General features: G+C 42.0%; 4 protein-coding genes across 6 annotated transcripts; 1 reads left to right on the top strand and 3 right to left on the bottom strand.

Annotated features, from left to right (window-relative positions):
- Positions 1–9,563: 9,563 nt before the first annotated feature.
- actc1c (actin alpha cardiac muscle 1c) lies at positions 9,564–14,403 on the bottom strand. The gene is made up of 8 exons (XM_010883570.2): positions 14,304–14,403; positions 13,487–13,630; positions 12,768–13,007; positions 12,271–12,355; positions 11,942–12,103; positions 10,878–11,069; positions 10,227–10,408; positions 9,564–9,881 (listed from the first exon to the last, which is right to left on the bottom strand). Exons 2-8 carry the CDS (start codon positions 13,613–13,615, stop codon positions 9,738–9,740), a joined length of 1,134 nt encoding a protein of 377 aa, XP_010881872.1. The 5' UTR covers positions 13,616–13,630; positions 14,304–14,403; the 3' UTR covers positions 9,564–9,737.
- Positions 14,404–18,890: 4,487 nt separating this feature from the next.
- Positions 18,891–21,713, bottom strand: guca1g (guanylate cyclase activator 1g). 2 transcript variants are annotated; one of them, XM_034288421.1, is made up of 4 exons: positions 21,239–21,713; positions 20,874–21,023; positions 20,582–20,672; positions 18,891–20,010 (listed from the first exon to the last, which is right to left on the bottom strand). In XM_034288421.1, the coding sequence occupies exons 1-4, from the start codon at positions 21,467–21,469 to the stop codon at positions 19,883–19,885; spliced, it is 600 nt and encodes a 199-aa protein (XP_034144312.1). In that variant the 5' UTR covers positions 21,470–21,713; the 3' UTR covers positions 18,891–19,882. The 2 variants fall into 2 exon arrangements, with proteins under 2 accessions (XP_034144312.1, XP_010881896.1); XM_010883594.3 differs by having other exon boundaries at positions 21,269–21,713.
- A 4,730-nt stretch (positions 21,714–26,443) lies between these two features.
- On the top strand, positions 26,444–53,153 carry zgc:101566 (transmembrane protein 263). 2 transcript variants are annotated; one of them, XM_010883569.3, is made up of 3 exons: positions 26,444–26,623; positions 27,292–27,403; positions 50,782–53,153. In XM_010883569.3, exons 1-3 carry the CDS (start codon positions 26,618–26,620, stop codon positions 51,060–51,062), a joined length of 399 nt encoding a protein of 132 aa, XP_010881871.1. In that variant the 5' UTR covers positions 26,444–26,617; the 3' UTR covers positions 51,063–53,153. The 2 variants fall into 2 exon arrangements, with proteins under 2 accessions (XP_010881871.1, XP_019912078.1); XM_020056519.2 differs by lacking the exon at positions 50,782–53,153 and adding an exon at positions 30,891–31,169.
- A 2,757-nt stretch (positions 53,154–55,910) lies between these two features.
- LOC105018272 (carbohydrate sulfotransferase 1) lies at positions 55,911–60,629 on the bottom strand. The gene is made up of 2 exons (XM_010883568.3): positions 60,087–60,629; positions 55,911–58,801 (listed from the first exon to the last, which is right to left on the bottom strand). The coding sequence occupies exon 2, from the start codon at positions 58,754–58,756 to the stop codon at positions 57,476–57,478; it is 1,281 nt and encodes a 426-aa protein (XP_010881870.1). The 5' UTR covers positions 58,757–58,801; positions 60,087–60,629; the 3' UTR covers positions 55,911–57,475.
- Between the last annotated feature and the right edge of the window lie 8,104 nt (positions 60,630–68,733).

Here is a 68,733-nt window from a genome sequence, read left to right as displayed (position 1 = left end):
TATTGATTATTCGTCATCTGGAATGAGTAACATCTCTATGCTTCTCACCTTTGGCATATTTATTGACCTACAAGAGTAACTCAGAAACCCTTTCAATATGGCAATGACTGACAGTATTAAACACAAAAAGGGAAGAAGATATGGACAGCTGTTTTTGCCAGCTGACATACAGGATACTCAGTCAATAATAATGTTTCTAGCCTCAGAGAATACAATCTATTTAAGATTACACAAAAACCCAGGTTCTGAAGTTCTCTTTGGTCTCAGTTGCAATTATTCAGGTTGTGCACATTTCTGTTGGAAAATTTGGCCTTCACGATCTCACATAAGAGCCATCTCTCTCAAGAACCCAGACAGTCATGGCCTCAACAACAATGGCAGAGCAGACTGAAAAAATATTTCACCAAGAACTAGCTATGCTGTCAGGACCTGGTTAACATTCCTCACTAGATAGACAGCAAAAATCAGTTGAAAAATAAGGTTTACCATCTAAAAGGGTGTTTGAGGAAAGCCCACAGTGATCGGAAGAAGGTATGGCGACAAAATCTGATAAGCTAACTCAAAAATAATGGCATGTCAAAAATGTGTATCTATAAAAGACCACGTATATATCTAGCTAGTCACTTCAAGTTAACTGTACAATATTACAGTGAAGCCCTAGACTGTACATTTTTGACTGATACTGTTGGAATCACGTTGTGGTAAGCTACCTAACCTTTCTAGCCAGACTTCAAGCTAGATAGTGTACTTGGCTAAGCACCACATGATTGTGGAATTTTGAAGAGCTATGCATTATCGGAGCCATTCGTTGAAAATAGGTCAGTTAAGGCCCATAAAAAGTATTTAGTGAGGCAGCTAGCTTCATCATTTATAATTAGCCTTAGAAATTAAATAATGCTGGTGAAAAGTCTAATCAAAGGCTAATCAAATTTCAATCAATCAAATGTATTTATAAAGCCCTTTTTACAACAGCAGTTGTCACAAAGTGCTTTAACAGAAAAACCCGGCCTTAAACCCTAAGGAGCAAACAACAGTAGTGTTGAATTTCAGTGGCTAGGAAATACTCCCTAAGAAGGACGAAATTTAGGAAGAAACCTAGAGAGGACCCAGGCTCAGAGGGGTGACCAGTCCTCTTCTGGCTGTGCTGGGTGAGATATTAAGAGTCCAATTGGAATAATTTATAAATGCATGTGGGCTAAATCCAGAGTCTATTTAAATTTAGACTAGGTCATAAGTATGACCAGATGGACAAGGAAAGGGACAGCAACAGGCCCCCCAAACCAGGTACTCTGCAGGTTTGGACCAGGACCTCATGTCCTCCTAAAGTTTAAAACGGGAGGAGACTGGGAAAATTCAGAAAATACATTCCTCATATCAACAACGATTTATAGTGGAGAAGGAGAACTTAGTGGGGAAGGAGAACTGACCCAATCCCCCAGCACAATAGTATAGCAGCGTAAGACCTTGGGAATGAGACAGTGGGGGTCCGGCGACACTGTGGCCCTACCCGGGGGAGGCCCCAGACAGGGCCCAACAGGCAGGAAATTAATCCACCCACATTGCCAGGCATCAACCAAAGGGACACCCACCAACCGCAACCCCCCTGAAAGAGGGCCGAGTTTTGCCAGCAGAGTACAGCCCAATTGTGCGCAACAGAGAGACAACAACAAGCCAGTGACTCTTCCCCCGAAAGGCTTTGGATGGAGGGCATCCCAGTGGCGACGAGAGCCCACCTGGCAAGAAAGCAAGGGTGGACAGTATCAAGCCTTCTGGTCACCTTCACGCCCCTGGGCCAGGCTACACCTAATTATAAACCGTGCTGTAGAGATGAGGTTTTAGTAGATACTTGAAAGTTTGCACTGAGTTTGCATTTCTAACCTTAATTGGCAGATCATTCCACAGTAGTGGAGCTCTATGAGAAAAGGCCCTGCCGCCAACTGTTTAGAAATTCTAGATACAATTAAAAGGCCTGCATCTTGCGATCATAGGTTACGTGTAGGTATGTATGGCTGGATCATTTCAGCAAGGTAAGTAGGAGCAAGTCCATTAATTGATTTATAGGTTAACAGTAAAACCTTAAAGTAATGTGTTCAAATTTTTTTGTTCTAGTTAGGATTCTAGCAGCCGTGTGCAGCACTAATTGAAGTTTATTTATTGATTTGTCAGAGTAACTGGAAAGAAGACCATTGCTGTAATCTAGTCTAGAAGTAACAAAAGCATGACTGATTAATCAAAATTACTGTAACTCGATTAGCTTGGAAAAACAATGACATTGCTAAAGTAAGAAAATACTTACTAAGAAACAACTCAGCCATTATTTAAAATTTGTCAAATGTTTGTCAGGAATTTGATGCTAACTTCAACTAGATAAAATCCCAAATCCTTGTTAGCTACAAAAAGTTATGATCTAGAGTCCATCTGGCTATGAACATTACAACAATGTCAAACGTATTTTTTACTAATTATTTGCTAAATATAGACATTTCCACTGAATATTGTTGGGAATCAGTCTTCCAAAGAACATTTAAAACAATATTATGGTGCAACACACAAGAGTCCATGTGTGATGAAAAGGTGCACTCTTAAGTAGAAATGATTCTATTTTGAATTCTGTTTTTTGTGTATTCTAGAATCATATTCCCATGTTGGCTATGCAAGTAGTTAAAAGGGTTTGTGTTTGCCTTCAGTCCTCAGATGCAGCAGGCTGGGGCCCTCATAGTTGCTGGCAGTGTTGAATTATAACCACCAGAGATCAGCTATGCAGAATTAAAAATTATGTAAGACAACGTCCCAAATAGTACATTACGGTAATACAGTAATTGGAGTAATATCATGGAACAAAACTCCTTAGCAGCATATAAAATACTTTTTTGTTATGCTTTTTCAACACACAAATGAAGTAAATCCAGAAGGCAATTTTTTGTGCAAATCAAGGTCTTTGAGTAATATTTGCTAAGCCTGTGAATAATCTGTTACAGTGCAGGAGATCCACTGCCGCCATATAAATGCCACCTAGAAGTTATGGTGGGATGACTGTGAGGCAACCATATAATGTTTTTCTCCTTTCCCAATGTCATGGTGCCCAACTACCAGGAGTTCCTAGAACACAATGAGACAAGGCAGCCATGCCCAGTGTCCACCCCAGACCCCACGGTGCCAGTCTGCACCACCACCCCAGGCCCCACGGTGCCAGTCTGCACCACCACCCCAGGCCCCACGGTGCCAGTCTGCACCACCACCCCAGGCCCCACGGTGCCAGTCTGCACCACCACCCCAGACCCCACGGTGCCAGTCTGCACCACCACCCCAGACCCCACGGTGCCAGTCTAGACCACCACCCCAGACCCCACGGTGCCAGTCTAGACCACCACCCCAGGCCCCACGGTGCCAGTCTGCACCACCACCCCAGGCCCCACGGTGCCAGTCTGCACCACCACCCCAGGCCCCACGGTGCCAGTCTGCACCACCACCCCAGACCCCACGGTGCCAGTCTGCACCACCACCCCAGGCCCCACGGTGCCAGTCTGCACCACCACCCCAGGCCCCACGGTGCCAGTCTGCACCACCACCCCAGGCCCCACGGTGCCAGTCTGCACCACCACCCCAGACCCCACGGTGCCAGTCTGCACCACCACCCCAGACCCACTCACATTGTTGTTTTACCGCAACAAGGATTCAACAAGGGGTTTTTGTGTTCCCCATTTAGAAATGAAAACACTTTTCATTACATATTCTCAAGATTTCAGAGCCGGAAGGGTAATGCATCAGATAAACATAACTATATTAATAGTTAATTAGATTAACTGAATTATTCAACCAATATGTACACTAATACCCTAAGAATCTAAACATTAACGTCATAGTAATGGTTCGATTTGACGTTCAAACATGTTGACAAAAGATAACTATAAGAAACACTTCTTCACTGTCCCAGTACTTATGGAGGACACTAACTTCATGGCAGAAATTATGACAATTTCAGGTTTTAGCTTGGATTCAAATTAACATAATAAATGAAAATACATATACAGAACCAGGTACTGTACATGCATACATACATACATGGAGCTGTGATGAACCTGCCTGATGCAGTACTCTGGTGTATTTGGCCAGTTAATGTAGTAAAACTTTCTCCAAGGATTACGGTTGTAAAACTGCAGAAGTTGATTGAGTCTTGATGTCACAGAATCTCCAAAAGGACAATTTGCCCCCAAAAAGTTTGCTAAACAGTGTGGGTATTTTGATGTGAACAGGCTTGTACAGTCAGATAAGACACACGTTTAGCTATTTGGCCACAAACACCAGAGGTGGGTTTGGGAAATAAAGAAAATGGTCACAGAGAAAAAGAATACTCCCACTTTAAAGTATGGTGGAGGATATGTTGGGCATCATGGACTCTGTCAAGTACCAAGAGATTGTAGAATGAAACCTGTCTGCCAGGAGGGTGGTACTGGGTCATTGTTGGATCTTTCAGCAGGACAATGATCCAACGCATTTCTCAAGATCATCGCAAAAATGTCTCACTGACTAAAGAATAAAGCTTTGTCAATGGCCATAATCTAATACAATAAACCAGAATAAAGCTTTGTCAAAGTCCCCTCATCTAAAACCCATCATTGAATACCTGTGGACTGAGCTGAAAAGCAGAGTCCACAAGCAAGGACCATGGGCTCTGAAGGACCTGGAGAGATTCTGAATGGGGGAATTGTCTCAAACTCCTTGTTATGTGTTCTCTTCCCCCATCAAACCTAATAGAAGACAGTGTTGTTATCTTGGCAAAAAGAGGGTGCAAGTTCTAAATACAGGGTTGCCAAATTTGGTGACACGTTTTCCCCCAAAAACATTTTTCTTTATTAAGAATATTGGTTTTCTTTGAAATATTTTACCTTAAAAGTTAGAGTTAAAAGTTTTTCTCAGTAAGATCAAGCTGATAAATAATAATAAAAAAAATCACAGTCTTTTGTTCTCTTTACCAAGGGTGCCAGAAATCATGGAGGTACCTATAAATCATCATTATATGTTATGTATGAATCCAACCAAATACCAGACATTATTATACCGTATTTTTTTTTACAGAATAACCTTATAGTAATGGGTGGCGTAATAGCTATAAACCAATGAAAGGCAATAAGCCACACTTGTCAATCTGATAAGCTGCCACCTCTACAGAAAATATGTAAAATTGAACCCCTTCCATCCCGAAAAGATTATGTTTTTTAACTGTTACGCAGGGTTTGTTCCAGAAACCTTAAGGAACCCCTTTGACCTAGATAGGTTCCATTGGTGTGGCAATTTGCAGAACTCTAAAAGGTTTTTCCATGCACCTATTCTTTTGTGTGTAGCCAACATACAGCACAGTGTCTCCATCCCACATTGTACACTATGTTTGACCAGGGCAGGTTCCAAGTAGGACACTATACAGGTGATAGGGTGCCATTTTAGACTACAAAAGGAATAGGGTGCCATTTGAGATTGTACAGGGAATAGGGTGCCATTTGGGATTGTACAGGGAATAGGGTGCCATTTGGAACAGCGTGAGACTGTTTTTCGTCAAAACACCTTATGTACAGTACAACATTAATCCATTATTGGTAAAACGGTAGATTGAATTTTTCTGCAATCTTTATTTTAAAGGAAGTTAAAATTGTAATTGTATCTTGAGTCAAAATTATTGCACAAAATTATTGCACAGAATTATTGCACAAAATTATTGCACAAATTGCAGAATTTCAGTATTGTCTTTATGTTGAAGTACTATTGTGATGAATGTAGAACACAGTAACAGAAAATGGGTCATAAGTAAGCTCAAACGTGTAATAGGGAAATAGTAACTACAGTTGAAGATTCAGTAATTGACCAATTAAGTTCACCGTAGCCACACCCACGTTGTCAACGCAAATCGAGATAATGTCTTAATTCAGAACAATTTACTCAACAAGAAAATCGAAAACCGATAAATTACACTGGTTAAATTGATAAATGTTTATTAATTTAACTGCTTTTATTTTAATAAGAAAAACTATTATTAGGCAACGTTTAGTACACAAAGTTGAGCATGTCATTATATCGACCCGGATAACACCAATCAACTGTAGTTTTTAAGTGTTTTTTGAGATTTCTGCGAAACTGTAGATTATTCCAAACAGAATGTGGCTACATCAAAGTTAATTCATTTCTTTCGGCGTATTTAGGCGTACTTGGATGCCCTAATGCTATAACATACCTTGAGCTTTTAGATTTATACATCTTGATCTGAGAAAAATAAGCGCGCTGAAAACAACAATAGCGTACCTCCTACCTTAGGATATTGGTGCCGGAGGTACTCGCAAGAACTGTCAGAGGTGGTTCTCCTCGACCTGGAAGACTGCGTAGAGCGCGTATCTAAACTGGCCAAAACCCAGGGGGTAAATTTGTCTTTTGGAGGATTTCAGTATCCTTTCAGAATGTTAAAATAGTACGAACCCTTCATCTGCTGAACTCGCACGCACGGGGTATCTGAGGGGAATGGTGTAAGGGTTTGGAAACAGGCGGCTGATAAACATTACTGAGCAGAAGCGAAGGGGGAGCAGAGAGAAGGAGACAGGAGTTCACAGTGGAGGAGGGGTCATTATTGCACCTGCCTCACCACCGTAGAGCTCAGTCACAATGTGAGGTGTTGCATCCCAATAATGCTGTTTTGTAATGGTCATTCCTTCATATTCTGTTGTACACGTAAAGACCACTAAATATAGGAGTATTGCTAATATATTACAGACTTCTAAATCTAAAATCCATAATGAATCGTTGAAGAAATTTCCCAGCATTCTTATATTTTCAAATTAAAAAAAGGTCAGTAGGGTGCTTCCCAGAACCAACCTGGTGAAACTAATTCCCTGCGACTTTTATTTTTTCCTGTGTAGAAGAAAGTTGTAAACAGTGATCAACATTCAAAGTGATGTTTAAATCATACACAGCGTTGAACTTCATAGAGTATCAGTCTATTTCATCGTCAGTCCGCCATAAATATGTGTTTATCTGCTTGACACACATCCTGAATGAGAAGGTGTCATCCTCTCAAATTCTGTAACCTGTCTCTCTTCCTGTGTGAGTCCTTCCTTCCTGTAAGCGAGATGTTGCTACTGGACAAGCATAAATCACCCCTCCGAACATCATACCCCCACTTACACCTTCATATGTCTTTGACTTTTCCTCACAGTCAGGAGGGAGGAAGAAAGGAAAGGCAAGCCAGAAGTGGGTCAGTGGTTGGCTGGCTGGCTGGCTGGCTGCGGAACAAAGTCTGGGATCATATCTTTACAGTAGCATATTCCATTAAATATTACAACCACTCAAAGAGCAGGAAACGGAGAACTGTAAGAGTAGGTTATAGTATAACAAAGTGTAATGGGGAAGTAAGTGAACTCCTTCCTGCCTGCTCAAAGAAATATCTTTGATGACCAACAGCAATATGTGAGTCTTTGCCATCCTGCTAATGAGTCTAACTTTTTAGTCAGCTATACCTTTTTGATGTACAACATTATCCTTACATTTAAGTAGTTTAGCAAGGGTTTTTGTCCTGACTGACAGTAGTGAGATTATACATCTGTAATGAATATGACCATTAGTGGGAATGGTCATGTTGTTTGTTGCAGAAATGTTTGAAAGGGTAAATAATATAATATATATAACAATCTGTCACATCTCTCTCTGGTCTGCCTATGTGTGCATCTGTCACATCTCTCTGGTCTGCCTATGTGTGCATCTGTCACATCTCTCTCTGGTCTGCCTATGTGTGCATCTGTCACATCTCTCTGGTCTGCCTATGTGTGCATCTGTCACATCTCTCTGGTCTGCCTATGTGTGCATCTGTCACATCTCTCTCTGGTCTACACTGGTGTGGCTATTGGCTAGCAAGGACAGGACTTTGGAGGGATCTTTGGGGAGAGTCCACCATTACTTTTGCACCTAGGAAACACATACTGTAAAAGCACCACTGGCCATTGATAGCATCCAATCAAGGACAAAAAAAAAAGAATTAGAAAAACTACATTGGAATATGGCAAAAAGGAACTAAGTTTTAAAGACCAAAATATATCACTTTCAGTTATAACTGTCGAATTGAAGACCAGAAATGGATGTGTTTCTTTATACCTATGCCTAAGTCATCTAGTTTTTCCTTTTCTCTACTAAAAGGTACATGATACTTCCACAGTAACAGTTATTATGGAGTATTGTGTGTAAAAGAATGGCCAAAAATAAATAAATCATAAATTAAATAAAAATGTGGATAAAGGAAATGTGTCTAAATACTTTCCTAAGGCACAGCATATAGAAACTGAATATCCATTTATGGGCATCATAAAACGAACTTTCGCTGGATTGGGTTGGTTTGAATGTGAACTATATGTTGCTGCAATTCACCTAGCTTCCACATGGCGAATAGGTCCTAGGTAGTGATCCTTTAATTCGTTTTCCATTATTTTATGTTTCAGAGAGCTGGCGAGATAAATTTAAGGCAACAGTGTGGAGAAGTTTCTGTACATAAAACTTAATTGCAAATGCATTCATGCTTCTACAGTACATTGGAAAAATCTCTGTGGACTCAACACCTCCTGTAAGGGTTGCCTCGAGGGAGTTATTTTTTCCATGTGAAGTAACTGGACAGTCCAAAGAGCATACATAGTTAGTTCCAAATGTCCCCTTGTTGTTATTTGGTGCACTACATTTTAACCAGAGCTATGGGACATTTGTCAAAAGTTGTGCACTATGTAGGGAGTAGGGCAGCGCACCATTTGAAATACCCCCAAACTCAGATTATCAAGATGCTCTTGAGATCCCTGGAAAAAAGAACTGCCATCTGCCTCTGATTGGCATCACTTGAAGAAGCTGACGAAAGACACTCCCCTTCCCTTCAGCAGTAAATAACATCTAGCTCCAGGGTGTCATTAGAGAGAAACGTCTTTCGTACATACTGCCTCTGTCCTAGATTGGGATGCTGGCCTGTTTTCTTCACATTTTATGGATAGACTGTCCACATATCTACATGGTCTTAAATCCATGGTACATAATGTATTAGAGATGATTCTCTCTGTCTCTTTCTTTCTGGTGATATATCTTCTGAGATCAACCTACATTACTTTGTTAGTAATATACTATGCAAACAATCAAACCAGAGAACATCCCATCTGTAAAAGGGAATTTCTGCCACCCAGTGGTTGTCTTCTCACATTACACAATATTTTAGCAAGGACCTAATCAACATCAAACTAAACATCAAACCAAAATCCTCCTTGTAATGTAAATGTAGGGAGTCCACTCAGAAATGAATCTGATACATTACCATAAAAAGGTTTTTGACAGCGCTTTCAACAGGAAATGTCAAAGGGCACACTGAAATATACATATCAGCATATTTCAGAACATCTAATTAGTGGAATGTAAATTCAGTTTGACTGATGATGTTTTGTGATATGTTTCATGTATATTCACAATTTGTCAACAAAGATGTACATTTTGGAACATGTAAACAATGTTTTTCATGTAAAACTATCCTGTAAAAAGTTGTTTTTTTCACACTACTTGTGGACATTTATTACATATTTTTTGCAAGGTCACATATGTTACAGCGCAGGTAATGATAGTCTAGCTAGGAACATTGCTGAAATAGTAAACAAACAGCAAGGGTCATCCGTGGGTATTACAGGCCCATGAGAAAAGACAACGAGCAAAGGCTTGGGAGTTGTAGGCTGAAGGGAAAGAATTTAGAAGCACTTCCTGTGGACGATTGAAGGTCCGGCCTCTTCATATTCGTCTTTACTGATCCACATGGCCTGGAAGGTGGAGAGGGAGGCCAGGATGGAGCCGCCAATCCAAACAGAGTACTTGCGCTCAGGGGGGGCAATCATCTACAGGGAGCAATGATCAGCCATTAGGGCAGTCGAGTGTTTTGGATACAAAGATGTTTTTCCTTACTAGGGCTGTGGCAAAAACCCAATCAGGACTGGATGTGTGGAACTTCTTCCAGGATCAGACGGACCAACCTCTTTATCTACCGACATTTGTGCAAAACCCAGTCCAAATGTGTTTTCAACTCCAACATGGCCAGAGCTATGTTGAGACCACAATGTACTTGGTCCTCTAAGTTCTTTGCGCCACTTAACTTTTACATAATTCATTGCAGGTTAATGGATGGTGCTGTGTTCGGGTCTAAGTAATTATAATAGAGAATGAGACGTATGTATTATCCAGACCTTGATCTTCATGGTGCTGGGAGCCAGGGCGGTGATCTCCTTCTGCATTCGGTCCCCGATACCCGGATACATGGTGGTGCCACCGGACAAGACGTTGTTGGCATACAGGTCCTTACGGATGTCAATGTCACACTTCATAATACCATTATATGTGGTCTCATGGATACCGGCAGACTCCATGCCTGGGGGTAAACCAACCAGGAGCTATTATAAGATATTGTATGGGTATTTGTCCAGCCAAGGGAAGAAATTAAACAACATTAACAAAGACAAGAGAGTAGAGACACATCGGCTACTGAGCTTTTCTTGGGTAATGAGGACCAATATATAAAGAGAATCCTAGCCTTATAATATGTTCATAAGCACAACATCAAGTAAACATAGGGAAAATTATACACTATAAAATATATCAATATATCCTTGATGAATAATCCATATGGTTTCATAATATACTATGATTAATACTTTCAGTTCCTTGCATCATATTTTATGCATGACCTATGGGAAGACATGTGTAAAAGCACTGAAAATCTAGCCTGTTCCCAGGCTTGTATGTGCGGTCTTGAAAATCAAAAGTATTGAATTTGGCTAGGCAGTACAAACAGATCTTGGACCAGGCTATAGAGAATCTGCTCAGAGTATTATAGGTACCAATGAAGGAGGGCTGGAAGAGGGTCTCTGGGCAACGGAACCTCTCGTTACCGATGGTGATCACCTGACCGTCGGGCAACTCATAAGACTTCTCCAGAGAGGAGGAAGAGGCAGCTGTAGCCATCTCATTTTCAAAGTCCAGAGCCACGTAGCACAGCTTCTCCTTGATGTCGCGTACAATCTCTCTCTCAGCTGGATGGTTGACAGAGTAGAGTCAGAGACTGTTTCAGTGCGTCATCCACCTCTGTAGACATTGTAAGAACTCTTACGTTTAGGGGAATCAAACCCATAAGATTTTTCAAAACTGTCAACAGTGAATGGGCTATTCAGGAGGTACCAGGATGCAATTCCTCTATTTTGCCAGTAGGTGCCTCTGTAATATTATGACTGCTTAAAGGGATAATTTAACCTGAAATTATGTTCGGGTGAAATTCCTATTAGCAGGGGTAGTGTGTACTGTATGCCAAAATGTTGTGAATTGAAACAGTGCAACCCGATCTATCAAAAGTGAATCTTTGTAAAACAATGCTGCAATTCTAATATTTTATGCACATCTCTGGATTGCTAAATGGAAAACAAACGGTTAAACTTAGTCTACACACAGAAATCTCCAAAATGGAAGGTGGTAAATATGCAGAGGAATGTTGAAGGACAGTGTCAATGGCAGAGTCAAAACTGGTCTAACAAAGTGATTTATCACCATGATTTATTATAATGTAACAGGTTCACAGTTTAATCACTGATGTCCAATGATTGATATATTTGCTACATGACATTAGAAATGGTTCTTTACAGGTATAGAAAAAAGTAAATGCTATTGGCTAATCCATTCCTTTTAGCTTGTTGCATTACTAAAAAACTGAAATCAATGGTTGTCGTAAAAAAGGTTTCCAGCTGTTAAGCAGTGCTTTGGTTAGTTGTGATTTCTGTTATTTCTATTTTTCTCTTTATTTCCAGGACTGTGTACATGTCTTTGTACCAGATGTAGCCACATCTGTAGTCAGCAAATCACCACAAGTCAAAAACATGTAAAACAATAAAAAAATATAATGGTCCATCATTACCAGTGGTAACAAAGGAGTAGCCCCTCTCAGTGAGGATCTTCATCAGGTAGTCGGTCAGGTCCCTCCCGGCCAGGTCCAGTCTCATGATGGCGTGGGGCAGGGCGTAGCCCTCATATACGGGCACGTCATGGGTCACACCATCCCCAGCATCCAGAACAATACCTGCACAGATTCCAAAACAGACACATCAGACGTAACCGCCCCAGCGGTCAACGGAGGGGGGTTGTGGATTTGCTTTCCCACTCGTGCCAAATGTGCTAAAATGTATGCCCTGGCTGTAATGAACCACCACTTTGACTGAAATACAGTCTTCAGGGGGACATGCTCACCTGTGGTGCGACCAGAGGCGTACAGAGACAGAACAGCCTGGATGGCCACATACATGGCTGGGACATTGAAGGTCTCAAACATGATCTGTTCAGAGGAAACACCACAGCAAGAGACAGTTCATGCACTTATTAAGCTGTCGTTTTTAAACCCAATGAAGAAAAGGACTATAATCAATTTAGTTTTGTTAAGTGTGTTACAAATTGCTCGACGTACATATGGACAAGGAGCCTGCTCACAGGCCTTCATTAGTGCCACAGATTTTTAACAGGAGGTGGCTAAGGTTAACTGTGGTTTGTAATGTTTAAATAAAAAAGCATAGATTAGTTTCTCCTGGCCCAAAGACTGCAGAATATAGCTTGTCATGTATTCATACTGTACTTGTATATTCATGTTTTATATGAGGTAATGTTTTGTGCAAACCTAACAACAACAGCTGCGGCTTTTGACAGACTCCTGATGAGATGAGGTTCTCCTTCAGGACAGGTATCCCACCCACCTGGGTCATCTTCTCCCTGTTGGCCTTAGGGTTCAGGGGGGCCTCGGTGAGCAGGACGGGGTGCTCCTCGGGGGCCACGCGAAGCTCGTTGTAGAAGGTGTGGTGCCAGATCTTCTCCATGTCGTCCCAGTTGGTGATGATGCCGTGCTCGATGGGGTACTTCAGGGTCAGTATACCCCTCTTGCTCTGGGCCTCGTCTCCTACGTAAGAGTCTTTCTGACCCATGCCCACCATCACACCCTGGAGAAGGGACGAACAGGCACGTGTCATCTACAGACATTCCACAGGCGTCATATGAACAGGAAAAGCCAAATGTTGGTTCCTAAAACAGAGCTGCAAATGGCACGCATATGGTCTTCTTTCAACAAAAAAGAAAAAAAAGCTTGCTTCAATGGATAATTCTCCACTGAATTAGGTTTCTAGTCAGCCACCAGGCTGTTGATGGAAATGGCCTGACATACTCTGGAGGGTGGGTTTGTGCCATCATGCCAACCTCTGGTCACTCAGCGTTGTGCCATGTTTAGCCTAGCAATGATCGCAATGCAGCTGGCAAGAGAACAACCAGACCTGGGTCGCCGTGGTTACACACACTGAAAAACTAACAGTGGTGGAACGGCTCTATTTCAGGAATGACCCTTTGATTGACACAAGGCGTGTTAGAGGTGAAGAGGGAATATAGGAACAAGTATGGGGCGGGGGGGGGTAAGATGGGGTCTCACCTGATGACGCGGACGCCCTACTATGGAAGGGAACACAGCCCGTGGGGCATCGTCGCCGGCAAATCCGGCCTTCACCAGTCCTGACCCGTTGTCGCACACCAAAGCAGTTGGCTCTTCCTCATCACACATTGTTAGGTCTGGTTACTGTGGGCATATAAACACACACGTAAACACACTAAACAATACAGTAGTTGTCACCATTGAGTCAGGTGTGTCAGAGATCTATTTGTTTTCACGCATGACATGTGGTAGCAGCAAAATCAACTGTCATCACGTTAACCTAAGTTGCCTTTCACTTCGTTGTCATATTCTGTTGCAATGTCAGTCTGTCTGTGTGGCTATGTCATGTATGTCCTGATATCTACCCAATGTCACCAAAACCACTCGCTTTCAAACCTGGAATTTCATGGCTGACCAAGGAATGATAAGGATTCCAGTTATATACTATCAGATGCATATAAAAAAATATTACAGTCAGTCCAAAATGGAATGTTTGTTATTTCAAAAAAGTTCGGACTGCATCTTTTAAAGCATTATTAAAGAGCAGTATTGCATGTCTTACCCACAATAGCGGGTTGTTTGTTCTTCTGTTTGTTTTTCTCAGGCCTGTTATATACTTCATGCTTTAATTTAACATAGACATTTAAACGTGTAAATTACACAGTTAGGTTCCGTAATCATGACAAGCACAACATTGATTGTAAATCACTCTTAGTAAGACAGGAGTGTCTGCTAAACAACTAAAATGTAAATGAGATACTGTAAAAGAAAACACAATAACTCCATGACCCCATTGAAACATGTGAACTGGACTTACCCAGGACTGCTGGTCAGGATGTAGTTGTGTTTTCCAGTCCCTTGAGAGAGTGGCGAGCGTTTGGGCTCACCTGCTCTCGGTATTTAAACAAGAGTACTGAGGGGCGATGCCAACACATACCTTCAAGACCTTATGCCTTTTTAGGAGACATTGTCACCCTTACAAACCAATGCGGAACTGAAAGGTAGTGTCTCTGGCCTCCATGAAAAGGAAAAAGGAACGCTGGAATCCCGCCCAAACCAGCACACATTTGTGCACACATGGACGCATACACACTCATACGTGTGCCCAAAACACGCGCACGCCAAACACACACACCCGGGAGTCTCATTTGGCCTCTGATAATTTATAGCTGGTTGGCAGTAGTGTAGTCTATTGTTGGAATACTGGAGAACAGGTTAGTGGCGTTTGTGAAGAAGGAATGTTAGAGCCCACTATAAATAAGCTCTGGTGCATCAGTCTTGATGGTGAATTGGTTGGTTGTCTGTCTGTCATAGACTAATTGTCATCTAATTGTCCTCCAGGCATACTGTGTTTTTCCTCACATTAAACAGGAACAGACTCTATTATGTACTGACATCATTGACCACAATAAGGGAAATCTCGCATCCCACTAATAACTACAGACCGGAGGAGGCAGTTCATAAGGGAACGATCATAGGAAGTGATGATTTGAATGGTGTTGTTCGGTGGGCAGTCCAAAGCTCTGATTTGTGGAAACATCCCCCAGGTGCCATTTCATGAGAAATAGGTTTCAACCTTTATTGCCAGACTAATGGTACCCTTTTACCCACAATGACACTTCTACTCCACAGTGATTGAAAAAAAAAAAAATCTAATCCAAAATGTTGGAATACAGAGCCCAAAACAATAGTTTTTGGAAGTTCACTGTAAATCAATGATCAAGGTCCACACAATCGTGGATCTTGATGTCTAATTAATCACAATTGTACAAACACTGGAGTTTACAGTAGAATATCCTATTATTAGCTCCAAAATGCGTTGGCAGTTGATCAGAGGGCTTTATCCACCACTCCAACAATACTACATTCTTCCATCAAGGTATCTCTTCCCTCCAGGGAGGTGGGCTACTGGGGCATGGGGTCTAAACTTCTCAAAATGTCCAGAGAGGTTCGCTACAGGGGCATGGGATTTGAACTTCTCAAAATGTACAGGGAGGTTCGATACAGGGGCATGGGATTTGAACTTCTCAAAATGTACAGGGAGGTGAGCTACAGGGGCATGGGATTTGAACTTCTCAAAATGTACAGGGAGGTGAGCTACAGGGGCATGGTATCTGAACTTCTCAAAATGTACATGAGCTATAAGACTTGCTTGGTTACAATTTTGTGTCTGACCTTTTCAGGCAATTTTATTTTCTGTTCTCCATATTTTCTTTCTTTTCTCTACAGGTGAGTTCAATGTAAAAGTAAAGTAGAATCAGCTGCTTGAAATTGAATTATTTCGAACTTCTAGGTGCCAGTAATATTGTCAGGGCAATTTTAGGAGAACTTTGTGGAATGAAATAAGATTCAGTAATTTATTCAGATTTTTCTAGTTTTTGTCCATCTGCAAACAAAAGAAATACATATGGACACCAAAATATTGTAGCAAGACCACACCTTGCCCTTCCAACTGGGATATCCCTATATGGAGTAGTGGGTAGTGTATTCAGCTAGGGTGCTGAAGATCATGGGTTTGGGACTCAGCCAGCCAAACCCTATGATAATTTTTAAGTTCAACAGTTTGGTGGAAGAAATTATTTTAAAAGAATACATTGTTGCCAATACTTCTGGCCACAACTGTTTATATATTTTCGAACAAAATATGTCCCCTTTTTTCTCTCTTTCCAAATGTTGACATTCATATTTGAAGATTGCTGCAAGCCTTCCTCCAAGGCATCCATGCCAGACCTTAACTTTGTTTATTGTGTGTCACGACAAATTGTGTCTGTGCAGACCACCAAATCCCGCACTTCACTTATTCGATTGAAAAGAAAGTTATTTTTACACCTGTCATTTTGTCACTTTCATGTGGTTATAGCAATGACAGTTTCAGCCACCTAAGTCATTGGCCCTGATTTAAATAATGATCAGCCATGGCAGGTGCAGTAATCCAATAGGTTGATTAACCTAAGAGCAGTTAACTTGCTCTAACTCATTGCATGCGCTTTACACTTATTTTGAACTAAATGACTGGACTACTCACTCACAACAAGATAATACATAGTATCTTGTAAGAAACAGAAAATTATTATGACTACAAGGGGTATGACGTTTATTTTAAATAAATGCCTAAACATTTCAATTAAAGAGCAATCAGAGCGTACATATTGTGGGGGGTTGACCTCTCAGTCATAAGGGTTAAGAACAGGCCTTGAGAGATTAGGTTGTTAGGTCTTTCTGGGAGAATAGGTCAACCCTGAAGAACCATGGGGAACATCCCATTGCCACTTTGCTGATAGCAGTATTCACCACATAAACGTACATGAAAACAGCACGCCTACTTTTTTAGTTTGAAAAATATTAATACTAATTTATTGAATGTACAGCACCTTCCGTGCTTCATAAAATGACTATGAAGTGGGCTTATTCACCATCCCAATACTTACAGAGGGCAGTGTAAACCAATATGCACGGCTAATAATATACATAAATGATAAACATTTGTCGTAGGATTCATTGAACATTTTTCAATTTACTTTTTAGTGATTAAGTGCAATCATACACACATTTACATGGCAAGAAAAAGATCCTACAGTGCCAATATGGTCCAATAGGATCCTCTAAAGGAACTAGCATACTATGGAAAAGACAAGTGTCTAGAAAATTACTTCAGAATAGCACCTACTGAATTTGCGCACAAGTCTTCATATTCACAGATCAGCCATAACATTATGACCCCCTGCTTAATATTGTGTAGGTCCCCCTTTTGCCGCCAAAACAGCCCTAACCCATTGGGGCATGGACTCCACTAGACCTCTGAAGGTGTGCTGGGGTATTTGGCACCAAGACGTTAGCAGCAGATCCTTTACCTGCAAGTTGTGAGGTGGGGCCTCCATGGATCGGACCTGTTTGTCCAGCACATCCCACAGATGCTCGATTGGATTGAGATGTGGGAAATTTGGCCAAGTCAACACCTTGAACTCATTGTTGTGTTCCTCAAACCATTCCTGAACCATTTTTGCTTTGTGGCATGGCGCATTATCCTGCTGAAAGAGGCCAATGCCATCAGGGAATACCATTGCCATGAAAGGGTGCACATGGTCTGCAACAATGCTTAGGTAGGAGGTACCTAAGCATGTCAAAGTAACATCCACATGAATGGCAGGACCCAAGGTTTCCCAGCAGAACATTGTCCAAAGCATCACACTATCTCCGCCGGCTTGCCTCCTTCCCATAGTGAATCTTGGTGCCATGTGTTCTCCAGGTAAGCAATGCACATGGACCCGGCCATCCACGTGATGTAAAAGAAAGCGTGATTCATCAGACCAGGCCACCTTTGTCAATTGCTCCGTGATCCAGTTCTGATGCTCACGTCCCCATTGCAGGCACTTTTGGCAATGGACAGGGGTCAGCATGGGCACCCTGATTGGTCTGCGGCAACGCAGTTCCATACCCAACAAACTGTGATGCACTGTGTGTTCTGACACTTTCTGATCAGTATCAGCATTAACCTTTTCAGCAATTTGAGCTGCAGTAGCTCGTCTGTTGGATTGGACCACACATCAGTGTGCCTTGGTCGCCCATGACTCTGTCACCGGTTCACCACTTTTCCTTCCTTGGACCACTTTTGATAGGTACTGACCACTGCAGCCCGGGAACACCCCACAAGGGCTGTAGTTTTGGAGATGTTCTGACCCAGTCGTCTAGCCATCACAATTTGGCCCTTGTCAAAGTCGCTCAGATCCTTACGCTTGACCATTTTACCTGCTTGTAACACATCAACTTTGAGGACAGAATGTTCACTTGCTGCCTATTATATCCCACCCACTGACAGGTGCCATGATAATGAGATTGTCAGTGTTATTCACTTCACCTGTCAATGGTCATAACGTTATGGCAGATCCGTGTATAGTAGCAACAACAAAAGACAAACTATAAGATTTCACCTTTCTTAAAATCTATTTTGTTATAATATGATCAGACAGTAATTGTAAAAAAAGAACTGACGTGGACTAATCTGCTTTTAATTCCCCTCAACGATGCTCAGACACCACTTGGAAACTTTCCCTTAGACAGAGATGACTGCATAGTTGTGTGCCTGTTACCAAGAAAATATGTTCTTGGTTCAATTCCTCTCAATACATCTGTGAAAATATGCTAATGATGTTACAGTACTTTTTACCTGCTTCATCCTACATCACAGACAGCATGAGGTGAATGGGGAGGCAGGGCTGCCCCAGAACATGAGGAATCGAACGAATTTAGAACTGCTACAAGGTCCCCTAACTCGGTGACGTTCCAGTAGAATAGATGTGATGCGCACACAGAATTGGCAGGAAACGTATGAAAAAAATGTCAAGCTAAATAAAATGTGAACATTTAATTTTAATGATGTAAAACTTTGAATCACAATGAACCCGCATACAAATACATTTTTATAAAAGGCATGTCGAATCTACCCAAATCCTTGCAAAGGCAAGCCACGAGGAAATGTTTCATGGATTTCTAAATAGTAGGATTGATAACTACAGACTTGACACAATCACAACAGGATTATTCAGTGTGTTCTATCCATTCACAAAGTTTACTAGCCATGAGGTTCAATTGTTAGGATATTACAGTAGAAAGGCCAGGCGTGGTCAACCAATAAAGTGACCTATTCAATTTCGTACAAGAGAATATTTAGATTTTATTAAAATTGGATCTGGACACAAACTACCACATGAATGAGAGTCAGGCTTCAAGGAGATCACAATTCTCCACCCTATACTGTGAAGGCCTATGACAACAATCACATACTGTACAGTACAACGACGCTTTGCATTTAACACAACATCATTGTTGGCAAAGTGTCTATCATTTAGATTTGAGGCGCTGCCTCAAACAGATTACTGGTCAAGGCAGGTAACTCTCGTATCACCCTCGCAAGGACCTAATTCAAACCTTCAGCCTTGGCAACAAGCAGTATATTTCCTCTGAGGATGTGCCGGATGGCTAAAGCATTAGCATGCTGTCCCTGAGGGTTTAGGTGTCACGTAAAGACTATGCATGAACAGGGTACAAAATGTGCTCATCTGGATGCTGCGCCTCCTCGCTGTATCCTTTCCCTCTTTCTCACTTTTGAACAAAAAATGTGTACAGCATCTGGTTATTTGGGTATAGTGGCAGTATTCGGTTGTATTTGCGGTTTCCTTTTCTTTCCTTTTTTTTTTTTATCTTAAGAGTCAACTGTAGTGTTAGTTCTTATCAGTTGAAGGCCTTTTTGTCTGTTGCCAGAACAACTGTGGTAGCTATGTGTGTCCACAGACAGAAGAAGGCAAGGTAGCTTATTAGAACTCGATATAGTCCAGAAAAGCAGATATGATCCAATCAGATCCTCACAGAGTGCATTATATCAATATTCCACATACTCCATCATTCCATCAGGGTCCTCTTCCTGCTTTCTTTGAACCATCCACTGGCATTTACATCTAGCTTTAGCAGGTCCATGATCCATGCATCTTTCTGAGCCCCTTCCAAGAACTCAGCCAGGGAAATCTGATCTTAAGACACAAGATAAGACACAATATGAACATTATCAACTACTAAACATACATTCAGTAGTCTTAAGTCTACACAATTCTTGCAAAGGCTTAAACATTTTGCTCTAAAATGGGATGCAAATGAAGGCAGGGAGCAATCCAACCAGTATAAAAAACCTGCAAAGAGTAACCCAAGTTAATATATAATGAATATGTAGGCTAACCATGTATTGCCCCCAAGGTGTCCTTGATTGTACCGATACTGACTATGTCCATTTGTAGACATTTGTTTACAGTAGCTAGTGAAAGACTATCAGACTTGAAAAGACTCTCAAGCTAATGCCCTAATCTTAATCCTAAGCAGAGGAACTGTGGAGAACATTTTATGTTCTACCGTGAGTGAACTGGTTGCAGCTTTTCAACACAAACAATGGATAAAAAAATGACTCAGAGGAGCAATAGCTAACTGTACACTGTTCGTACCACCTCAAATTCATTCATAATGCATTTTACAACATAATCATCACTAACCCTAAAAGTCCAATTGGTGCAGTACAAGTACTGATGATCTGTCAAACAGCTAGATACTTACCATCTCCATTTTGGTCAACAAGTTCAAATATTTTGTTGCAAATTTCATCTGGTGTCATGTCTGAGTTGTTTTTCTTTATTTTGTAAATTATCTGCAAACAATAACCAAAATTAAAAAGAATAACCGAATGTACAGTATCACAAGTTAAACATCTAATTAATTATGTGTCTAATAAATGCATATCTCGTATCTAAATAAAGGAAAATGTTAATAACACAGGGAAAGTTAAATTACTGATTGGGTATATTGTCTGCTACACACAGGCATGTCACTCCACAATATGATTTCTTACCCTTATGATGTGCCGGGCCTCATGCCGGTCAATTTTTCCATTCCCATCTCTATCATAGACCTTGAAGGACCACTTCAATCTGTCCTCCAGTTTTCCTCGAAATACCAGGTGCACTGCAGCCACAAATTCCATGAAATCCATCACGTTGTCCTGGAAACAGAAGGCAGAATTGAATGAAAATGCATGCCTAAGCATACGTGAGAAAATTCATATTTTTTTGTAATATATTTTGTGTTATCATGATATGATTACTCAAATATTTCCGGATCAACCAAACCAAAATATTATTCATTTCAGCAACAGATTTTGTCAACATTATACAAAAAAAAATAAACATTATTCACACATAATATATTTTCTCATACCAACATGAGCATATGGATTCCATAACAAACCCTATTTGAGTCAAATGAGCTGAATATTGTCTCCATGTAAAGACTCTCCTCTTCTGACAAACTTTGCACTCCAAAGAGGCTCTTGAACTCATGAAGATGTAAAGCTCCACTTGGACATTTTTTCATAAAAGCTGTGTAGAGTGGCTGAATATCTGACAACTCCAGCTCCTCGTTCTCCTCCCCATTGAGACTCTGGCCCATGGTAAAACAAATGTAAAAAAATGAAACTACAAGCCAATCTCAGTTATTTGCCATCAATTATTCACACACTGTTCTTTTGTAGAGGAAATTAGCAGAGACCTTGTTTGGCTGCACCTTTTTGCCATTAACCAACTAATCACAAATTGGTGTATCCTTAATCATTAATCGCAGTCCAAAGCTCTTGTTATGTACCACAAAAAAGTCAACATTTGTAATGAAAATGTACAGAGATTATTTGGCAGCTTTGTCCCTCCATCCTGCCACTATGCCTACTACTGACCTAATCCTGTATGATGTACAACTAGGGGTGAATTACCACGAGGAGGGACAGACTGACTGTTATTTTTAGAAGTAATCAAGCTCATTTCAAGCCTCACCCTGTGCAAGTGTTAATACCTGACACTAAGATCACTGGCCCAGACAGCCCGGGATGTGCTTGTCTAGAAAGGTCTTCCACGACCCAAACCTTTTCCACTGAATAAATAAAGCCTTTATATTTGGGTGTTTCTTCATTTAGATGAGCTCTAGTGACTGACTCGCTGTGTGCTTTATCTCTATGGGAGCTCTCTGGATTTAAAGGTGTATAGTCTTGGTGGTTGGGTGTGTCTTCATTTATATGAGCTCGTGTGACTGACTCACTGTGTGCTTTATCTCTAGGGGAGCTCTCTGGATTTAAAGGTGTATAGTCTTGGTGGTTGGGTGTGTCTTCATTTAGATGAGCTCGAGTGACTGACTCACTGTGTGCTTTATCTCTATGGGAGCTCTCTGGATTTAAAGGTGTATAGTCGGGGTGGTTGGGTGGTTTGTGCCCCTATTGTGGCTCCAACAGTGTGTATTTGGAGTCGTTGGTGTTTTAATGATAATTTAATGACCAAGTCTCTTCATTTAGTGACAGCTGACATTGTGTTTTTTAAAAGGCTAAAATATGATACCTAAATAAATTAGGTGTCCTGGGCATGTTCTTTGTCTGGAGTGAAAGAGTGGCCCCTTTTCAAGGACCTATGAGCAGAGAAGCTGATCTGCAGTCTAGTGACCCACTTGCAGAGTAAGGGAATGGGTCAGATCTGCAGTGTAGTGACCCTCTTGAAGAGTAAGGGAATGGGTCAGATCTGCAGTGTAGTGACCCTCTTGAAGAGTAAGGGAATGGGTCAGATCTGCAGTCTAGTGACCCTCTTGAAGAGTAAGGGAATGGGTCAGATCTGCAGTCTAGGGACCCTCTTGAAGAGTAAGGGAATGGGTCAGATCTGCAGTGTAGTGACCCTCTTGAAGAGTAAGGGAATGGGTCAGATCTGCAGTGTAGTGACCCTCTTGAAGAGTAAGGGAATGGGTCAGATCTGCAGTGTAGTGACCCTCTTGCAGAGTAAGGGAATGGGTCAGATCTGCAGTGTAGTGACCCTCTTGAAGAGTAATGGAATGGGTCAGATCTGCAGTGTAGTGACCCTCTTGCAGAGTAATGGAATGGGTCAGATCTGCAGCGAAGACAATCAGTTCATTAGTAGTAGAACAATTTAAGATTAAAAAAAAGGAAACCCTAAAACTGTTACTTGAAGTTGGTTAATGTTGGCCTATAGCTTAGAGTTGTCTTCAAAAAAAGGGGAGCATATTTCAAATTTTCGTTTTACATCCTCTTCCTTATTGTAGGCCCACAACAAATTAACCTTCCGGGTATGCTGTATATTATGTCATTTGATGACTATGTTTATTTCCCTTGTAGGCTATATATAGTGTTTATTTTTAATATTCTATATTCTACCTTGTGATTGCATAACTTTAGCCAGGTCATAATCGAAAATTTCAAAATGTGTTCCTAATCAACTTGGTTAAATGAAGGTGAAATAAAAATAAACACATTAGTCATCAATTGCAGCCATTTGGTCTAATGTTATTCTATAGGCTAGCTTAGCTTTCCTTATGTGGAACGCAGTATGTGCATGTCAATGAAAATATGAACTGAACCAAAAGAATAATGTTTTTGTAAACTGGTTAAAATATGTCCTAATCACTTTGCATGGTCACTGGAAAATAAATTGGTAAAAATGCGTATTTATAACTGCATGCTCTCTGGGGATCAAACTGGTTATAAAACATCTTAATCACTCTCTATGCTCACTGGGAAGTAATAGCAGAGTTTGTAATCTCCCATGTGAGATTAAGTAGTCTCTTTAAAACAGTATAATAAGATTACCCTGATCCATTAACAAACACAATCATTGGCACATTGCTACTTACCTCAGTGCCAAAAATGTCTGTTCATTTAGTAGGTTTGTTTGGGTGTTTGCTGATATAAATGACCAGAAACCTGTGCTTTTTTCCCCACCAATTTCCATCCCAGAACATGACCATGTAGCCCACACAAGCCAAAAAAAGTTTTCTTAATGTGATTTACTTTGAAAAAATTTGTTGAAATTTAGTACATTAAATAATTAAAAAAATATGAAGTTACTACTATGTAGTCATATGTGTACTTCAGTGTATAAAAATGATCCATTGTTTCACACTTTAGCACACATGGAATACATGATTGATAGCATTTTAGTACACTTGAATTTATGAAATATATGTAATATATCTGAATATTCCATATTTATATTTACACATTAGGCATATAATTTATGTATAATATAATGCTATTTCCAATCATTTGTTATAAGTATACTAACATATTAAACAAGTGGGTCCATCTTAACATACTGAAATATACTAATTAGATTACTATTCAAGTAGTACATACTATTATAATATTATATACACTCACCTAAAGGATTATTAGGAAGACCATACTAATACTGTGTTTGACCCCCTTTCGCCTTCAGAACTGCCTTAATTCTACGTGGCATTGATTCAACAAGGTGCTGAAAACATTCTTTAGAAATGTTGGCCCATATTGATAGGATAGCATCTTGCAGTTGATGGAGATTTGTGGGATGCACATCCAGGGCACGAAGCTCCCGTTCCACCACATCCCAAAGATGCTCTATTGGGTTGAGATCTGGTGACTGTGGGGGCCATTTCAGTACAGTGAACTAATTGTCATGTTCAAGAAACCAATTTAAAATGATTTGAGCTTTGTGACATGGTGCATTATCCTGCTGGATGTAGCCATCAGAGGATGGGTACATGGTGGTAATAAAGGGATGGACATGGTCAGAAACAATGATCAGGCAGGCCGTGGCATTTAAACGATGCCCAATTGGCACTAAGGGGCCTAAAGTGTGCCAAGAAAACATCCCCCACACCATTACACCACCACCATCACCAGCCTGCACAGTGGTAACAAGGCATGATGGACCCATGTTCTCATTCTGTTTACGCCAAATTCTGACTCTACCATCTGAATGTCTCAACAGAAATCGAGACTCATCAGACCAGGCAACATTCTTCCAGTCTTCAACTGTCCAATTTTGGTGAGCTTGTGCAAATTGTAGCCTCTTTTTCCTATTTGTATTGGAGATGAGTGGTAACCGGTGGGGTCTTCTGCTGTTGTAGCCCATCCGCCTCAAGGTTGTGCGTGTTGTGGCTTCACAAATGCTTTGCTGCATACCTCGGTTTTAACGAGTGGTTATTTCAGTCAAAGTTGCTCTTCCATCAGCTTGAATCAGTCGGCCCATTCTCCTCTGACCTCTAGCATCAACAAGGTATTTTCGCCCACAGGACTGCCGCATACTGGATGTTTTTCCCTTTTCACAAAATTCTTTGTAAACCCTAGAAATGGTTGTGCGTGAAAATCCCAGTAACTGAGCAGATTGTGAAGTACTCAGACCGGCCCGTCTGGCACCAACAACCATGCCACGCTCAAAATTGCTTAAATCACCTTTCTTTCCCATTCTGACATTCAGTTTGGAGTTCAGGAGATTGTCTTGACCAGGACCACACCCCTAAATGCATTGAAGCAACTGCCATGTGATTGGTTGATTAGATAATTGCATTAATGAGAAATTGAACAGATGTTCCTAATAATCCTTTAGGTGAGTGTATATTATATATTTTAAAATAACATAAATGCTTCCAAAATAATACACTTGAAGTATGCTGCTGCCACAAATTCCTTGAAATCCATCACATTGTCCTGGAAACAGAAGGCAGAACTGAATTAAAATGCAAGCCTTAGCATATGTGAGAAAACTCATATTTTTTGTAATATATTTTGTGTTATCAAGATATGATTACTCAAATGTTTCCGGATCAACCAAAACATTGTTCATTTCAGTTTTAGATTGTGTCAACATTAAAACCACATTATTTGCACATGATATTTTTTCTCATACCAAACGCTGGTGTTTTTCATGAGCATATGGATTCCATAACAAACCTTATTTGAGTCAAATGAGCTGAATATTGTCTCTATGTAGAGACTAATCTTCTGACAATCTTTGCCGTCCAAAGAGGCTCTTGAACTCATGAAGATGTAAAGCTCCACATAAAGAGGCTCTTGAACTCATGAAGATGTAAAGCTCCACTTGGAAAAAAAATTCATAAACGCTATAGAGTGGTTGAATATCCGACAACTCCATCTCCTCATTCTCCTCGCTCCCATTGACACTCTGTGTTGTCTTGAACTTAACATAAAAAAGAGACGTGTTTATGCTGTAAATGTGCATTGCATTGTGATTGAACTGACAAATGATATTCCCAGTTGGAATATGTGTAGAACAGCAGACATTTTGCCCTGCATGTCCTATATCTTTCTGTCCAATGGCGTTATGAGTCAAACAGAAGGAAATTACATTAGTTACATTTTCTCTACGATGCCAATAGGAGGGGGTTGATATGTCTTGCTACGCAGCACTCATTGCAACTCGTTGGGCAATGGACTAATTACGGAACGTACATTATTAACCTTTTCGAGTCAGCTAAAAAGTGTCCAAAATTGCTCCAGCTCAAATGAATTACTTGACTCGATGCTACCCCCTTCCGACTGATTATCAACCTTACATATTGAAGAATAATTCCGTAAACATCTCATACGTCACTTCCGGTTATATTTTGACAGCAAAACACTGACATTTTTGTGTTACGAAACTAATCTCTGGTATATAGTTATTTTAACAACGTTTTGCGTTTAAGTGTTCGCATTTATTTTGTAATCCTACTTGTGAGAATTAATTGACAGTGTTTGGAAAGAGGTCAGTCTTCTGCTTCTATCAAAAGATGAAGGTGAGTATGAGAGATGGTTTTGTTTTGTTGAAATCCTACTGTGCGCTAATTTGCATCTAAAAATGCTAAGTACTGAACAGCGTTCGCAATCTCTAAAGTTTGCTTCAGGAAAGTGGTCTTTATTGCAACTGTATGGCAGACGTTTCGGAAATTATACAAATGCTGGTTTCATACACAGAAGAAAATGCACATCGTGTACGACATCACTCGAGTCCCTCCCCCCTGCATAGACGAATGATGCACTCCCAGAAGAAAAAAGAAACTATTTCTTTGCTACTTATGTAGCAACGTTACTGCAGCAGAACATGATGCTGGTTGCTTTATGTATATGTTGGTTGTAACGATATTACAGTAGCCGTGCAATATAGACATGCAGTATTCCTGCTCATTCTATTGTCTGACCAATGTGATCTGTGTAATAGGATTATTTTGGTCAACGCTACTTCATCGTTCACCCTATTCTGTTATAGACTATACAACATATTTCAAGCTTCCATCAAACTTTATTCTAGATTAATTTTTTTATTATTTATGTTCCTGGTTCTTGATGTTTCCATGCCCAATGTATGATGTTCATAATACATGGACAATTTTGTTGTAATAATTATTGGATGGCTACTACAATCCTGAACTGGGAAATGTATTTCTCACCTGTTGTTTTTTTTTAGGTTCCTAGTGATGAAACTGAGGTGGTAGAGGAGGGCAGCAGTTCGTCAACACCAGTGGGCAACTCCAACAGCGAGGAAATACCCCCTTATCTGCGTGAAGAACCTCCTGAAGGTAGGATCCCGATCTTGTTCAAAGTGAAGTTTCACTTCAGGGGTAGTATTGGAACGGGCATGGCCTTGGTTCCAGATGACTGCTGGAAAGGACAACATTGCAATGAGCATTGAACACTTAAGGAACATGTCATTGCCATTCAAATGTTGAATTATTCATGTGGATCCCCATTAGCTGATGCCAATGTGACATCGTCCTAGGCCATACGCACTGGGCCATACGCTCTGGGCCATATACGCCCTGGCCCTAGCAAACAAACAAAAATGGAATCCTGTTTAGTCATTCAGCCGGTGAACACTGTCACTAGCGTTGTCGTGCCGCGGTGTGGAACTGAATATGCAGTATGCCCTAGTGGCCTGCAGAGGGCTGTGTTGGCCTTACCAACAGTTAAGACTATCATCCAATGTAAGGCGCCATGAAAACAGCGGGCGGCACCGGAACCGTATCCCAAGAACTGAGCTCTGTCGGCGACGTGCTGCACTCGCGCACACCTAGTACAGTTAGTCAGTCGTTACCTCACCTTTCACCTTCGCCACCGAGCCTCTGAGTGAAGGCTACGTTTGATTCAGCCAATCTCCCTGCCACCCGTCCACCGATGCACGCAGCATGGGGCTGAGCTGGAACATAATGGACGTTCTGGTGATTTCTGCCTGTGTGATGAGGCCCTTTCTTGCCGACCCTGACTGTACTTTCGTGTAAATGAGGCAAATGGGGATCAACGGCCTCTCCGTCATTCCAGGTCTTGCTTCTGAAACAGCGTAGTGTTTTAAGCCGACCTGGTCTGTTTAATTCAAGTTTAAGTTATGGTTTTCAGGCTCCCTGGTATGGCAGGTGGTTTTTGACCCTCTTCTCTGGGGGGTTTTGGGACATTTTACAATTTAGTTTTAGCCCTGAACTTGCAAACCCGATTCACAAATCAGAGGGCTTAATGATTGGTTTCTCATATGTGCTCGCTCAAATACATGGAATGGCTGGGGGTCCCTGAGGAGATGGTTGAAGACCCCTCAGTTAGTCTGTGCCATGCAGGCTAGCTCAGTCACAGCAACTTGTCTCTCAAAATGGTACAAACTGCAGAATTGACTAGGACGTTTGAAAGGCTTTTGCCCTTTAACCTGGCACGAAACTATACTTGATTTATAGTTATTTAGAGCTGGGCTTTAACCAATATTTCTATGTGTTTGAATAAGGTGGTACTTACCAAACATTTTCCCACCAGGTCCACCTTTTTTCATGTTAGAGCAGTCTGACTAAGGTAGACAAGCAGCTTCCCCTTTGACTGTGGTCGTAGCCTAAAATAAGCATTAGCGCTCTATTTGAGGAAACAGCGAAAATATCAATGCTTATACAATTGTACATATACATGTTTAATATGACTGCACTATTACATTTGTTAGAAGTTAGTGGAGATTTTTGGATTTGTTGAGAGGGGTGGGTCATAGCCTTCATATTAGGCATTTCTGGAACATTCTTTCACATCGCAGCTTTTCTCTGACGTGTCCGAAGGGGACATGGACTAAATCGCTATTGATCCGATTGGTTGAGGATTCATAGGACTAAGAAGAGGGGTACATGTTGGTTAAATACCGCGTGCAGATGTGGAACGTGATCCGGTTCCGCTGCGTTAGGCAGAGAGTTTTGGGAGGCGGGCGGGCGGTCTCTGACCCTACAGCTGTTTTATGTGACTGCAAGTATTTCACGTCCCATCAAATTAATTCCTTCAAAATCTCCCAACAGGGAGTCTGCCATCTCATGTGTCATTCATCGTTATTGGTCTACAAGAGTTTCAATCACATTTTATTTTCCAGCTCGTTGTGTCTGAGGAGCCTGTGTGGTACTGTATTGCACGTGTTTCCTTGGGAGGACTTACTGTGATTTTCCTACTTCTCAACAAGTTTTCCATTCTAATGCAGCAGCAGTTTAGAGCCAGTCTAAGACCCAGTACTAATCTGTGTTCTCTGGACCCAAATAAACAGGATTTAAAAAAAGAAAATGCCCAGCAGGATGTGGTGTTCCATGTCAAACAGAATCAACAGCCAGTGGAGACGGAGAACCCATCTGTAGCACTGACTCTTGCTTTCTGTGCAGCCTTATTACTAATTGAAATGCCTAGCCTAGGCCAAGCAGTGGGCTTCAATACATGCTGCGGGTGGCCATTATATTGCATACAAGAATGAAGAAGCCCAGTTGTAGATTTCTTTTTATATTGCTTTTTTAAATCATTGGATGCAATTTTGAGCGATAACCATATCAGGCATGAAATCCATCTAATAGGCCAATTTTCCGGTTGACCGCAGCTCATGACTCCATCCCAGAGGTAGGTTAATGTGGGCTGGGATGGGAAGTTCTACTTGACATTCGGTGTTCACCTACAGTATAAGCACCCATCGGAAATCAATCATCAGTTAATTACATGGCAACTCGAATCCGTCGTTCCCACGATTGTCGGTGACATCCACCGTTGGAACCAGCGCTGCCGGGGACCCCACTTCAACACCTCATTCGACACCAGAACAAAAAAACACCACAGGACTCGTTGGTTTCCTATCATATCTCCTTACTGAGGTTGCTCACGAAGGGTACCGGCTTGAATTCAATCTCTTACGAGTTATTAATAGGACCAAATGAAGTTTAATCGACTTTTCCCCCTTTTCCCCCATCCTGTTTGTCGGTACAGTGTAGCCCGCTCCATCATGCTGACAGAACCAGTGCACATCAGGCGAGGATGGTGATGTGCTGTGTTACTCTGATGGATGGCCTGTCACACACAGCTGAGCTCTCAGTCTGTGCGCGTGCGTGCGTGCGTGCGCGCGCCACTCCCCGAAGTTCCCGAGCCAACAGCCCGTCCACCTGTGTCCCTGCTTCACTTTTGATTATTAGGACAACGCCTCCAGCTCCGGTCCGCTGTACCCTGAGGCGTCGGAGCTTTGGTCTAATCTCGGTGATTGTACGGCGCTGGAATGTGCTGTGTTCAGGTTCTGACGCGGTAGTCCGTGCAGCTGGCCACTTGAAATGAGGGGTTGACGCCTGCAATAATTATCATCAGTAGTTCTTTATTATAGAGCCGTTGCAGTTAACTGAATACTGTAGGGGAGGAGAAGCCTCTCACTGTGGCCTGTAATGGAGGGCTTTTTATTGTTCACTCCGTCCTCAGGCTGGCTGGTCCACATCTCCAACACAGACAGCGTTTGCTTTGACACGCTCTGTCAAAGCAAACAGAGAGCTCAGAGAGCATATCTCAGTTCCCGAGGCTGCCGAATGGATGGGCAGTTGTCTGTGTGTTCTTGTCAAATCCTGTGTTTGTGTGAAAACTCCACTTGGACGCCATCTGCAACTGTCCCTGTCCGCTCCGCTGCTGTGCCCAAAATGGCCGCTGACTCCCTAAGGCGCTTCTTATTGCCCACAATCCAGTGGGCCCAGGTCAGATGTCTGCGCTACGTAGGGAATACGGAGACTGTTTCAAACTAAGCCCGTGTCTGTCTGCTTCCAGTTTGTGTCACATCGATGCATCGTCCGCTCTGGGGGAGTGGTTATCAGGCCAGAAAATGTTCCGTCATGCCGTCGGTGGGGGGAAGCTGCTCGCTCACATCCAGTGTCGCTGGTCAGACTGGGGCTTGGGTTTCAATGGCTACTCTTGGATCTGCCAGGAAGACCCCGGACTACTTCATACCTTCTGATCTCCATAACCAGGGAGGAAGCAACACGCGCAACTAAACAAACTCTCACAAAAGCATGTACGCACACACACACACACACACATCTCTGCATGTATTGATGTCAGGAAGTGAGAGGAGGAAGACGGTTTGAAATCCTGGAAGTAAGAGGAAGACGAGCTTCTGACCACTGTATTCACTGGGTTTATATCCCTCATTCTATTTCCTCATTAGAAGACAGTCCCTGTATTGTTTTTCACATCTCTGTGTTACTGTTAACTAAATCCTCCTCTGGGGAGTCTTGTCAAATGCTACATGCAGAGAGGCGCAAGCCAGGCGTCTTAACGAAATAATGACGACAAGATTTGCAGTCTCTATTAGAGAAGGGGAGAGAGAGTCTGAGTGAATGGAAATGTCTACTTGTCAAATATGAGCAATTTTAGATGAGGAAAAGCAAGTTGTTTGTGTTGAAATTTATGTTGTGGTTGTTCACATCCAATTATTTTCTTCATGGCGTTCTACTCTCTTATCGGTTCTTTCCTGTCAGAAGGCATGCATTGATAATGTGGTGGGGCTGACAGGTTAAGAGAACAACTATTTTTTCCTCACTGCTGCTGTTTTCAAAGCACTGACAGTCTCTCTTTAGCCGACCGTCTGCAGCAGCACTAAAAATCAGCAAGGCACCAAAACTGGCATCCCGTACAAGCAAATGATGCTACTTCACTACTTTATTAGCTCGTATCTCTCTCTCATTCCCATCCTTTTTTTCTCCACTCTACCCTGTTTTCACTTATCTATCACTTTCTTTCTCTCCCTGAACGATTCAGTCGTTAGTCTATTTAAACTTTTGTGGCGTCAGGGTGGTCTTAATCGAAAGGGGTGTGTTGTGTGTGTGTGTGTGTGTGTCGTGTCTGCAGAGGGAGGGACATGATAGTGTTATGAGTAGCTCTGAATGTGTTGACTGGAGAAAAAGTACAACATGTCTACAATGATTAACCAAAAATCTGCAACACTGACCGTACCGATCACATTGTATGCATTTTGATGGCATCATTTATTGCTATCAGTCGCTTGTTCGAGAGAAATTTGAAGGCCAAAATAAGTTTGCTAAACAACAAATGTATCATTATTATTAGTAGTAATAATTCAAAGAAGAATTCAATAGATACAGTATTGTGCATTCATGTAATATGCATATTGTTTTTGAATCTGTTCAGCCATTTGACATGATGTGGTTTTGTAGCCATCTGCACCAGCTGCACTGACAAGTACCCACAGGTGGGAAATCAGGACGATATAGTCTGGTTAGGGATGAGGCATTAGTGGGACACCAGGGAGAAATGGTTAGGGTGGACCGTATTTTGTCCATTTCCTCTGTCTGGTCCTAAACTGGCTCAGCTGCTATTAAGATCCCGTAGGCTGTCTGCAGAGAAAAACTGAATCACAATCTATGTCCCTGTTTGGTTTACGGGACACCGTGGGATGCTAAACGTCAGAGATGCTGCCAACGTTACCAATAACAGGCCTGGTCAAAGTTGCAGCTGTCCAGTCCACAATGGGGGTGCCCTTCCAGGGGAGAAAATGTGATAGTGTCCTCATGGGTGCCCCTATGTGTAAGGAAATGTGGAAACCCCTTCTCTTTTACTGCCCAAGGAGTTTTTATTTAGCCTGTATTACCCCAAAAAGCATGCACAGATGCGTACTTAATAGCCCCACCAGAAATATTAGCAATTTAACCGTTAGCAGTTTTAGTTTATGCTTACTATAACGTAGCTACTGAAGGTTGTAGTCAGTGACGTTTTTGTCTATCCTGACCCAAAAAGCATGCACGGATGCGTACTTTGGAAATCCACCAGAAATGGTCGCTATATAACCGTAAACAGTTTTATTTTAGACTTACTATAACGTAGCTACTGGAGGTTGTATCCAGCAATCATTTTAGTGTAACGAACACTGGCCCTATTGTTTTCAGGTCCACATCTCTAACCACTACGCTGTTTGACAAGGGGTAGTCAGACAGTCAGTCAGTCATTTTGTGAAGTACACCAGTCCCCCCTGCAGCAAAGCACCCCCACAACATGATGCTGCCACCCCCGTGTTTCACAGTTGGGATGTTTTTCTTTGGCTTGTAAACCTTATGCTTGCAATCTTCCCCTTTTTCCTCCAAACATAACGATGGTCATTATGGCCAAACAGTTACATTTTTATTACATCAGACCAGAGGACATTTCTCCAGAAAGTACAATCTTTGTCCCCATGTGCAGTTGCAACGCCATCTTTTTTATGGCAGTTTTGGAGCAGTGGCTTCTTCCTGTTTATCTCTGTTTCTGACTGTTTATGTCTGTCTCCATCTCTGTGTTTCTGACTCTATGTCTGTCTCCATCTCTGTGTTTCTGACTCTATGTCTGTCTCCATATCAATAAACATATTTAAAAACCTTTATTGGCATGGCTAAACACGGGTTTACATTGCCAAAGCAATTGGAACATTTTATAAACATAAGTTCTCTCATCTCTCTCATCTTCATCCGCTTATCCGGTATGGGTTGCGGGGGCAGCAGCTCCAGCAGGGGACCCCAAAGTTTCCTTTCCCGAGCCACATTTGACAGCTCTGACTAGGGGATCCCGAGGCGTTCCCAGGCCAGTGTCGAAATATAATCTCTCCACCTAGTCCTGGGCCTACCCCGAGGTCTCCTCCCAGCTGGACGTGCCTGGAACACCTCCCTAGGGAGACATCCTGGAGGCATCCTTACCAGATGCCCGAACCACCTTTGCCTTCCGGCTCAGCTCTCTTTTCGTCACAACGGTGCAGTAAAACTAATGCAATACCGCCCCCGCTGCTCCGATTCTCCGGCCAATCTCCCGCTCCATTGTCCCCTCACACGCGAACAAGACCCCGAGATACTTGAACTCCTTTACTTGGGGTAACGCCTCATTCCCTACCCGGAGGAGGCACCCCATCAGTTTCCTGCTGAAAAAAAACAAAAACATTATAAGTTACATAATTTAAAATAAAAACATCTGAAATTCAAAAGCACTACAAACAAGTTTCAAAAGGACTAAGGGATTTCAAATGTTTATTATAAGCTGTGTTGTAAAAAATGCATATAATGTAACTCTCGGTCTCTATTTCCCTGTCGCTGACTCTCTCTCTTTCACCCACTCTGTCTCCGTTTCTCTGTGACTCCCTCTATCTCTCTCGATTCAATTCAAATCTATCTATTGGCATGATGTAAAAATGTGCATGTTGCCAAAGTGAACTGCCAAGCAAATAGATGTTTATTTCTCTCTCTCTATCGCTCTGTCTCTCTTTTTCACTGCCTGTGTCTCTAACTCTATCCATATCTCTCTTGCTTACTCTCATTTGAATTCAATTTGGTTTTTTGGCATGACATAACAATGTAAATATTGCCAAAGTGTACTGCCAAGCAAATTTAGAAGTTTATTTTTCTCCCAATTATCTATTCTTGCTATTTTTCTTAATCCTTCTCTTTTCCTCTCTTCTTGTTTCTCTTTTCTTTCACAGTTTTTCTCTCTCTCTCTCTCGTGTGTCTCTGTTCTCTCTCTTCTCTATCTTTCACACCCACCCTGCTACCCAACCAAATCTGTCCATAAGTCCTATCTCAGAGATATGGAGTTAGACTATGGTGCAAACCGCTTAGAAGAACAAATACTGACACAAGGTGTTTGTCTGTGGACCTTTATTTTTGTGTGCTGCGTATGTGTGTGTGCGCGTGTGTGCGACACAAGATGCAGGCTGGCGGTAGGAGCAGAATAACTTAGATTTCTTCTGTGAATCCCAGCAGATAAAGATGAGCGATTGGGTCCTGTCAGGGCTAGCAGAAACGCAGCCTTATTTCTCATCCCACCTGCCAGTCTGTGTCAGAGGGGCTGAGGGGAAAGGCTCAGCGAGGGGAGAACTGGACTTAAAGCAGGCAGTTGGGGATAATAAAACCTGTGCATTATTCATCTTAATTAATGATGTACAGTTTACCCATTGACTTATCAGGTATATCCCCTTTTACCTCATGACTCTGTCCTTCTAGTTGGTAGAAGTGCCTTTGGCAGCTATCACCGCTTGGGTATGACTCCACCAGTCATTTACTCTGTTCAGACACTCCACTTCATGATACCAGTGTTCTCCACAGGTAATGAGTACCCTTTGGATCTGCTGCCAGGGTTGTAGCTTCACTGTTCAAAGCAGGACTGAGAGACAATAGACAAAAAATGCACCAGTGTGGAGAGGGAGGTTAACCAAATTATTGGGAATGTTTGTTTTACTAAAGCATACTGAGTGAAGGACGGATGTCCAGAGGGAAATCTATTACACATATAATCATGACACAACTGGCTGCCCAGCGATGTTCTGTTTTCAGTGAAACGGCTAGCCTACATGTAGCGAGAAAGCCGACATTCCAACGCTCCCGGAAGTTCAGAGAGTCTCACGTATTTTAATAGCGGCTACCTGACGCCCGCGAATTATATACGATATTCCGGAAATCAAGGGCTGGATCTCTAACCACATACTGCATACTATGGGTGATGGTGAGGTACATACTGTTTAGTATATAGGTGACTATTATGCCAGTGTTTGGGGACATAGGCCTACTACATACTACCTTCCCGGGGGGAGGTGGGGAGGGGGATTTGCAGGAGGCCTATGTCCCCAAACACTGGCATAATAGCCTACCATATACTAAACAGTATGTACTTCACCATCACCAATAGTGTGCAGAATGTGATTAGAGTTACAGCCCTTAATTTGAAAATACTTTTTTATACCGTTGTCACACAACTGTTTACTGTTTCATGACCAATGCAATGTAGGCTGGTTCTTGGTTGTGCTCCAGCGATGTGAGCATTCCAATTCAGCAGTTCTGAATACGAGGCACAGACCGGCCTACATAATCACATCAATCAAATTGTTTGAGGGTTCAGAATAACAGGCTTATATAAAGAAAGGACATTGATCGTGTAAAAAGTGGAGAAAAGAACGCCGATGAACTTCCTGTCAGAGACTGAGAGCTGGTAATAACTTTGTGATGGACCCCAACCTTCCCTACGCGTCTTCAGGGGATATTCTCTAGAAAGAGCAAAATCTTTTAGAATAACTTAACCTTTTCGTTAGACCCTTGAAATGTCATAGTTCTGTGGCATGTATCAAAGACAAAGTGACATTTTAGTCATAACTGTGGAATTGGCTTGATCTTTAACACTCTTGTTGTTTTCCCCCAAATGGAGTGGGGAGGGAGAGGAGAATGGGGAGGAAGTGCTGTGCTTCCTCAGCTAAATACACAAGATGACAAACAGCAGGATTCTTTGAGGTTTGGCCTGAAGAGGAGAGATTATTCAGGAGTGTTATGTGACGGAGCGTCTTCTGAAAATAGATAGAGATTCTATGGTGGATGTTGTTTTGTGTGCAGTGGCTGATGTTTTGTTGCCTGGTAACAGGGCGATGGAGTGTCAGTGAGTTTCTGATATTTGAAGAAATAAGGTGCTGCATGAAAGCAAGACCAATACTGATATATACTTCTGTTGACTGACACACACACACATACACTCAGACCCCCGCAAAGTCTCGCTCAGATACATGAGCTAATTTACCATTGAGCACAGGCTTTTCATTTGGTGACAGACTGATCCATTTGACTGCATGCTTGGTTTCCCTAGTGCTGTAGGCTGCTAATTGTTCAACAGAGATCTGTCTGAGACACTTATCTACTTCTACGCAGCAACAGTAATTAACAGTGTAATGGCTGATTACGGAGAGGAACATTTGACAGCAGAAAGTCTGACAGATTGGACAAGTTGGGAGGAGGAAGGATGGGCAGTGGGTTGGGAGGGGGTAGGATGGGCACTGGGTTGGGAGGAGGTAGGATGGGCACTGGGTTGGGAGGAGGTAGGATGGGCACTGGGTTGGGAGGAGGTAGGATGGGCACTGGGTTGGGAGGAGGAAGAATGGACACTGGGTTGGGAGGAGGTAGGATGGGCACTGGGTTGGGAGGAGGTAGGATGGACACTGGGTTGGGAGGAGGTAGGATGGACACTGGGTTGGGAGCGGGTAGGATGGACACTGGGTTGGGAGCGGGTAGGATGGACTCTGGGTTGGGAGGAGGTAGGATGGACACTGGTTTGGAAGGAGGTAGGATGGACACTGGGTTGGGAGGGGGTAGAATTGACACTGGGTTGGGAGGAGGTAGGATGGACACTGGGTTGGGTCAGTGAGGTGGGAGGGACATTGAGGTGGGCGGGATGGGTGGGTGGGACAGAACATCAGCACCAGTTGCTGGCCCAGGACAGTGGGCAATTCATGGGGTTAGAGCGAGTGACAGTTTCAAACTTTAATTACATTTCCAATGTTTTACAGTGTCAAATAATATTTTTTAATATACATTGTCTTTACATTTTATTTTTATTTTGCATTAATGTGGGAACCGGTTTAGGTATCACCCCACGACCACTATGCTAGCTCTGCTTCTGTGTGGTGGGAAACCATCAGCAGGCAAGGGTATTGGTATTTCAGGTGAGGTTTTGTTTTGGGGAGTTTGCCTGGGTTTTATGCAGCCTTGAGGAGTGGAGTGTGTGGGAGAATAATTAGCACTAGTCTATGACTTGTATGCAGAGTCATGAGGTAAAATGCAAGGCTGAGACACTATTGGTTTTTCTGATATTTGTACCAGTGTCCATCACCTGGCCCCTGGTTGCCCCTGCTGTCTCTGGGGACTGTGTCCATGTGTTAAAAGTGCAGGCACGGACACCACGCTCTCAGCTAACCTTGTTGACGAGTCTCAGCCTGTAGATATTACAGTTGACTTATGGACTTGTGCTTGCGTGCGTGTGTGTGTGCCTGTGTCTATTTGTCTATCAGCGCCTGTCTTTGGGTGACAGTGTGTACACCAGTGAAGGCTAGGCTATGCCCTGCTGTCTGTATCATCTGTGTGTAATGGCTGTGTGCTGGGAGAGTTTTGTTTTTCAGCGTCTTACAAGGAGCTTCTGACCTCAAAGCTATAACTCGGACTGTGCTGAGAGTTTGTTATAACACCGAATGTGCAGGGGGCAAGTGAATCGTTAATGCTGCCTGAATAAAGAGAGCTTTGGACGGTTTGGTTGGGAGCAGAAATCCACGATCTGACCTTGCTCCAACCAAGAGTAAATCCCAGTCTATGTCCCATTTGAAACCACTGTAGGTAGGCTGAGGCAGGCAAAATATAATATTTTCTCATAGTATTTCTTTTAATAGTGCACCAACATTGGCCTCTGGTCACCAAGAAATGTGAACTACGGAGGAAACAGGGTTCCACTTGGCATGCTACCTGAAAGTGTTACCGTAGCAGCGCTCAAAGGTAATTGAGTGAGAAACGCATAATTACCAGTTGCCAGTCAGAGATGCTTCCAGCTAATTTTTAATTGCATTGCGGGTTATAATGTGAGCTGTGCTGTGGAGGAGGTTTTAGTTCGCTAAGACTAAAATCATCACTTCAGGTAGCAGCATCACTCCCCTGGCCTTGTCTTACCTGGGGACAATGCAAAGAGGCACTGAGAGAAGCTGAGACTAAAATCATCACCTCGGTTATACATTATATAAAAACAAATATTCAGTACATACTGATTTGTATAGACTATATACAGATTTGAATTCAGTACATGCTGATTTGTATACACTATATACAGATTTGTATTCAGTACATACTGATTTGTATACACTATATACAGATTTGTATTCAGTATATACTGATTTGTATACACTATATGCAGATTTATCAGTACATACTGATTAATATACACTATATACAGATTTGTATTCAGTATATACTGATTTGTATACACTACATACAGATTTATATTCAGTACATGCTGATTTGTATTCACTATATACAGATTTGTATTCAGTACATACTGATTTGTATACATTATATACAGATTTATATTCAGTACATGCTGATTTGTATTCACTATATACAGATTTGTATTCAGTACATACTGATTTGTATACATTATATACATATTTGTATTCAGTACATGCTGATTTGTATACACTATATGCAGATTTATCAGTACATACTGATTAATATACACTATATACAGATTTGTATTCAGTACTTGCTGATTTGTATACACTATATACAGATTTGTATTCGGTACATACTGATTTGTATACACCATATACTGATTTGTATACAGTATATACAGATTTGTATTCAGTATATACTGATTTGTATACACTATATGCAGATTTATCAGTACATACTGATTAATATACACTATAGACAGATTTGTATTTGGTACATACTGATTTGTATACACTATATACAGATTTGTATACAGTATATACAGATTTGTATTCAGTATATACTGATTTGTAAACACTATGCAGATTTGTATACAGTACATACTGATTTGTATACACTATATACAGATTTTTATTCAGTACATACTGATTAGTATACATTATATACAGATTTGTATTCAGTACATACTGATTTGTATACAGTATATACAGATTTATATACAGTATGCTGATTTTCAAGTAGGATAGCCAAATTCAGGACCAATGTTCAAATCTCCAAACTGTTAGAACATTTTTGGTTTGAAGTCTGTTTTGGGTCTAAAATGAACCAAACTCTGAGAACAAAAGAACAGGCATATTATTAGTAAATCTTTTTGGAGTTGAAGCTGTGGAAGGCCAAGAACGATGGGGCCATTAACAGTTTACATAAAACCATTTACAGTTTAAATAAAACCATTAAAGCCTTAACTTAAAAAAATAATGCATAGAAGGAATAATCATTTTAAATAAAAACAAAAACAAAAGGAAAGGTGTAATATATTCTGGGAAAGTAAACTCCTTGGTGATGATTTGAACTGCAGCTCTCCTGAGTGCTGTCCTTGTTCAAATTTGTGTTTACCCTGGAGGTTTTTGGCCTGCCTGTGATCCATCTAAGGGAAAGGTTCCATTCTCATTTCCCTCTTTGCACCTTGTCTCAAATACTCAGAGGTATTGACCGGGAGAGCGTCATTTTATTGATGTCATTTACAACCTATTCACAAACGGTGTGTCTAGCAGACGTGTGTGAGAAATGACCATCTAATCTGACAAAAGATGAATTAAACTAATTACATTGAATGTGTTTGTTGTGAAAGCCAAACACTATACCCTAATCTGAACAGGAGTGTGTACCTGTCCGTTTGTGCCTGCAGAGGAATCCAGCTGCTCTCTTGGTTATTTATTGTCAATTGCGAAGTCATACTTACTTAAGGACGTTACAGGTTTAGAGAAAGGCTGGACATCATTTTACACAAAGCTTTCAATTAAATACACAACAAAGTCCTTTTTTTCTTGTTCAGCTGCAATAGGCACCTGGGATTAATGGCATCTGCTCTCAGTACCATGACCTATGAGTGTTTGGCCAAACCCAGTTGGCAGGTGGACACCAGATGACCTGAGGGCAGGTAGAAATCAGGTAGAGTGGCTAGATTGTATCTGTTACAGCAAGAGCTCTTTGCTTTTCTAATCACTTCAAAAGATGCCAATATTCCCATTAAGATGTCAACAGGTGCTTACTATGCGGTGGGCTGAGGAGGGTCTGTATACAGTAGAGGAGTATTCGCTACCATGAGGATCCCATGACGCACACAAGCACGCACACGCACGCACACACACATAGAGAAATGACAAACAGACACACACGCACACAAACACACGCATAGAGAAATGACAAACACACACACATAGAGAAATGACAAACAAACACACACACACACACACACACAGAGACACACACACAAACATAGAAAAAATGACAAACACACACACATAGAGAAATGACAAACACACACACACACACACACAGAAGAGAAAATTTAGATGCTGCCTTGCCAATGTTTTGCCAGCAACAGCAGGTCCCTGTACGTCCATCAGTGCACATTAGAACTAGTCTCTAAGGGTCTTGTGTGTATGTCTGTCTGTGTCGGTCTGTGTCTGTCCGTGCCTGTTTCTCCGTGTGTTTCATTCTAATGGTCCTTCTGGCACTCCATACTGCAGAATCTGCATGCTGCAATCTGGAGCCTCTTCCTCCTAGGCTGTGTTCCCAGTGCCACTCTGTTCCCTCTAGTCTGCACAGTGCACTGCATCTGAACAGAACCTCTGGAGCGACTTGCAAAACTACTGCACTATAAAGGGGATAGAATGCAATTTCGGCCACGTCTGTATTATTCCCTGAGAGTCAGCAGAGGCTGAATTAGCCTGCAGGCTGCTGTAAGCCCCCCTCCACTGGTAGAATTTAACAACCATGCAAATATGAAACCCTCAACAGGTTCAATCCGTGTCCCAATTAGCATTCTTTTTCTTCGCCTAGCCCTCAGGTTTCGCTTGAAGCTGGGGCACGGAGTAGGGGAAGGGGCGTGGATTGGAACGTCGGCATTGTCTTTTTGTTTTATGGGATTGTTATTGATGGCTAGGCATTACAGTAGGCATACCTGACCATGGCAATTTACCGTTCTCCTGAGAGAGGCTCCTCGTTGATTAGAGTCATGGATTCAGTCCCAAATGTCACCCTCCTCCGTCAATGGTGCGCTCCTTTGGCTAGGGCATAGGGGACATGGTCAGGAGTGTTGCATTTGGGACGCATGCACAGACTGTCTTAGAGGTTGTTCCAGCACACAGGAGGGGATGGAATGTTTCTGCTCCATCAGCAGCTTTGTTTATTATTGGTCAGTAATATTAGGTCCTATGGACCAATCAGAGGGGGAGTACATGTAGACCTAGGCTTAATGTGATCATACGTTCATGGAGAGGATGGCAAGGAAGGCCGCCGTGTAGAGAAGAGCTTAATTAAGAGGGCTGACGATGGCATAACGATGGCTGCGTGGTATAGATCATAATAGAATGGAGAAGAAGCCTACAGGCTATTGCTCTGGCAGATGATGTGGTTGTATTGGACTAAATGAGAAGCTGGAGCACATCCTCAGCCACCATACATGAAGATCTTAAAGCCCTCTCTGTGTGACCCTCCCCTTTGATCACCGAGTTCCAAGCGTGTGCTTTAGTGATGCTGGCCCATTTAAGGCTCAGCCTGGGCTTCCTCAAAGTCTTGTTCATTCGCTCGCCGTCTTCCCATGTGAACGTGATGATGCAGCTTTAATTAGCTTCCCTGGAGAGCAGTGCCAAAACTGTTCTTAAGAAGCTCAAGAGGTTCGTAGGACTGGATGTCTTAGTTCTAATGTCTGTCTATGTACATTTAAAAAAAAAAAAAGAAGCTCAATCAAATCTGAACTAATATTGTGTCTTAATAGGGTGTTCGGCAACTACGATCCAGAGAAGCTTCAATTAAGTCTATTGGAGGCAAATGCCACACAGATCTTCTACGAATATTTTGGTAAAAGCTACTGCATCAGCCACCGCACCAGAATCTCCTGCAAGCGTTCAGTTTGGCTAAGGTCTGGTGACTGATGGTCATGGCATATCGTCAGCTGCATCAATGAAACCGTTACCAAACGTACTCCCACAATCACCTTCCAAAGTTAGTGAAATGTCCACTTCTGCCATGGCCACCAAAATATACCAACCTTTGCTTGAAAATGGACTGTGCCTAGAGACAGTGAGTCACCTGGCCGTGGCTTGCTACTGTATACAAAACAGCCAGACAAGCAGACTGGCAATCAGTCACTGTTCAATTACTTGTTAGAATGGGCACAACTGGTGACCCGATCGATTTTCTGCATTGTATTATTGTTGCTGCCTGACATGCTGGTTCCATATCCGAAAGGACCAACTCCCTGAGCTTTTCACAAAACACATAAAACGTTATCCAAAGAGGGTGCATCAAAATGATCCAGTCGCTGCAGTGATGTCATTGTGATGAACAAAAATACCAAAAAATTTTCACATCCTTTGTAGTCACTAAATATGTTTGCTGTTCAGGAGGCAAAGGGGTCTGACCCGCCACTCGCTGATAAACTGGCCACTGCGTAAGAACACTGACACAATAAAATAAAACACTTTCCCCTATCAGTAATGCACTTATCCTGGTTTTGCCTTATAGTATCTCAGACAAAAACATCAACCAAGGCTCCAAAAACAGACACAATACAACATTTTACAAAGGAACGCTATTAGTGTATTGATGCAGGTCTTAACATTAACTTGTTACGTGGTGATACATTAAACATCAGGCTAGTGTGTAGAGAATTTCCCAAAACACGACAAACCCAAATGTTCCGTAATGTGTTGATTATGTCTGAAGCCTTGTTTACAGCAATAGTGGTTTTTGATGTTAACAGATATGACAGCCGGATTGTTGTTGACTAACAAGCTGTTGTATGGGTTGTTTTTGACCCACACAGAATTCCTGGTACTTTTAAAAATCTAGAGTGTTGTTTTGCTATAAGCTGTAAGGTCGTGACATTCTAAATGTCTCACGCCTCAGGGAAATGATGACACAAAGCATTAGGGACAGTTTCTGTTTTGGCGTCCAATGTTGTTAATTGAAGTTTCCTTGTTTGCGCTTTGACAGCAGAATAGCATCCAGAGCACACACCCTAGCCTGGCTGACACCTTACTCAAAGTCCTCCTGCCTTCAGAGTCTGGAAAGGGTGTTTTGGATTTTTAGGCAAGAGGTGTTGATAATGAAGTAGACATCCCCGTTTGAAATCGCACAAGTTGTGATCCAGCTTCACTAAAGCACCGACCCACGAAACTAAACTGTCTTGTTCAATTCTAAAATCTCTGATATAGCGAATCCATGAGGAAGCTTGCCGCAGCAGTTGCGTGTGCTAACTGCCAGTTAGTAAAATGTTCTGAGGTAATGTTGTCACCATAGGCTCTCCCAGCACAAAGGGTTGTGCCAGTCAGGCTATAACCGCCCTACATGGCACCCTGTTTCCAGGAGGCAGTGTTGCCAGATGGGATGACTTGTGCAAATGTGCAAAAATTGCCTTCGATGTGTCGATTTACATATAGGGTTGAATAGAAACCAGAAAAGGAACCAGGCAAGCCTAGTTCAGCCAGGCAGAATATTTGTACCACTACTAATATCAATCAAGAATACTCATGAAACATGAAGGACATTTGTTTTTGTGACTCTAGCGTTAATGTTTCAAGAGTAACTGTTAGCTGACTAATTTATGCTTATTTGGCAAATGTACAAAATGCAGACCGGTCTACAGTTCATGAAGTCTATACATTTTGAAGTTACGATAAAGTTGGTATTGCAGCTGATTCAGACAAAAAGCATGACCATTTTCAGTGGAAGCCCACCAGACAGCATGCACATTTTGCTGTGGATATTAGAGAGGTATGTGACTTAGTCTAACTAAGTTAATTGTTACATTTGCTTGAGCAACCCATGCTAAACTGGCGACACACACACAGTGTACTCAAATTGGATTTGATACGAAAATGAACACACCTGTGCTGTTTGTGGCAATAACACCATTCTCTGTCTGGCACTATTTGACCTGTCTAGCTGTTAGGTGGTCTTCGCATATGTGTCCATTCAGATCCGGTCTGTGTTTGGGTGTCCATGGCAACAGGCATAGCAATGGACATTACAAAGGCATAAGGCTGGGTGCTAGTTGTTCCTTAAAATAAATCATTGTTGTGGCAGTGGCTAAAGTCGCTGTAACTTCTGGTAGAAGATATTGACAGTGCGTACAGTATAGTAATTCCCCAAACCCTTGAACTAGTACATTTTGTGTCAGTGTCACAAAGTCTGATTCATTTAGGATTTATTTGTTATTTGTGTTGTTATTGTTATTAAAATACAAAACTGAAATACAAACATTTGATAATTCTCCACCACAGAGAGTTAATACTTAATGTGAAAATACATTTGGGTGTTGGCCGTGTGCTTTGAGTAATAGTCCTCTTGAATGGTGAACGTCAGAGAGAGTTTAAGCTTTCTTGCAGAGGGCGGCAGGTTCTTCTCAACTTTTCAGGGCATTGCTTAATTCATTTTCCCTTCTATCCTGACAAGTGCCCCAGGCCCTGTAGATTAGAAACATCCCCATCATATCATGCTTCGGAGAGTGAGAATCTACAGACACTGATATGTTCATATAGAAATAATGTGCATAACTACATTTTAACACTGATGGAGGCTAGTTAGCTTGTGTGATTCTGAAGATGTTTGGTTACAGCTGAGCAGTTTTAGTATTTCTGGCAATGTAAAAATATTAATTGGTAGCATTAACATCACACTAATCCTAAACTATCCTCAGATTGACATTATAGTATGGCAGTACTTCCTCTGTCTTAGACATGAGACTTCTCATCGCTTTACCCTGGTCAGATGTAAGTCAGCTATCAACATCTCTTTGGAGGTGTGGGGCGTAGATGTATTTATTTAGAAAAAGAAATTGAACATAATTCATGAAATATCAATTGACACATGGGTAAGTTGATACATTCCTCACAGGAATGGTTGCCATTGGAATTTTGCCTTGAATGTCCTTTAGTTTTGTAGTATGGTGTTCTGATTGCATTGCTGTTCATAGTAATATAAAATTGAGGGAACCTGGGAAGTCTTCTGAATTCTGCATGGCTGATTTGTGGTCGGGTATAATCCAACACTGGCAGCAGCAATGAGGGCCACAGCATTGTGATTAAAGACAAACACAAATAGCTTCTCTTAGCTACTTAAAAAGCCAACATGGTTAAATAATTTTATGTAACACGGGTATTCAACTCTGTACCTTAAAGCCCATTCCACCCTCTAATAAAGTATTTATTTTGACCTGGACAACGGAGGGGTGCAAAAATTGAGTGATAGCCTTCCTTCTTCAAGATCCCTTTTACCCCTGTACAAATCACCCACTTTACCACCAACAAAGCAACCCCAGACCATCACCGCCAACTACGCCAAATGTTTCCCATCTTTCTCTGTCCAGTGTCTGGGTTCTTTTGCCCATCTTTTTATTGACCAGTCTGAGATAGCTTTTTCTTTGCAGCTCTGCCTAGGAGGCAAGCATCCTCGAGTCGCCTTTTCACTGTTGATGTTGAGACTGGTGTTTTACGGGTACTATCCTCAACAAGTGGCCAAGAAGCCACTTGTTGAGGATCTGTGAGGCATCTTTCTCTCAAACTAGACACTCTAATGTATTTGTCCTCTTGCTCAGTTGTGCACCGAGGCCTCCCACTCCTCTTTCTGTTCTGGTTAGAGACAGTTTGCGCTGTTCTGTCAAGGGAGTAGTACACAGCATTGTACGTGACCTTTACTTTCTTGGCAGTTTCTTGCATGGAATAGCCTTCATTTCTCACAAGAATAGACAGACATGTTTCAAAAGAAAATTATTTGTTTCTGGACATTTTGAGCCTGTAATCGAACCCACAATTGCTGATGCTCCGATACACAACTAGTCTAAAGAAGGCCAGTTTTATTGCTTCTTTAATCAGCACAACAGTTTTCAGCTCTGCAAAAATAATTGCAAAAGGGTTTTGTAATGATCAATTAGCCCTTTAAAATGATAACCTTGGATTAGCAAACGCAACGTGCCATTGGAACACAGGACTGATGGTTGCTGATATTGGGCCTATATGTAGATATTCCATTAAAACATTAACAATGTCTATACTTTATTTCTGATCAATTGGATATTTTAATGGACAGAAAATTTGAGTATCTTTCGAAAACAAGGACATTTTTAGTGACCACAAACATTTGTGACCACAATTAGCGTAGCCAGTTCAGCCAGGAAACCTGAGTGGTAATTGGTCAGCAACGCATCAGCTGATGCAGGATCGCTCCTATCACATGTCAGATTGTATACCTGTCTATTTAACCATCAGCTTACTCACTCAAGTATGTTCAAGCTCGTACTAGCATGCGGGTGCACGCCCGCCCACCACCCCTGCCTCCACCTGTTTGGTTCTGTGTTCCTTGTGGGGCGGCTCAGTACCGTGTACCTTGCTCATTGCCATGGAAATTGCATTAATAATATCAAGGTTATGTTATTGTTGGTAGTATCATATACACAGTCATGTGATGGCAATGAGTTACCCTAGAGTAGCAGAACCTAATGCCAAGGCATTGCATGTACAGGGCTGTGCAGAAGTTCTCCAATAAATTGTTAAACAAATGCGTGGTGTTTTCTGTCCGAACCATCATAAGGACATCTTGGGCCATGATATCAGGCTGTATTTTTCCCTAAGCTGGAGGACAGGCTTGAAGGGTTTATCCTCACACAATGGACAATCATAGCACATTGCACAGTCGTGGGGTTCAGTGGGATAGCAGCGGCCAGTGTGATTGGCTCCCCTCCCGGGCAGTAAAAACGTTTTGATTACGGCACCATTTGGGGCGTATCCCCACATGGCCTGTCGGATTGGTAGGGTAAAGAAGCCATTATCTGGACATTGTCCCCCTTTGAGAGCCACCAGGGCCCTCAGGGGCCCCAGTCATTTTGGTGGCAGTAGGGAGAATCATCTCCAGGAGTGTCTTCTGTGTCGTATTGTAGGGATCGGGATACCCTCGCTGTCATTTATTCAGAATTGCCTCATGCAGCGATCTTTGACAGGTTACTATCAGTATAACTGTTACTATCAGAATCAGGTCCAAGTTCCTTAAGGTGAACTTTTTTAGCAGTGTCATTCAAATCGCCCATCACCTCATAGATGGAGGATTTATTGTCAGGTATAGAAGAATAACACTCAGCTTCAGTCAACATACAAGTGACAGCGTCTGCCTTTAGAACCCCGTCTTGGTTTAGGCTTATTAGGATTGCCGTTGTGAATGTAACCCTTAAGCACGTTAAGGTGAAACAAGGAACATAAAGTATCTCTGTCAGATCTCTGTCAGATGAGGATTGCAATCGTGGGGTGAGGGATGAAACCTCATATACGATGGTTCAAAATCTTACAGGCTAGACACTTTAGGAAAAGGTTGTTTGAGGAGTAGAGTTGGGTGCCAAACAACTGTCCTGTAGTGCGTTTCATCCTTTTCCTCCGTCCGGGATCAGTATCTGATACAGACGTTTTTGGGGTTTGCTTGGGAGAAAAGGGAAGGTATGTGTTCCTGTTGTACTGGAGAATCCATTTGGTTTGGTTCTGGCGAGGTTGTGAGTTCCAGGCCTTTGTAACAAGCCCGCCAGGACTCCAAAGATGAGTATGGGCCACATCTCAGCAGGGTTAAGCCCATTCTCCAGGGGTTTGTCTGAGGAGTGATAGGCCTTTTGAATCAGTGGGTAATGAGGCCCAGTCATCCAGTCCAGATGGTTCTCTGGGCAGTAGAGTAGATGAGTGTTGGTTCAGTAAAGTAGATGTGTGTTGGTCCAATAGAGTAGATGTGTTTTGGTTCAGTAGAGTAGATGTGTGTTGGTCCAGTAGAGTAGATGAGTGTTGGTTCAGTAGAGTAGATGTTGGTCCTGTAGAGTAGGAAGCCCGCCAGGAATCCAAGGATGAGTCTGAGACAGATCTCAGCAGAGTTAAGCCCCTCCTCCAGGAGTCTTCTGCTTCTCTCATCTCACTGTCTGTGGCTCGTTTGCAGTGTGTGGGAAGAATCCAAGTCGTCTGACCTCAGCATCGTACCACCAGATGGTTGTATCTGAATTGGTGCTTAAAGCAAGGTGCAATGATGAAAACTCACTAATAGTTTTTGATCTATATGATTTAGGTAATGGGTACAAAATATAGCTAAAACCCATAATAGTGCACTAGTGTGGCAATGATTAAAAAGTGGTGGATCTTTAATGTTAGGAGAATAAAAACTCCAGCTAGTAAACAGCAGGCCTAACCGTAGTAATATTTGGCTACCTAATATACAATACATTTTAAAAAATACACTTAAAAAGAAAAAATTACCTATAGTTCCCCAATGGTTCTTGGAATAGAGAAGTATCTAACTTGTACAACTTGCGGTCGTCAGTCAGTTGCGCAGTCCCCATGACGATAGTGGCTGTAACTCCGTGTGGCTGTGAATCTTAATGCTTTCTATGAAGACATGCCGTCTGTGTAAATAGGGCTGAAAAGCTCACCCTGACCGACTGGCTCTCACTCCTCTCTCAGCACCTACCACTACATGTACTGTAGAAGGGGAAAGGGGGGTGTTAGACATACCGGGCTGTCACCTCGGTGTTCCGCTCGGATTGACGCGGGAGAATATATATCACTGTGTTTAATCATGCAAGGGCGCGAGGGACTACTTTGTCAGCCCAGGCGGAGTGGTACATAATGTCCGAGCTGTGAAGAGAGTGGGCGATAGCTCCATAAAGACCTGTTTACTGCACAATGAAGTCAATGGGCTGGATTCACTCAGAAATGATGACGCATTAATCAGTGAGTGAATGTGACTTCACTGAATGCTACAGAGATTTATTAGCGTGGTACACTTTGGAGAGAGCCATTAAGTTCAAGGACCTCTTCCTCTTGCTCTCACGCTTTAAAGCTTTCCTCTCAATATTTCATGCCTAGTGAAAAAGCTTATGACACAGACACATTAGTGGTTGGAATGCTTTTGTAGTCATCTGTTAGCATCAAAAACTACCAATGGACTTCGAACTGTAATTCTCTTCAGCCACAGTCAATGTAGACCATAATACATTTCTTATAGGCCTTGATTCTCCTGTGCAGTACAGCTGAGTTTCCCCTAATAAGCTTTTTATTCCAATAGGCTTGTGCAGGTGACGGCTTCAATAATATTTCTTAAGACGTATTCCGCTGTGCAGGAAACCAGTCCATAAGATTAATAACCAGGTAGCGTATCTTAACAATTTGTATGTAAATAGGAGATCACACAGGCTTTTGATCCGACAGGAAGCATTTACAGTAATGACTGATATACAGTCAAGCACCCTTTTAACATTCTCCTCCTTCCGTTGGTAAAGAGCAGACGCTGACAGGCCTTTGTATTGAGACGTTGTACTGCAGGTGGGATCATCGTTTAAGTGGCAGTCTGACTCAGGTGGACTGCACTGTATGCCCCATGTTGGTTGAGAGCGTACCCATCGCTGCATCTTCTATCACCAGGCAGAATGGCTGTTCTTTACGTATCTAGAGTACTAGGCCCTCATTGGCAGTGGCCAATATCCAAGCAGTTTATTACCAATTTTCAAGCACCATATTTATATTACAGTCATGTACAGGACCACACAAGATCTCATGTATTGTCTCCAATATGAGAATGGAGTCGATGAAGCTTTGCTGGACCACCATCTTGGAACACTTTGTAGAAGGGCTTTACTAGATCATTTTGTTCCAGTTGCTGATTTTAAATGACAGATGGGAGGGCTGTGAAGCACAACTTGCACGTTTTTTTTTTTTAAATATGCTCTTTTAAATGATCCTATGCACTTGTACCATTTAAGCTCTTGATGTTGTGTTTTCGTGTTGTGCTTTGTGTTTAATCATGCTTTTTGGCCAGGCCCCGCTGAAATAAATTAAAATCTCTGCGCTGGTTAAATCAAGGACAAAATGAATGAACTAAACAAAATCCCTTTGCAACGCAACCCGTTTGATCAGAGCCTCATGGAGCCACCATGTAGAGAAGGTTTTTGGGGAATGTAGGGTGATGGATCTGCAACTGGGAACTACCCTGAAGAAGACAAGCAATGACAAGGGTTTTAACTGAAACCTTTCAGGCCCCTATATTCATGTGTGAATGTATGAATGACTATATTTCTCTGTTTCTTCCTCTCTCTCTATTTCTCTCTCTCCCTCTCTCTCTCTCTCTGTCCCTCCCTCCCTCTCTCTCTCTGTCTCTGTCGGTCTCTTTCTCTGTCTCCCTTTCCCACCCTGCAGAAGGAGAGAAGGACCACCCTAAAACCGAGGCTGGTGTTATATGGAGGGTGACAGGCAGTCTTTTCAACATGACCAGAGGGGCGGTGGGAGCGACGTGGGGAGGCGTGTCCTGGGTGGGGTGTAAAAGCTATGACATCACCAAGACCGTGGTGACCAGCGTGCCAGCCGCCGGCGTCGGATTGGTCAAGGGCGGCGTTTCCGCGGTGACAGGAGGTGTGGGGGCCGTAGGGTCTGCTGTGGCCAGTAAAGTTACACAGAAGAAAAAGGACAAATCTGATTAGGTGCAGACCCACCAGCAAACCCCGTGCTTCAGTATCATGTAGAAATGTCCTGATCTGTCTGCTGTGAGTCTGGTTTACAGAAACGTAGTTAACTCTGATTTTTACGCAAATTGTGAATTGACAGTTGGTGGGGAAACTTGCGCAGAGATCCGAGTACATTCTTATTAAAGATGGGAAGTTTATTTGTTGTGTGGGAAAGAATAGGAAAGTGGAACTTACTGCTTAGCTACTTTTGGGAGGAATCTCCTGGCTCTTTGATTAATCCTGGTGTAGGAAAGGAGTAAGCTAATGATAGGAGGACCGAGCACACACATTTCTCAAATTCCTGAGGTTAATTAAACCCGTCCAGTCTTCGCTCGGAAAGGTGCGCTTAGATCAACTAAGTCCTGAAACAAAGTGAAAGGTAGTTTACACAAGTTAATTTGATCAGTTTGACATTAGTGGTTGGGGAATACACACATACCAGTGTGTGCATGTGAATATGTGTCATAGCCATGTAAATAGTAGGTATGTGAGTCCTATTGAAAACAGTGGAAACCGTAGGGGGACTTAGAGGTGTTGCAGTTAGTCAGATCAGGAACTCCTTTTATACTTGGATTTGTATTGCACTGCCAGTGAGGGGAGCTGCCTTTCTTTTTTCTCCTTTCCTTTTGCTTCCTTAGTTGCCCGTGTGGTTAATAAAGCATGTTATTGCGCAGAAAAACGGACAGGAGTCCTGAAATTTAGCATTCGTTACACACTACATCGAAAGAGATCCTGAGCTGTTGAGAGAAATGAAGTATGATTTCACCACCAATAAATCACACTGTATGTAGGGTTAAAGGGTCAGAGTTCATGGGTGCGTCTTGACATGGGCTCTTGTCTAAAGCGAGGCACTATATAGGTAACAGTGTGCTGTTAGGACCATCCTTTTTATTCACTTGTTGGGACTGCTTAAATGTATATTGATGTGCCTACCTGTACATAATGTACATTATATTAATAAGTACTGATTGATATTTGACACATTCCTGGAGTAGATGGGACTGTCAAAAAACAACCTGCTCTTTCCTTCCATGAATCTAGTTTCTCTAGTAGCCACGGTTGCTATTTGACATGACTGTTAAATGACAACGAGTTGACATGGTTGCACAAGCAGATCAGATCCGAGATTGTTTGAGTACATTATTGTGCATGGTTCTGAATTACAGTCTGTTTTGAAGTGACGCTAAATCTACATAAGCAATCTCTTGTTTGTTTTCCCTATCTTTTTTTCTTGTAATTTAACATTCACTCTCAGTTTGTTTTTGTTTGAAATATTCCTCACATTATGCATTGCATGTTTCAGGTAGGTTTTGCTCTATTTGACCCCAAAATAATCAACTGTGACAACAAATAGAAAAACAACCTCTTATATTTATTTATTTCCCCTTCATGGACTGCACCAAACTGGATTAATGGAAGAAATTATTTTAGACACCATAAAATACATCTCAGTATTACATTTATTGTCCAACAAGTGTTTAAAGGCCTTGAATGTTTAATTCTAAGATTTGATTATTCAGATATTTATTACAAATCTCCAAACTTCTTTTTGTATTGAGCTAGGGCATGTTTCTCAAGATCCAGAAAATAATAAGACTATTTTAAAGCAATCCCTTAGGTCTTGCAGAGCAAATTCAATAGTTCAAATATATTTGACAGAATAGTGATAACAATCTTATTCCTATTATTGACCAAAAAATCTTTAGTGGGTTTAACCATGAGTGATGAAGTTGACAATCCTCTGACACTCAACAGACATCATTCATATTTCATTTTTATGCTTTTTTCCATTATCTCAATGTACTGTTTTCTTTTGCACTCATGCTAGTTAATAAATGTCTTGGAGTCTCTGTTACTGAGTTGCAACCCGATTTACACCTTATTTACTATTTCGTGTGCCACTTGTGACAAGGGCTCTGGTCGAGTGTAGCATACTAAATTGGCAATAATGTGCAAGTTGGGACACATCCCTGGACTTCTGAGACCGAGTAGATTTTTGTCTATGATAGAACTATTTTTGCAAAAACTGATGCTGTATTCTATAAATAAAGCTACTCTGTATTTTAATTCAGATGTTTGCATTTTATTCTGTAGCTAGAAGAGCTTCATTGGTTGTGGGTCACCGGTAGCCCAGCAAAGCCTCCTGATCCTGTTTCCGTTAGAGATCGTAGGATCAGGTGGCTCTGCTGGGCTACAGTGTACGTATATACCCATTCCCTGATGACATTCCCTCTACCCTGCTCATACCATCCAAGGGAGTGTTGAGCCCATCAAAGGTTCAGCTTAGCGGAAAAGAAATCAGTGTCATCATGTACTGAACATGGCAGAATTGTTTTGGAGAAAATCACATGGTAATAGAAATTTACTCTAAATCAACTTGATTTGTAAATCTTTGCAGTGTCACTGCTCTGATTTAGTAGGTGGAGTTGCAACCCCTGAGTCCGTCCTCTACACCCCCTGAGTCCGTCCTCTACGACCCCTGAGTCCGTCCTCTACGACCCCTGAGTCCGTCCTCTACGACCCCTGAGTCCGTCCTCTACGACCCCTGAGTCCGTCCTCTACGACCCCTGAGTCCGTCCTCTACGACCCCTGAGTCCGTCCTCTACGACCCCTGAGTCCGTCCTCTACGACCCCTGAGTCCGTCCTCTACGACCCCTGAGTCCGTCCTCTACGACCCCTGAGTCCGTCCTCTACGACCCCTGAGTCCGTCCTCTACGACCCCTGAGTCCGTCCTCTACACCCCTGAGTCCGTCCTCTACACCCCTGAGTCCGTCCTCTACGACCCCTGAGTCCGTCCTCTACACCCCTGAGTCCGTCCTCTACACCCCTGAGTCCGTCCTCTACACCCCTGAGTCCATCCTCTACACCCCTGAGTCCATCCTCTACACCCCTGAGTCCATCCTCTACACCCCTGAGTCCATCCTCTACACCCCTGAGTCCATCCTCTACACCCCTGAGTCCGTCCTCTACGACCCCTGAGTCCATCCTCTACACCCCTGGCTTATCTTGCAGTGTCTGTCTGCTGTGCACCAATGACACTGATGGCTGCTGATAATAGAGGGCTTCAGGTCGGGTGCCTCTCATACACCCCGAAAGGTGTGAAATAAAGCTCTCAGTGTCTTGTGTCATCCGGCTGTGGACGTGCGGATGACTTCAGCTTCATTCACACACTGAAACCCTGTCACCAGTGGCACTGCACCCCTCACACAGGCTGCCTCACACAGGCTGCCTCACACAGGCTGCCTCACACAGGCTGCCTCACACAGGCTGCCTCACACAGGCTGCCTCCTGTATCTTGTTCCCAAGATACAGGAGTGTTTCCTCAGACCACAGTCGTATGAGCCCTGGTCAAAAGTATGAAGGGTTTGGGGGGGCATTTGTAAACTTGAACATTTTGGGGAAGTATCTCAGTCAAGCTCCCATTATCTCTTTCCCTGCCATACACTGACTGCATCCTCTACACCCCTGACTCCATATTTTACATCACTCATTTCAGCCTGACAGGGCCTGTACCTTTAATGGCACCCTATATAGTGGTGCACTTCTCCTGACCAGGGTACTCTGTGTAGCACACTAGTCCACAGTAAACATTCTACTAAAAGTGGTCTGATTTTGTATAGTTGCTTATTCCTGCAGCCTGTTGTAGGCTCAGCACCGCCTGACAGGGTTGTGAATGTTTTTACCTTTTTATGTCTGCTATTTGCGCTTCATTTCTATCGATTTGCTCCCTTGGCTGAGTCAAGTTGCCGGACCTAGCAGGTGAAAATACTTTCTCAACCCCACCCAAATGAAACCCAGTGTGTTTTCAGGGACCTCCCAATTTACAAATTAAACACTGGATACCTCCAATGTCTATGTATTCAATGCTTGCTTTCAGCCCCCTTTGAGCAGATTCTTTCTACTTGACAAGCATTGCACATGGTCACTCTATCCTGGTAGGAACAATGCCCATTCAATCCAAGGGAAGTGTAAGTAAATCCTGGTTTGTGATCCTTCTAACAGTTTCTAGGGTATAAGTGTTTCTCTATACTGTAGTTTTGCACACAATTCCTGTACCAGACAGGGATGATAAGTCGTACTCCTTTTGGGCATCTTGTGTACTTGCGAAGTAAACAAAAAAAAAAAGAACAGAACTGTACCTAATGTTTGTACCTCTGTACCTATGAACTCTAGATCTGTATCTAACAACTGCAGCTCTCTATGTAAAGCTGAAGAAAATAACTGTAGCTCTGTGGCTAAAAACAGTATCTCTGTGGCTAAGAACAGTATCTCTGTGGCTAAGAACTGCAGCTCCATGGCTAAGAACTGCAGCTCCGTGGCTAAGAACTGCAGCTCCGTGGCTAAGAACTGCAGCTCCGTGGCTAAGAACTGTAGCTCTGTACCAAAGAACTGTTCCTCTGCCAACCTGCCAAAGAACTGAAATCATTTAGAACATTGTTTATCTCTTCCACCCCCGTTCTGTCTCTCTCTCCCCTCCCCCTTTCTGTCTCTCTCCCCTCTCTCTCCCCTCCCCCTTTCTGTCTCTCTCCCCTCCCTCTTTCTCTAACCCTTTCTGTCTCCCCCCTGCCTCTTTCTCCCCCTCTCTCCTGGGTTCATCTCCCTTTCTGCATCCCTCTTTCACTCACAGCTCTTTCCTGCCCTCTCTCCCCCCTGTCCTCCTTCTGCCCCTTCTCTCCCCCTCTTTCCCCATTTTTTGCTTTCTCTCCGCCTTTTCTCTGCCTTGTACAGTTTTTAGGAGTGGGTTTTGATGATTTGAAAGGAATACTATTCAGGAAAAGATATATAAGAAAAGCAGAGAATGGATGGATGGGATCCTGAGGGCTTTTAATTTAGCAGAATAGTAATCTGATTGGCCATATGATCTCATTCCAACATTCCCAAAGTAATTGCTCTAGTATTGTCAGGATTGGGTTATAGAGAATACTGCATTAGATTCAATTCTGTTCAAATAACACTTCTCAATCAAAACTTGATCCACAAAAATGCATTTTACTTAGTGTATTGTATTATACACATTTGTCGTTCCTAGCTACCAGATGATGAAGGCTTATAAAATACATTTGATTGATTGGCCAAACAACAGAGGAGTAAATAGCCAACATAAATATAAAAATACATTGAAAAAATGTAGGCAACACAAAAATAAATTATACTAGTGCTGTCGATAACTCTAGTTGTTTCCCAAAAAGATCTAAAAGTCGATATGGCCTGATAAAGGATGGGTTTTCATTTCAAAGTAGAACAGGTCTTCTGAACTGATGCCAATTTGAGCCCATGTGCATGACAGAATTAGTTCCCAGACCCACACATTTCTAAACAGGGTCATTTAGGGGTAACTAATAAAATTGTATCAACACCCATTAATATTTAATATAATTTTCTAAATAACTTTTTAAATAGTCAGTTCCAAGCCCATACGTATCCCTGTTTCATCAAGCAACACTATACACTGCTGTAAAAATACAAATAAACAGACACATTTATTCTGTGATATTCCTTCCAGAGATAAGAAATCCTGATGATGTTGCGACGACCGCAGCTAGTTTACTTCCTCATCAGCAAAGTATGAGACTAATCAGCCACTGCAGCTGTCTCCTAAAGCCTGCCTGCTCCACAGTGTCAATAGATGGCCTGGAAGACAACACTTCTCCTAAACCTCACTGACATTTGGTCAACGGAGACAAACTCTGACGTGTCCCTAATGGAAGCCTGTTCTCTGTAGGGTACACTACTTTGGACCAGTCTTATGGGCCCTTTTCAAAAGAAGTGCACTACAGGGGAATTTACTGTAGGGTGTCATTAAGAACACGCTCACAGTCCAATCACTGTTGTCTTGCACTCATTACCCTTTGGTGATAGTGGATTTGACAAGATTCAATTTAACACAACTTAAAGGGCCACTCCTTAGCTCTACTTAATTAACTCTTAGTAACAGTTAAACAGCACAGTTAAGGTCGACTGCAACGTTCACATTTTTATTGCACGGTTGTTATATCAGGCCTACACCTCAGCATGTATCCGTAAAAGATGACTAGACACATTCCCTAACAACATTGTACAGTAGGTCCACTTCACTTCATATACAAATATCAACATTCATTTTTGTCAATGCAACTGCCAGCATTCAGGGATATCACGTAGAATGGCGCTTCGCTGTAGGTTGTTCGTTTCAATAAATCTAGCATCACAGTTTCTCTTCGATGTCGATAAAACTTGGATACCGAATTCAGAACGGCAATCTCAAATGTTGCTTCTTGTAACTATTCTGTCTGAAGTCTTACCACAGGAGTCCACCGGGTTTCTGAGGTTTAGTGCAAATATGGGACGGAATTAAGGCAACATTATAAATATATCAAAAATATTTGTGCATTGTAATAGACCTTGCCTTACTACAAAAAAGGTAAAAAGGTTTTGTCTTCGATGAGAGTCAGGGAGAGGTTTTTCAGCTCGTCATGGGAGCGGACAGTCTTATAACCCAGCTCCTGTAGAACTTGCTGACACACAGACTGTGTGTAATCAACCATGTCATAAGACAATTTGAGTCTCCAGCTTTCGGCATTGGCCGCGGAGTCCCGAACCGTGCCGTATTTATGCTTGGCCGACAGGTCGTTGCTTCCTCTGGTGTTGTTCTGGATCCAGTCACCTACATTCTTGTCCATGATCAGACCCAAGTAGCTGTAGATCTCCTGCGTCTTCTGGAGGGGGTTCCTAGCCAGGTCCTCATACCTGACCAGCATATACCTCCCTTTGAGCCAGGGGGGCCTGCTGAGGCCCGTGGTAACAGAGCCCAGGAAGTCCTCACAGATGGTGGTGAGCTGACTGAGGTCCAGGTTATAGGGCCTCCTTCCAGTTGCCCTCCAGATCCTCCAGAGTCTGTAAGTATCCCGGAACGTCTCGATGCGGGAGGCCAAGATCCCTCGGGGGTCCCTGACCAGCTGGATCACCTTCAGGTTGAGCCTGGGGTCCTCTACCAGGGCCCTGAGGTCGTTCACCTCCGGTATCCGCACGGTCTTGATCGCGACATGGCGTCGCTCGCGGCAGGAGTCCGACGCCAGCGTCATGTTGAGAACCCCACACCTCCGTACGCACTCCCCTTCGTCGACGTTCGGCTCCCCGGGGCTGAATGCGTCGCACACAGGCAGGGAGCACAGAGCCTTGCTCGCCCCCCTCCGGAACAAATTGACTGTAGTGTGGTTGGCCGGCTGGGGTTTTATGTAGCTCTCCAGGAAGTACAGGTCACAGTCGTAGAGGCTACGCAGAAGGTCCCGGCTGGCCCCCAGCATCACCCTGGTGTCCCCTGCTGTCCTGCTGTGGGACAACCGGGGGAGCAGGGTGATCTGGACGTGGTAGAGGGGCTCAAACAGATAAAACACATCCTGGTGCTGGTTGAACAGCTGGCCAAAGAAGGAGCTACCGCTGCGGGTCGTGGCCAGGATGAGGACGTGGGTCCTCCTGGAGGCGTTGGAGGTGAAGTAGAGGAAGTCGTCACAGATGCGCTGGTCCAATGAGGAGTCCACTGCATCCTGCCCCAGCATGCCACAGTTCAGGGGGTTGGATACTGTCACCGGACACATTTGGAATGGCTTGGCAGTAAAGGTCCGGATGGCCGTGTACTGGATCGCTATGGACACTAAGGCTAGCAGAATCACAGCCTTCCAGGAACATTGCATGGCTGAATTTGTTCATTTAGATAGATGATGCAGTCTGTTCAGATCCTGAAAGAGAAAATAAAACAATAATTTGGATAACTCTTTCAGAATGATTATTCATGTAGGGGCTGCAGGATATAGAATGTTTAATTTTTATATCAAATATTGCGAGACTGAGTCTTCTTACAATATAGATAAAGCACTTGGTTGAACAAATGGAAACTTAAACGTGTATTACTGAAAAGCAAAGTGAAAGGCAGTATCTTTTCTGTCTACAACAATCGGTTTACTGTATTTTACCCTACAGAACAGAACACAAACTTAGCGAATCTCAGGGTCGACATTCGCTTCTTAGCGTGCGGTGAAAAAAACGCAAGAGAAAGAAACTGGTGTTAACTATAAAACGGACATTACATGCGTCTCAGATGTTCTCATAGTCTGAATATACCACATGTCAATATTAAAATCTTGACATGATTTCAAATAATTTTGCAGCACTTATTAACGCTATAGTCCAGATAGAACGAAAGTGTCAGACTCTAAGATCCTACAGTACACTCTAGGATCTAAGATTTCATTAGTTAGGTTTGAAGAATGTATAATGGATATTTTATATACATTCAATTTTCATAGTTCTATAGGCGGCAATACAATCAATAATCGTAATTAGGACTATTAAAATATTTGTCATATAAAGGATACATTTTAAGCTATATTTTATATTTCTATATTATATGATATATTGTATGTCTATTCAAATTTTGTATTGTTGTATTGTTTAGTCAATTAGCTAATAGTCTCTAATCTACATACGTAAAATGTATTCCGAGTTTTGTTTGTTTTAAAATACAACGTAGCTAAGAAGTTATTCAACAGACATTGTTCAGATGAGACACAACCTCCAAAATTCCCAGACGGGTAAAGTAAATTATTATAATAAATAAAAATCAGTATTCTGGTACAAGTTCAGTGATAATGCAATCTAATGCGAAACACTTTCTCCCAGCCAGCTGTCACAAACGTTAAAGGTTGGCGGCACCTGTGGAAAAGCGTCCAGTAATTTCTCGCACAACTGGAAAAGCGTCCAGTAATTTCTCGCGCAAAGCCAACTCTGGCACAAGATATATGTGACAGCGAACAATTGACGACAGCGCAAGAAGATGTCTGATTTACCGCAGTGCAACACAATACGGTATTATTCGAAGATGATTAGATAAGCCTAAACATGGCCAACGGCTGGACATGGCCTCAGTAAACACTTTTCTTGATTTTAAATGACCAAATAACGTTAATAACAACACATCGTAAACATAAATAAACCTCAATGCATAAATAAACTATAGTTTCTTACCTCATAAATTAATAGGCTACAGTGTAAACGACAGGTGTTCGTGAAAAGCAATGTAGCGGTTCAAAACGTTGTCGTCACCAGCTGGTATTTTAGTACTAAACATTCTCGAAGGGCAGCTGCCCTGTCTTCTTCTCCCGTGCATCCAAATAGCAAGCCTTGAACTGCTTCCAGAATCAGGGATGCTATCATAATAAGACAAATGCCGGTAAGTCGAAGCGTAAGGCAGAAGAAGAAAAATGTACTCCAAAACAACGGGCTGAGATAAGAGAAGGATGCTTCAGCCGCAGCCTTTGTAAAGCCCGCGTGTAGTTTTATTTCCAAATTGCGTTGACTAATTCGCCTGTGGTAGCCTAGGATGGATGATAGTAGGGTTGTGTGTGAGGTGTGCCAATTAGAGTCCGTTCTGGAATACCCCAGACTTCATATAAATCCCTCCCTCGACCCTCCCACCCGAACCCCCTGGTAACAGACCTCGCGTTTCAAACATTTACGTATTACATCTGGGAGCTTATTATTTCTTAATCAGCTGTGGTTATTGGAGTATTAGATTTTTATTTGTCGAACAGATTGTGTTTTAATGTATTTTACATATTCAAATTAAATATATTTTTCGAATGCACTAAGGAAAGTTTGTGAATCCCTGGTGTAAGACCGAAAACGCTGTGAAAAGACCCAAAAAGCTGTCTGCATCTGATCAACAGCACAGGTCACTTTTTTGAGAGACAAAAGGAAATCCAGTGCTTGCCCAGCATCTGGCACCAAAGTACCAGCTTTAACTGTGTAAAGTCTTACAAGAACATGCCCATCTTCATTTTTCAGCACAGTATTCACTCCAGACTCTGCAAAGATATGATCTAGACCTACACGGAGACAATAGAACACTCACAGTATTAGATTGGCCACCTGAGAGCTTCATTGAAGAGTTATGGCAAGTCCCACAGGACTACCTGGAAAAACATAGACAACAGTCGACCAAATTGAATTGCATTTAGCAGAGACATTGTATTCAACTGGAGGCAACAGAGAACACTGATGTTTTAGAAACACTATATGTTTGTGTTAATGTTCAATGTATTGTGTTTACTTCAGTGTTACAGTGGGGAGAACAAGTATTTGATACACTGTCGAATTTGTAGGTTTTTCCACTAACAAAGCATGTAGAGGTCTGTCATTTTTATCATAGGTACTCTTCAACTGTGAGTGTAGTTCTGTAGTTCTTGACCAGGTTTGCACACACTGCAGCAGGGATTTTGGCCCACTCCTCCATACAGACTTTCTCCAGATCTTTCAGGTTTCGGGGCTGTCGCTGGGCAATATGGACTTTCAGCTCCCTCCAAAGATTTTCCATTAGGTTCAGGTCTGGAGACTGGCTAGGCCACTCCAGGACCTTGAGATGCTTCTTACTCTTTAGTTGCCCTGACTGTGTGTTTTGGGTGGTTGTCATGCTGGAAGACCCAGCCACGACCCATCTTCAATGCTCTTACTGAGGGAAGGAGGTTGTTGGCCAAGATCTCGCGATACATGGCCCCATCCATCCTCCCCTCAATACAGTGCAGTCGTTCTGTCCCATTTGCAAAAAAACATCCCTAAAGAATTATGTTTCCACCTTCATATTTCACGGTTGGGATGGTGTTCTTGGGGTTGTACTCATCCTTCTACTTCCTCCAAACACGGCAAGTGGAGTTCTATTTTTGTCTCATCAGACCAGATGACCATCTCCCATTCCTTCTCTGGATCATCCAGATGGTCATTGGAAAACTTCAGATGGGCCTGGACATGCGCTGGCTTGAGCAGGGGGACCTTGCGTGCACTGCAGGATTTTAATCCATGACTGCATAGTGTGTTACTAATGGTTTTCTTTGTGACTGTGTTCCAAGCACTCTTTAGGACATTGACCAGGTCCTGCCGTGTAGTTCTGGGCTGATCCCTCACCTTCCTCATGATCATTGATGCCCCACGAGGTGAGATCTTGCATGGAGCCCCAGACAGAGGGAGATTGACCGTCATCTTGAACTTCTTCCATTTTCTAATAATTGTGCCAACAGTTGTTGCCTTCTCACCAAGCTGCTTGCCTATTGTCCTGTAGCCCATCCCAGACGTGTGCAGGTCTACAATTTTATCCCTGATATCTTTACACAGCTCTCTGGTCTTGGCAAATGTGGAGAGGTTGGAGTCTGTTTGATTGAGTGTGTTGACAGGTGTCTTTTATACAGGTAACAAGTTCAAACAGGTGCAGTTAATACAGGTAATGAGTGGAGAACAGGAGGGCTTCTTAAAGAAAAACTAACAGCTCTGTGAGAGACGGAATTCTTACTGGTTGGTAGGTGATCAAATATTTGTCATGCAATAAAAAGCAAAATAATTATTAAAAAATCATACAATGTGATTTTCTGGATTTTTGTTCTAGATTCCGTCTCTCACAGTTGAAGTGTACCTATGATAAACATTACAGACTTCTACATGCTTTGTAAGTAGGAAAACCTGCAAAATCGGCAGTGTATCAAGTACTTGTTCTCCCCAATGTATATAGTGTATTTTTTCAGGAAATAATGATTTGCATATTTTATTACCCCATTTTCTCCTTTCAAATTTGATGATACCCAATATGACATTGCCTCATTGCAAAAACTCCCTAGCCTGTTCAAAATAGTCTAAGATCAAGACATGTCCTCTCTTCTCCAATGTACATCCATTAAGCCTTATTCTACAGTTTGCTCAACCAGGCCCATATTTGCTGGCACACATAAACTTAAAGGAGAGCAGTTATCCAGCCCAAAATTACAAATAAGTTTGCTGGTGCCTGTCCTACCACAAGGAGTTGCCACAGCACAACGAGATAAAGCAGCCCTGTCCGACATTCCTCCCATCCACTCTAAACTGCACTGAGTCAGTTTGCTTTGGCCTCTTTGGGAGCTCCTGGAACTGTCGGTATACCCCAACCAGGTTTATGATTCCAGCCGGCACACAACTTCATGCAGTGACTTCCGGAGTCCGTACAGTACTATTGTAACCTCACAGTACGGAAATATACATGAAACCCTAAAAAAGAAAAAAGAAATGTGTCAGAAAAGGGACAACCAAAACAACACATTCAGATATTGAGAACTGCTGCAGAATTTTGGCACCTTAGAAGAAAGTCCTAGCAGCGAATTGGCAGTTCTGGAAGAATTAGGTCAGCTGTTGCTACGTGTTTGTTGACTTGCATCCATTGTTCATACGCTTCCCATTGAAACATTCTATGAATCTTTCAACAAAGATCCAATGTTTCTGCCTCATATACATTATTTGTTAACCAACAATGTGTTGTAGGTAGCACAAACGGGCCTACTTGGCCTACAAAATCTACATTAAAAAAGGCTGAAGTTGCTGTATACATTTTTTTGTCCTAGAAATGAATTCTATTTTTCCATTTATTCCTAAAGAACACTGCCTTATAAATATCTCACGTTATTTGATTACATTTTGTACACTAGCAAAACCTGAAATATCAGCTTGTTTCACTATTATGTTGAAATCATAGATGGTCATTCCTAACATCCATAGCTCTGTATATGACTTTCAGAGTGATTACCTTTCCCCTGCCCCATCCCTCAGCTTTTTACAGAAATTGAGTAAAAACTGACGGTGCTTTTTTTATTGCTTCAACTGCTGATTCCTGCCTGCTTTGAACTTATGGTCAACTGTGCATGGATTTCTATTATTTCCTTGCCAAACCTCAAAACCACTGATTCAAACTCATCAATTAATTATGACAATCAATCTAGACTGGGAACTTTATAATTAACAGCCAGTTGTCTTCTAGTTGTCAACCTTCCTGACTCAAGTGTATATGGCTTGGGTAAGGAGAAAACTTCAAGCAAATGGAATTAAGTCAAAAACGGCAAAATTATGCAAAATAAAATATTATTAATTTACATCTCAATGCCATTCATGCAAGAAGACTGGTGCAGACATTTCTCTATCAGTTTAACTGAGGGGATTGACAAACAGGCTTTTTTCATGTGACTGACATTGCTAGAAAGCAACAGAGAAAGAATTATGCCAAGGTATGACGGTCGTTGCAAGACTTGCAAGCAATAATATGAAAGAATGCGTTGTGTTTTGCTCAGTCAGTTGAATGTGTTCCAATACCTTTTCTGATGCATTTCTTTGAATCCAAACAAACGTCCAAACAAATGTCTGTACACTGAAATGTGTTATTACCTGATTTGATTGAGAGACTTGGAAAAAGCACCCCCCCCCCCCACACACACCCACACACACATTCCATTTTGAAGATAGGGGAAAGATTGGTACAATGGTGAATTACCAGAACATTTTACTTCAAATCTTACCTTACTTGCCTGATTGAGACTTGTGCCTTATTTTTCTTTCAGTTTCATCCACCAGTTTTTAACAGCTGTTACTATGATATTTTGACCATATTTCTCTGTGATGCACACAAGCTTCAAAGAAACAGTTTGAAGGTGGGTGAATTCCTATTATCTTTCAATAATGGTAATTCAGTAATAAATGCATGGAAATGGGTGTATGAAAAAATATGGATCTAGAGAAGTACTTTTATTATACATCTCATATACACAGTAGGGAGGACTGGATCAAATTATACATTTTGTTAACATATATTTTGCCTTGAATACCTATTTTGTTTTAAATCTGATTGCACAGGAATATGAATTAAATGCAAATTAATTGTAATGTTAAAATAATGAAAAGTCTTACCCTTGGCTAGTGTTTCACCTTTCAGCAAGACAATTACACTAATGTTTATGCCAAAGACATGGTTACCCAAGATATATTTTGTTCTCCTGAGCATGGATGTAGCACAAAATTCTGGGCCCTGTACATAGGCGGTCTCTGAGGGCCCCTCCCCAATTTCAGACCTGACAGACTGAATTTGAATATCGCTGTCAATCAATGACTCCTAACAAATTTACCCCACAGACTGATCTTGGTTGCTCCTTATATTCTGTCTCCTTTTTATCATCCCTTAGAGGGAAGGGGTGAGAAGGGAGGGAGCTCTGGCGTACTCCTTCAGTGGGTTTGGTTGGAGGGACCAAAAGAGAGATATTCAAAACGACCCAACATCTGAACAACACATCCTAATCTGAAAGTGAGCTGGTGTTCAAAAGTAGGCTGGATTCACAGGTGTCTGAGGTAAACAAGTTGAAATCATGACATGAATGCCAAATATCCATAGCAAATCATGCCTTTACAACTTTTCTTTGGGGGCATATTAACTCAAAAATGGTTCCAAATACATCCCTACCGACATCTCCGACCCAAGTTAAACGCTGCAACTGGTAGATAATGCCAACACTCAGCATGCTGACAAAGCATCTATATATGTACAGTAGGCTTAAACAATTTCACTGAACTGTTGACAGCACTGTTAATGATTTTCAGACTAAACCGTGATTATTTGCTAAATAATCATTGGATAATATTGGAGCAGGAGAACTTGAAAACAGGAGCCAATATATGCATATAAATATTTTTCAAGCATCAAGTTGTGAGTCTTATTTTCAAGTCATACCAGTCTTTGATTTTCTGAACTTCCAAACCAAGTACTAGCGCTCTGTATGAAACTTAGAAGCTTGGAATTAAAAGGCCAAACACTTCAGGGAATGTGTTAGCTTTCAAAAGATATATCTGTTAAATTCTGACCCTGCATAAATGTACATTTTAATACATTTCAGTAAACCTTCTAATCAAATTAATTAACAAACTGATATTTTATACTTGGGTCCATTCAAAGATCTAGATTTCAGGACCATAATCCTATGGGTCAATGGGTGCTATGTCAAAAAGCAGCTTCACGTACCCTTAATTTGTCATTATAAATCACATACAGTAATCAATATGTTAATCTGGATTATGTGATAGCCTTAACATGATTGATTAAACTTGTACTCTATATTGGTTTGTTGGGAAAATAACATGCTGGTGGTGAAAAATCAGACACATTTATTATGAATGATCATTATTGTATTTGGTTTCATTGTAACCACGACGTCAGAGATAATTTAAGTCTGGGCCAAACAATCAAATAAATTGAAATGAAAAGAACATAAAACATTATCAACATGTTTCATAATCATCATATCCCTTGGTTGTACTCTGTTTCTGTTTTCGGTACAGTGTACCACATCGCCACTTAAGTGCAGGATTCACCCCCCTTGGACTTTTCCCCATTTTATTGTGTTACATGTAACGTAATCAAAATTGATTTAATCAGGAGATTTTGCCACTGATTATTCTACCTCAAAATAACCCCATAATGTTATTTTTCAAAAATGAAAAATAATATCTGCAAATTGTTCTAAATGTATTAATATCTGAAACAGAAAAAGAATGGAGGGCATAAGTATTCACCCCCCTTTGCTATGAATGAACAACTGAAGGTGCTGTATCATAGCTGTGTTAGATGTGTAAAGCTGGTAGAGACTTATCCAAATAGACACATGGTTGTAATTGCTGCCAAAGGTGCCTGAACCAAATGCCAAATAGTCTCAAGGGTGTAATTGCTGCCAAAAGTGCCTCTACCAAATAATGTCTAAAGAGGGTAAATATGTATGTAATTAATTTGTTTCTGTTTTGTATTTGTAATTAATTGAATATATGTTTTAATGATTTAAACAAATTCTATGTCATGTTGTATCACAATAAATTGAGGAAAAGGTGAAGGGGTTGAATATTTTTAGAGCTTTTGTATTGAGCAAATATTGATTTGCAAGGTTCCTGGGAATTCCCATCACACAGACAGACAGGGGGAATGTGTACATACTTTTCCAGCTATTGGGTTAGTGTTTTTAAGACAATAATAGTTTAAACAGGTGTGGGATAATGTTAAAGCCGCAGTGATTAGTTAGTAGCTGGGATCATGTAATTAACAGACTTGTTTTTCACCGTTTGCTGTTGAACACGTGAAATTGTGAGATGACCTCTGCGTGCCCATCACAATTATTTCACAAGCTACTCACAAATGGACTGCGGCTCAGGAGAGAAGAAGGTCATGGCCAGCTTTCCTATTAGGCAACCTCGCTAAGTCATTCAGATTTTTTCTCCTCCGACCAGGAAGCCACCTGATTCAACACTTCACACACTCTCGTTGGTCTGACTACCTGACCCTAAACCTGACCCCTAACCCTGACCCTGAGTCGATGGAGCGAGATCAGGAAGTTCCTGTAGACGCCTTCCTGCTCAGTGGGCCACGAGGCCGGGCCAATTTGCATCTCCCACGGGGCTTCCTAGGGACTCGTCATCGAGCTGCAGGAATTGCACCTGGGTTTCAAGGCCGGAACTCTTTCAACTCTTTCAAACCACACAGGTCCCGGAGCAAAAACCCTTGCAACACCTTGGTTGTTGGGGGGGGATGAAAAGGTACCTAAATGTATGCACTCACTGCCGTAGGTCGCTCTGAATACGAGCATGTGCTGAATGTGAAAGAATATCAGAGTGCTGCAATGGGCAAGGAGCTGATCCATAGGTATCGGCCTTGGTTACCAGTGCTGGAGATTTTGGGGAGTCTGGGCCATGTTAATGGGGCTCACAGTGCCTGGCCTATGTAAATCAAGGGTTAAACCGCTAGTCAGGGGGCATATCCATGTCAGCTGTAATGGTCAGCCTTGCAGAGCTCTCCCAGCCCAGGCCTTCCTAGCATACCGTCACCGTAAACACAATAAAAGTCCTTTTTGAATGGTACATTAAATTTGTGGGCTCAAATTACATATTTAAATTGTATGTGAGGGAGAGTGAATTACTGTTCCAGCAGGGAATATTTAATGTCCAATGTCCGTTGTCACACTGAGGATTCCGGTTTTTGATGACAAGGCAGTATGAATAAGAATCCAATTTCCGTTTAAATCACCAATCTGATGTGTTAGAATGAATATTATATTCTCCTTTGTGTCTTACAAGACATGAACCTCTGATTATGTAACACATTGCGCAGATATTAGCACTGCAAAGAATGACCTTGTAGACTATGAGAACTATGAGTGAAAATCACAAGGTGTAACAATAATACATCTTTCATTAGTCAACGCTGCCTCTGTCTCTCTATCTGTCACACACACACACACACACACACACACCCACTATCAGTCAACTCTTTCTCCCTCCCCATCTTCCTCCCCATCTGTCTCACCTCACTTTTTTTGCTCTCTCACCTCTCAGACGCTGTCTCTCCTTTTTCTTTCTTTCCCTCCCTTTCTCTCTCTGTCTCTCTCCCACACACCCTCACAAACACACACACACACACCGTCTCTTCTTTATCTCTTGCTCGATAGCTCTCTCTCAGACACTCTCTCTCACAGACACACATTTTTTCCATATTCCTTTGTCTCGCTCTCTCTCTCTCTCTCTCTCTCTCTCTCTCTCTCTGTCAAAAGCAAACAACCACAAAGACCTGAACTGGCAGGCATTAACATTTAGGTTAATGTGGCAAGAATGAGAGGAGATATTCTCAGCAACACTCCTTCAGTCTAGCAGGGTATTAAAAGTAGAGTGAAGTTGAAATGAGTTCCCAGACTTCAGTTCAGACCTGATCTCAGTGCTCTGCTGTCTCCAAAATCAATCAATCAATCAATCAAATGTATTTATAAAACCCTTTTTACATCAGCAGTTGTCACAAAGTGCTTTTACA

This window comes from Esox lucius, chromosome 19 (genome assembly GCF_011004845.1).
Source record: "Esox lucius isolate fEsoLuc1 chromosome 19, fEsoLuc1.pri, whole genome shotgun sequence".
NCBI lineage: Eukaryota > Metazoa > Chordata > Actinopteri > Esociformes > Esocidae > Esox > Esox lucius.
Note: the sequence above shows the minus strand (reverse complement) of the source record. Positions and strands in the feature narration are given on the sequence as shown.

Bases quoted from the DNA above. Each gene is read 5' to 3' on its own strand.
- zgc:101566 (XM_010883569.3), top strand. The intron at 27,404-50,781 runs GTAGGATCCCGA...CCCACCCTGCAG, and splicing joins GCGTGAAGAACCTCCTGAAG to AAGGAGAGAAGGACCACCCT.
- LOC105018272 (XM_010883568.3), bottom strand. From the start codon at position 58,756: ATGCAATGTTCCTGGAAGGCTGTGATTCTGCTAGCCTTAGTGTCCATA.
- guca1g (XM_034288421.1), bottom strand. From the start codon at position 21,469: ATGGGCCAGAGTCTCAATGGGGAGGAGAACGAGGAGCTGGAGTTGTCA. The intron at 21,024-21,238 runs GTATGAGAAAAT...TTCTGTTTCCAG, and splicing joins GAATCCATATGCTCATGTTG to GACAACGTGATGGATTTCAT. The intron at 20,011-20,581 runs GTAAGTATCTAG...TTGTGTCTTAAG, and splicing joins TGTTGACCAAAATGGAGATG to ATCAGATTTCCCTGGCTGAG.
- actc1c (XM_010883570.2), bottom strand. From the start codon at position 13,615: ATGTGTGATGAGGAAGAGCCAACTGCTTTGGTGTGCGACAACGGGTCA. The intron at 13,008-13,486 runs GTGAGACCCCAT...TCCCTTCTCCAG, and splicing joins TAGGGCGTCCGCGTCATCAG to GGTGTGATGGTGGGCATGGG. The intron at 11,070-11,941 runs GTAATGATGGAC...TCAACCATCCAG, and splicing joins CTACTCCTTTGTTACCACTG to CTGAGAGAGAGATTGTACGC.